The 72,089-nt window shown below is 38.0% G+C and overlaps 1 long non-coding RNA gene across 1 annotated transcript; it reads left to right on the top strand.

Moving 5' to 3' along the window:
* The first annotated feature begins 21,076 nt into the window (after window positions 1-21,076).
* On the top strand, window positions 21,077-63,229 carry LOC134481737 (uncharacterized). Its single transcript, XR_010057496.1, has 2 exons — window positions 21,077-21,311; window positions 62,549-63,229. It is a non-coding gene; the product is annotated as an uncharacterized LOC134481737 (long non-coding RNA).
* Window positions 63,230-72,089: the final 8,860 nt, after the last annotated feature.

Here is a 72,089-nt window from a genome sequence, read left to right as displayed (position 1 = left end):
ATAAAGTCTCTTTTCTTTCCTTATATGACAGTTCTCCCTAATAGGATCACACACAGGCAATGCTCATCCCATTGCTTACTCCGAAGTTCAGGCTGCTACTTTGGGATACATGGATTGCACTTGGCATAACACTGTTTACAAATGTCTTCATGCATCTGGGAATCTTCTCACCCAACACGCAATTTTGTCATACAGAGTTATATCCACCAAGGGCATTGCTAATTTCATATGAAAAGGAGAAAATTTCCTCTGTACCTCCATATGCATATTATAAGAATGCATATTCATATGCAATACATGCATATAAATATAGGAAAATGAATACATACACATATGAACTGAAATCGCCTCCATTCGTCACACTAAGGATGTGCAAAGTCTAGAAAGTAATCCCCTTGTTCACTTATCATAAAAGACTTAAAGACCAGATTATTCCAAAAGCCTTTGGTAAATAAGCTAGAGAAGAAGGCAAACCAACTCTTTAGTTAAATATGAAATATGGGTAGCTTATGCTTGGCAATTTCAAGCATCTCATTGCAGAACTCTATGATCCTCTTTACTTATACTTCCTCCTTAAGTCCTGTCACATAAAGGCTCATATATATATATATATATATATATATATATATATATATATAGTAATGGTAATATATATGAATATATATAGTAATGGTTTTATATATATATATAAAACCATTCACGGATATACTTGATAATTCAGTTTTATCTCCATAACTTAGCCTATTGGCATTTTTAATATACACACATCCTGCCTTATCCCTTCTTTTTTATGTATATAAGTTATGTATATAATTTGGTTCTTAATCATGTTCCAAACATTTATGAATGTTTTTGTATTGTCTTCAGGGAGAAATATTCATTATTCATTCTGTCTTTTTCTGACATTGTTATTTGCATGCATGTGTGAATTGTTTAATTGTATGTGCAGCACAGAAACACAGCCTGCAGAGTCCAAGAGCAGACATCCAATGCCCTGGAACTAGAGCTCCAAGTGGCTATGGGTGTCCCACTGTAGATGTTGGACGTAAACAGGAGATCCTTTTGAAGAGCCGCAAGCTCTCTCTTAATCACCACGTCATAAATATCACTCCAGGTCCCTTGCTTCTTTTTTATTCTTAGAAATATATTAGCTCAGTTCTAAATGGAACAGATATGTCTTAGCTCTTGCCCTTGATACTACAAAAGCTTTGGTCTGCGGTTGCAGTTCTCAAAGTGTTGGCTAGAATCGGCAGTACCATCCATTACCTGGGAACTTATCAAATAAGGACATTTGCCAGCCCCAGTCCAGACCTACTGCATCAGAAATCCTATGGGTGGGGCCAAGCAAGCTGTGTCTAATAAGCCCCCTTGACAATACTGACACATTCTAGATTGTGAGAACCACTGATCTATGGCAAGAGTTCTCGCTCTGGCTGCTCATTAAGACTGCCAGGGGAAATATTTAAAAAATGGAGTTGCCATAGCTCCATCCTCAGAGACTTTTATTTAATTTTTACATGGTAGGGCCAAATATTTTTAAAGGTTCCCCAAGTGTTTCAAATGTACAAACAGAGTGGCGAGCTAAAACTGAGGAGATCCAAAGAAAATGTAGAAAAGGAAACAAAACAAAACCCCACATTATTAAAAACAAAAAGACAACCAGTTCTGTAGTGATGAAACTCAATGTGTTTCTCGGGTATTTATAATAGGTTGAACCTCTATGTCATGTTAAATCCCATATAAGAAAGGCCAGGGGAAGAAGATTTCAGATAGAGTGGGCCTTGTAACATGAAACACAAAGTAAAGTCTGACGTTTCTGGTCCAGTCTTCTGTATGTGCTTCCTGATGAGGCTCTTCCAGAGTGTACCCAGAGAGTGATTCCCTCAAGCTGTCCCTTTAATTTCACTTCTCTGATAGAGAAACACTTGCAGGAGGAACTTTCGGCATAGTCAGGAAACTGATTCACAGCCCCAGCATCCCCAGCTGAGCACCAATTGTGTTTCCTATTAGTCATAACTTGAGAAATTGGACAAAAGCCTTTGCCTCAGTTTCTGCCTCTAAAAAAAGACAAAATATACCTATTTCAAAGATGGGCTTAAACAAACACATAGATGAGTGTGTTGCTAACAACAGTCAGTGTTTGACACCATTCTTAACTTTAGAAGTAATATTAGAATACAGAGTCTTTGTTATCATCTTGTTAAAAGGTAACCAAACGTGGCATGCACTATACACCATCTTATGTGAATAAATAAGCCAGCTCTTTCAGAACAGTTATCATCTATCTTCTCTCATATGCGGAAACAAGTACAGCAGAATGGAGGGTCAGAAAAGGGGAAATGACTCCTGACAAAGGGGAACGGGACCGATGATGGGTAGATGAAGGAGGGTTAGAGTGTCTGAATACCATTTAAATGTATTATGAACATCTATGACAACATCCCAATGAAACCCTCTATTTTCCACAATGTGTTTATGTTACCAAAACAAAGAGACAACATACCAACCTTATGTGGTAAGATACGTAAAGAGTACATAGTCGGTAATGGGAAGAATAAGGAACAGACATAGAGCAATGTAACTATCGCAGGTCACACTCAAGGAACACTGTTTAAAAATGAACGAAGAACGCAGTCATGTTTACAGCAAGGACAGAAAGATGGAGACAGAAAAAATATAAACAAAAACAACAACAAACCCCACAAAGGATCTGCATCACTGGAAGGTGAAAAGTATAATGAACAGCAATTCAGTGTCTGGAAAGGGCTGTACAAGATGGAGTCCATTAGAGAATGAGGTTTGAGAGAAGCCCACAGTCTTGACATATCGAGGCTTTCTTTCACATTAAGGTCAGGAGTTCAAATGTTCTACAATAATGAGAAGACAGCATTATTGAGCAGAGAAATTTGTTTCTTGTTACATACAGCTTCAAAGCACATCAGTCCAGCTCTAGTTTACACTGTGGCTTAGGAGATGAGAGTATAGTCATGAATCTTTTATATGTGAAACAGTAAGTCCATGCAAGTGATGGTATTGCTCTCAGTCAGAGTAATAGCAGAAGAGAGGATATGTGGTCAGATAAAGAAGAAATTTGGATTTATGAATATGACTTTTAAGGCTGTCTGGCCTGAAAATGTGGTGTACTTACTTACAAGCATGAAGACCCAAGAATCTGGCTGTGTTTAATTAGAATTTTCTGTATAGAGCTTCTGTGGTAAGGATGAGAAGAATGTCTTTTATAGAAAAATATAAGAGTTTATGATATCAACCATATTCTAAAAAAGTGTTTACATCATGAGAATGTAAGAGATTACCTAGGCATTTAATGAGTATAGTGGAAAAAAACAACTATCATTTCTAGAAATGCAACGTACGTTTAACTGAAATATTTGCCACAAGTTGTCTGCCTATGACTTCTTCATTATTAAAGGAACTCCAAGATACCAAAGACATACACACAGACCACATTAAGGAATAAAATTCCACATTAAGGAATTTGCAATATTCCTTTGAATTGTGACCATGAAAGCTTATATTCAGCAGCCCACATTACATAAAAATGTTGAATTTCCCTGTCTCTAAACATAGGTGTTTTGTGGTGGTCCTGTCTCTCAGCATTTATTTTCAAAATGAATATGTCGTGACTCTTTAATTTCTCATTTAGTATATAGGTAAACAAATCATGGAATGGTACATTCTCAACTGGCTAAGGGATATAATTGGATTTAAATATTCTAAATTCAGTAATGAAATAAGTTTTCATGTTTCTCTCTGGTGGAAGACACAAGATGTGTCTGTATTCATGCAGCAGTTATGTGCATTGTTTCAAGTGTGTGTGTTAGGCAGAAGAGTTCGTATGTTTATAGAAGCATGAGATACAGTGAAGTTTTGTTTTTGTTTCTTCATGAACAAATTCCTTTTCCTGGTAGAAACTGCTTTAATGCAAGAGCACTCAATAATTTCCAGATATAAAATGTGGTTGTAAGACTGGGTTTAAATAGCCTTTTTGGCAATTCACCCCGCCACAATGAATGATCAAAGACTGATGAATGGTCTCATACAGCCCGAACAGATTCCTGTTTGAGAGCTTTGCTTAGGGCAAAGGAAGAGGGGTTTGCCTTGTGAAGTTACAGACTCTGAATGATGTAAATTGGTACATGACCTATTTCACTCACACAGGAAAACCAGTCTGAATAGTAGTAAATGAATCTACCAAAGATCACTGCAATGAAAGGAAGCTGGAGAAAGTCCAGGACATCTCTACCTCTGACTCCGTAGTCCAACATAGCCAGATGTATTATTAATCCTAAAATTTTTAGGTTCCCCAATTTCTTTATACAATATATACAAATGTATGCAATCTAGAGTTGGATTTCTGAAACTTGAAATTAAGAAAGAATATATGTATATATTCATTCTTATGTGAATCTATATATTAAATAAAGTTTATTTAATAGAAATTTTAACAATGTTCTTTCCATACATTAGTGTACATATTTAACGTTAACTCTATCACTAATTTTGAATGTATATTCAACATTATTAAATTTATAAATAAAGACAAGAGCAAGAGGATCCACCATGACTATCCTCTTAGCAAAAAGTCTTCAGATGAGTATGTGGTATGGCATATTTGCAATGGATCCAAAGGCTTGAGAGGCAAGATATAGTATACAAACAGGGCACTTCCTTGGCTGGTTAGAAATACTCTGATTTTATGTGAGCCAGTTATTTTCTAGTGAGCTTTCCCACACTGGGATCTTGCTGAGGTAAACTGATGTGCTGAGAAAAAGTTGTTTGTGGTTCCTATAAGTTAAACAAACTTTAAACAAAGGGACAAGCTTCTCTCCTATAAAATTCCTCAAAGCTCCTAATTGCATTGTAATTCTTTACTGTCGTGGAAGGTAAACACAGCACAGCTGATTTAAAGAAAACCCTATCATCGATTAACATCTCCACAGAACATAGTTTGGAAAGTATTGGACTACTCCCGTAGCGTAGATACGGAAAATTGTCCTTACGAATCTTATTCTTATCTATTTGTTCTCATTTAAAACCTTAGAAAGTAAGAAGAATGGAGCCAGAAGGAAAATACCATTTTTTCCCCCTGTGCAAAAGCAGTTCCTGATAAGGATGCCAAACCAATTCAGCCTGGCTGCCCAGCATCTCGCTTGTTAAATCAAATCACACGGAAGCAAAGCCGTAAGCCAAATAAACAAATCTCCAGTGATGGAGACATGGTGACTTTGACAGGCATATCTGGGAGTTTTTATGAATAAAATAAAATTTTCTCGGTTCAAAGCTAACTGATATGTGTATGTCGACATTCCCTGGGTCCTCACTGATAGACATCAACCTTGGGATAAATGGATGTCTATTCCTGGGACATTCAGTTTTAAGGATCTCAGGACATGTGTATAGTCAGGAAATTATAGCCCTATTTGATGGAATGAGGTATTTAATATCTAGAGCAATCTTAAAATATAAAGAAATCACTTTTAGTTTGAAGATAAAGTGAAAGAGATCAAATCCTCTTTGCTCTCAACTGTTGAGTTTAGTTCTGACTCAAAAGCGTGAAGATAATCGAACTGCCTTGGAAATCCCTATGATCAGGCTTTCTCAAAGGTTAAATTCACTGATATTTTGATATTTCATAAGTGATTGACACCAAAGACATTTCTTTATTCTACCTCTGCCCTGACTAGTTTTTGAAAGTGATAAGTGATATTCAGTAAATAGAAAAATAGTGAGAATCACATTCAAAATTTATCATTGAAAGAATTAAATTTACACTGTAAATTTATAAAATTAATTTGTTTTATTATTGGAAACACACACTTACATCAGGCTATTTGACCAGAATATATATTTATGAATATGTTCATGTAATATATTTTAACAATTCTTCGATAAATTCTTACATTGTATTTGGATCTTATGCTTCCCCCTTCCTCTCTTAACTCCCCCAACATTCACTTACTATGACTCCCAAAATTTACTATCACTCTTTTTGATTCTTTTTAAATAACCCACAGGGTCCAATTCATTTCTTTCTTATATCCTAATGGGAGTAGGGTTGACCCTCAAGACTACACACTTAAAGAATGTAAGATTCCTTTTTATAGGAGCAATAAACTGTCAATTGCTCCTCATATAGGAGTGGATCTTAGGATCTCTTCCTGATTCTGTACCAGAATGTTGATTGGATTGATCTTATGTAATTATACTTATGTAATTATCTAACTATACTTATGTAAGTTCATGAGTATAGCAGCCCTGTTTTAAGCAGAAGTCATTGTCATTGTTCCAGTCTAGCCTTCTGAGACCTTTGGTCTTACAGTCTATTGAGTCTTACTTACTGGTCCCTGGGCCTTGCTGAGGAGGGGCAGACATAGAAATGTTACATTTGTGGATGACACAGACACATGTTCCCTCCACTTTGGCCAACTGTAAACTTGTGTGCAGCCAATTCAATACTTAGTGAAACTTCTCTGATGAAGCCAGAGAGCTACACTAATCTATAGCTATAAATGTAGTATATTAGAAAGCAGTTTTATACTTTGTCCATTTACAGTTGACCCCTGCAGCTTACGAACTCCCTCAAAATGGGGTTTTGAGCAGATTAAAGAAAGAAGTTTCCTAGGCATAGTCACATGATTACACCATGTCCTAGTACGGAAGTATGTGCTGTCGTCAGCAATATGGGCTTACTATCAAGTTCTGGCAACCTAGAGCCAGCACAATAATTTATATAGTTTGGAGGATTTCCAGGAAATCTCTTACAAGCAATAAAGAGTAGATATCCCATATCTTTACTGAGCTTTTGTTTGGCAAAACGTGATATCTTGAACGCACATCATTCCTATCTAAGGAAACATATTAACTCTTTTCCATGAACATAGTAGTACCTCATAAATATGCATGGCAACAAATAGTGCATGAGGACCCCACGTCCCTACATCTGCTGCAGCGTTTGTCATCAGTTGTCATTTGTCTCCTTAAGTTTAGCCATTCTACCTGGGGTAAAAGAAAATCTCACGGTAAGTTTAATATTTGTCTTCTTTATAGCTAAGAATGATAGACAGTTTTCAAAATACTTTTAACCAGTTGTACATCTTCTTGCAAGACCTCTTTCTGTAGCCCATTTTAATTGTGTTTTTTGTTTGCTTGGTGATTATTCACTTTCTTTTTTTTTTATTAACTTGAGTATTTCTTATATATACATTTCGAGTGTTATTCCCTTTCCCGGTATCCGGGCAAACATCCCCTTCTCCCCTCCCCTTCCTTATGGGTGTTCCCCTCCCAACCCTCCCCCCATTGCCACCCTCTCCCCAACAGTCTAGTTCACTGGGGGTTCAGTCTTAGCAGGACACAGGGCTTCCCCTTCCACTGGTGCTCTTACTAGGATATTCATTGCTACCTATGAGGTCAGAGTCCAGGGTCAGTCCATGTATAGTCTTTAGGTAGTGGCTTAGTCCCTGGAATCTCTGGTTGCTTGGCATTGTTGTACATATGGGGTCTCGAGGCCCTTCAAGCTCTTCCAGTTCTTTCTCTGATTCCTTCAACGGGGGTCCTATTCTCAGTTCAGTGGTTTGCTGCTGGCATACGCCTCTGTGTTTGCTGTATTCTGGCTGTGTCTCTCAGGAGCGATCTACATCCGGCTCCTGTCGGTCTGCACTTCTTTGTTTCATCCATCTTGTCTAATTGGGTGGCTGTATATGTATGGGCCACATGTGGGGCAGGCTCTGAATGGGTGTTCCCTCAGTCTCTGTTTTAATCTTTGCCTCTCCCTTCCCTGCCAAGGGTATTCTTTTTCCTCATTTAAAGAAGGAGTGAAGCATTCACATTTTGATCATCCGTCTTGAGTTTCGTTTGTTCTAGGGATCTAGGGTAATTCAAGCATTTCGCTAATAGCCACTTATCAATGAGTGCACACCATGTATGTCTTTCTGAGATTGGGTTAGCTCACTCAGGATGATATTTTCCAGTTCCAACCATTTGCCTACGAATTTCATAAACTCGTTGTTTTTGATAGCTGAGTAATATTCCATTGTGTAGATGTACCACATTTTCTGTATCCATTCCTCTGTTGAAGGGCATCTGGGTTCTTTCCATTTTCTGGCTATTATACATAAGGCTGCGATGAACATAGTGGAGCACGTGTCTCTTTTATATGTTGAGGCATCTTTTGGGTATATGCCCAAGAGAGGTATAGCTGGATCCTCAGGCAGTTCAATGTCCAATTTTCTGAGGAACCTCCAGACTGATTTCCAGAATGGTTTTACCTGTCTGCAATCCCACCAACAATGGAGGAGTGTTCCTCTTTCTCCACATCCTCGCCAGCATCTGCTGTCACCTGAGTTTTTGATCTTAGCCATTCTCACTGGTGTGAGGTGAAATCTCAGGGTTGTTTTGATTTGCATTTCCCTTATGACTAAAGATGTTGAACATTTCTTTAGTTTTTATCACTATTGCTCTGTAATACTGCTTTTAATATTCTCTCTTTATTTTGTGCGTTTGGTGTTTTGACTATTATGTGACGGGAGGTGTTTCTTTTCTGGTCCAATCTATTTGGAGTTCTGTAGGCTTCTTGTATGCCTATGGGTATCTCTTTTTTTAGGTTAGGGAAGTTTTCTTCTATGATTTTTTTGAAGATATTTACTGGTCCTTTGAGCTGGGAGTCTTCACTCTCTTCTATACCTATTATCCTTAGGTTTGATCTTCTCATTGAGTCCTGGATTTCCTGTATGTTTTGGACCAGGAGCTTTTTCCGCTTTACATTATCTTTGACACTTGAGTCAATGATTTCTATGGAATCTTCTGCTCCTGAGATTCTCTCTTCCATCTCTTGTATTCTGTTGGTGAAGCTTGTATCTACAGCTCCTTGTCTCTTCTTTTGGTTTTCTATATCCAGGGTTGTTTCCATGTGTTCTTTCTTGATTGCTTCTATTTCCATTTTTAATTCCTTCAACTGTTTGATTGTGTTTTCCTGGAATTCTTTCAGGGATTTTTGCGATTCTTTCATGGATTTTTGCGATTCCTCTCTGTAGGCTTCTACTTGTTTATTAATGTTTTCCTGTGTTTCCCTAAGGGAGTTCTTCACGTCTTTGTTGAAGTCCTCCAGCATCATGATCAAATATGATTTTGAAACTAGATCTTGTTTTTCTGGTGTGTTTGGATATTCCATGTTTGTTTTGGTTGGAGAATTGGGCTCCGATGATGCCATGTAGTCTTGGTTTCTGTTGCTTGGGTTCCTGCGCTTGCCTCTCGCCATCAGATTATCTCTAGTGTTACTTTGTTCTGCTATTTCTGACAGTGGCTAGACTGTCCTATAAGCCTGTGTGTCAGGAGTGCAGTAGACCTGTTTTCCTCTCTTTCAGTCAGTTATGGGGACAGAGTGTTCTGCTTTCGGGCGTGTAGTTTTTCCTCTCTACAGGTCTTCAGCTGTTCTTGTGGGCCTGTGTCTTGAGTTCACCAGGCAGCTTTCTTGCAGCAGAAAAGTTGGTCTTACCTTTGGTCCCGAGGCTCAAGTTCGCTCGTGGGGTGCTGCCCACGGGCTCTCTGCAGCGGCAGCCACCAGGAAGACCTGTGCCGCCCCTTCCGGGAGCTTCAGTGCACCAGGGTTCCAGATGGCCTTTGGTGTTTTCCTCTGGCGTCAGAGATGTGTGTGCAGAGAGCAGTCTCTTCTGGTTTCCCAGGCTTGTCTGCCTCTCTGAACGTTTAGCTCTCCCTCCCACGGGATTTGGGTGCAGAGAACTGTTTATCCAGTCTGTTTCCTTCAGGTTCCGGCGGTGTCTCAGGCAGGGGTCCTGCCGCTTCTGGGCCCTCCCCCACGGGAGCCCAGAGGCCTTATACAGATTCCTCTTGGGCCAGGGATGTGGGCAGGGGTGGGCAGTGTTGGTGGTCTCTTCCGCTCTGCAGCCTCAGGAGTGCCCACCTGACCAGGCGGTGAGGTCTCTTTCCCACGGGGTCTGGGAGCAGAGAGCTGCTGTGGGCCGGGATCCGCGGGTGTGGGACTTCTGGTAAACACAGGACGTGCCTGGTCCTAGAGGAGTTCTGCCTTTGTGTGTCCCGATTTCACCAGGCAGCTTTCTTGCAGCAGACAAGTTGGTCTTACCTGTGGTCCCGAGGCTCAAGTTTGCTCGCGGGGTGCTGCCCACGGGCTCTCTGCGGTGGCAGCAACCAGGAAGACCTGTGCTGCCCCTTCCGGGAGCTTCAGTGCACCAGGGTTCCAGATGGCCTTTGGTGTTTTCCTCTGGCGTCTGAGATGTATGTACAGAGAGCAGTCTCTTCTGGTTTCCCAGGCTTGTCTGCCTCTCTGAAGGTTTAGCTCTCCCTCCCACGGGATTTGGGTGCAGAGAACTGTTTATCCGGTCTGTCATGACTGTCTTTTTAAACAGTATATCCCATTGCAATTGATCATGACCTTATTGTAACCAATGCTGGAGTGTAGCTTATTTCTCACCACCTGCAATTCTTAAAAGAACAAACCACTTATTAATTTACATTGGAGATCAATTTAATTGAGAGATTCAGAAAGATGGCTTAGTGTAATTGTCAAGAGAGCTCCAGGAAAGCAAAATGATATGCATCCTTGCTCCACCCTGGTCCACTTCCCTGTCACATTAAGTTTATTGTATTTAGGAAGACATCCATGAGGGTACAGCGTAGTCAGTAGGCAAAGGGTTAGCAGGATAACTGCTTTCCCCTGAGTCTACTGTCTCCTGAGTCTGCAGCTGATCGTGAAGCTATGGCTAAAATATTTTGTCCCTTTTTCACTAAAGATGAATGATTCATTTGTAGCATTTTGAGAATTTCTACTTTTCAGCATCTCTGTCTTAACTTTGGAGATACCTTGATAGATCTCCAAGTGGACTCTGACCACTGGATAGCATTCTTCTTTACGATCATGGTTATAGTTAAAACTATAGAAATACTCCAGTGTAGAGGAACAATGGCAACTTCTCATGATGGTTGTGATTCATTAGTTCTAAAAAAATGAATAATTTTGAGCATTTTTCTCTATTCTACTCACAGAAGGTATTTAAACAGACAAAGTAACACATGTAAAAGTTGAAATCTCTATGACTCTGCCCTCCAGAGATCATGAACTCTTCAACAAGTCACTTTGAAGATCTGTAGGCTCAAGTTAAAGTTTCAGGAAAAGACTCAGATTTTTATATCAGTCACTAACAGAAAAAAATAAGCCATTCTTTCTGACTACTGGGTGTATGGGTAAATAGATTATAACCATTAATTCCATTAGTTAGAGCACAGAATCCAAAGTCACTTAATGTTTCATCTAAGTTGATAAGGCACCAGTTTAAGGGTTGTATACTGGGCAGAATCTATCATCGAAATATATCGATAGAGCTTCTTTTATGTTAGGTACGTCTCTTCATTCATGACAGTGTTCTGTGAAATGTTCTATGGTGAGATCAGAGCCTAGAACCTGTAGTCAACACTGAAGGATAAGGCACTGCAAGATGGAGAAGTGTGTCCACCATTAAATTAACTGTCAGTCTTAGCCCAAAGCACCGCATGATGCAAATCACTGACTGGTCTCTCTAATGACCCTTGCAGTATTGGTGGCTCAGGGTTAGTTTTGTTTGTGATCAGATCATATTCAGCCTGGATAAGAATAAATCCATAGCGTCAGGGCTACGTAGCATCTGTCTTAGTTAAGGTTTCCATTGTTGTGAAAAGACATCATGACCAAGGCAACTCTTGTAAAGGATAACATTTAATTGGGGCTGGCTTACAAGTTCAGAGGTTCTGTCAATTATTATCAATGCAGTAAGCACGGCAGCATCTGGAGAAGGTGCTGAGAGTTCCACGTCTTAATCAGAAGGCAGCAAGAAGACTGATTTCCAGGCATCTAGGAGGAGATTCTCAAAGCCCACCCCCACAATGACCCACTTCCTCCAGCAAGGCCACACCTACTCCAACAACACAACCTTTTCTTTTTCTTTTTTTTTAAATGTGAATTTTAATTTTTTTATTCACTTGAGTATTTCTTATTTACATTTTGATCATCCGTCTTGAGTTTCATTTGTTCTAGGCATCTCGGGTAATTCAAGCATTTGGGCTAATAGCCACTTATCAATGAGTGCATACCATGTGTGTTTTTCTGTGATTGGGTAACCTCACTCAGGATAATATTTTCCAGTTCCAACCATTTGCCTACGAATTTCATAAAGTCATTGTTTTTGATAGCTGAGTAATATTCCATTGTGTAGATGTACCACATTTTCTGTATCCATTCCTCTGTTGAAGGGCATCTGGGTTCTTTCCAGCTTCTGGCTATTAAAAATAAGGCTGCGATGATCATAGTGGAGCACGTGTCTTTTTTATATGTTGGGGCATCTTTTGGGTATATGCCCAAGAGAGGTATAGCTGGATCCTCAGGCAGTTCAATGTCCAATTTTCTGAGGAACCTCCAGACTGATTTCCAGAATGGTTGTACCAGTCTGCAATCCCACCAACAATGGAGGAGTGTTCCTCTTTCTCCGCATCCTGGCCAGCATCTGCTGTCACCTGAATTTTTGATCTTAGCCTTTCTCACTGGTGTGAGGTGAAATCTCAGGGTTGTTTTGATTTGCATTTCCCTTATGACTAAAGATGTTGAACATTTTTTTAGGTGTTTCTCAGCCATTCAGCATTCCTCAGCTGTGAATTCCTTGTTTAGCTCTGAACCCCATTTTTAATAGGATTATTTGTCTCCCTGCGGTCTAACTTCTTGAGTTCTTTAGTTTACCAACTTCTGCTTGCCATAAACCACTCTGCTAAGCATTGCCACCACAATGCATCCATATTGCCATCATGGCTCTTCTAGGCAATAAATATACCTCTGATGCCTCAATAAATCCACAGGGTATTCAGTGACCTTTCCATGATTTCTTCTTCCTCTTACTCTAGAATTTATACTATCAACTCACCTAAGTACTATTGCCTTCTCTCAGCAAATAATACAGCAAACATAATTCACTTAAGTGACTTATAATTGGCCCTTCTAACACTCACAGATAATACTGCTTATCCACAAGAAATACAGAAAAGTCAAAACTCTGTTATGGACTTTGAGTATATGAGGGAAAATAAGCTCCTACCTCTTTTACTCCGTATGCTTTGAGGAGGATTGGACAACAAAGACATGGGTCCAAAAGATTTGAAATATATGCACAAAGCTCTCCTGATTTGTAATGCAGACATAGGTCTGGGGAAAGTAGCATTAAACTTAAAGCAATACTAGTTTACCTCACACAGTATGCTCCCCTCCTTCTATCTGACTGAGGCTGGATACCCTCCTTCCCTCTCCGAGTTTCTCTGAATCTTGTATAGATTAAGTGTCTGAAAGCCTTGCCTATTCTGGCTGTCTGGCTGACATTTCCAGATGTGTCTAATTCCCAGTGGTGAATATTGTTTAGGCTGAAGCCAAAATGCAATTGACAATAATTTGGCACATATTCTATGCACATCAGTCATTTATAAATTTCTTGTTTCACCTGCTTGCTTAGAGACCCCTCGAAAGTGGAGATTGTACTCAGATACTTTATAAACTAAAGGTAATGCTATCCCAGTGGGCTTTCCTTAAGGAAACAATCAGATATTCTCCCCAAGGAATCCCAACACATCTCCCATTGTTCGGGCTGCTTTATATTCCTGTTTCTGCTTTTATTCTCTTCATAAGAACTATATCTGAATCACTTTATAGTTGATTTTTTGTAACAGACGCAGATTATAAACAGCAGCAATGATTCAAAAGCTCAGGGAGACAAAATTCAAAGGTTGTAAAATACATGTGACATATACTTTGTAAACATTTTTATTTTGTAATTGTCTCTAGGAAGAACTGAAATGTTTGAATCGTGGTTGAGGTTGATAAGATTCAGCAGGCTGAAAATTGATTTTTCTCCTGCTTTTCAACTGTTAGAATTGCTATTGCCTTGTCTTTTATATGTACACAATCTTTAATAAAGATTAAGGCAATAAAATAAATCAGGTAATAAATACCAATGCCTCTGGAAAACAAATTTAATTCATTTTTAGTTGACTCAGAGTGTAAGAATTACTGTAACTTGTTTTCAAATGCACATCTTATATACTTTAATAAACAAGAAAATAATAAAATATTCTGCTTTCCAACACACACTATTTAGCCTCATAGTATGTTTGTTTTAGTCAGGGTTTCTATTACTGTGAAGAGACACCATGACTACAGCAATTCTTATAAGGAAGGGAAAAACATTTCATCATAGCTTACTTAGAGTTCAGAGGCTTAGCATACATGTAGACATAGTTCTGTAGGCATAGTTGAGTGTTGACCATCTTGATCTGCAGGCATCAGGAAGACAGAGAGAGCCACTAGGCAAGGCTTGAGCTTTGGAAAATGCACAGGCCATGGACGAGTAACACCCTCCTTCCAACAAGGTCAAGTCTATGCCAGCAACACCTTATTTCCTAATAGTATCACTCCCTGTGGACCTATGGGAACATTCTTATTCAACTACCACACTGTTATACAGTATACCTCTGACAAAAAGAAAAAAAAGGCAAGATAGTTCATGAAACGCAATGTACATATATATATATATATATATATATATATATATATATATATACACATACATACATACATACATACATACATACATACATACATAATCTGGATTCATATCTCATCTTTCAACAGTTCATTTACAAAGATCAAAATGTTTCTTTATAGACGAATGGAATGCTTCTTTCGGTTTCTAAAAAGGACTGGTGCTATTTTAGCATTTGTTTGAAGTCAGGAAACCTGAGTTCTATTTACAACTCAGATTGACATTATCAGCTCAGACCAAACATGTCTCCTTTTCTTCCCAGAGCTGCTAAATCTGCACTGTTAAGTAATAATTGCTTTGTTTAATTGCAAGAACTACAGAATGCCCTTGGAGTAAAGTTGATAAGTAGTGTTACCCTATATAGCGCAGCGACCTAGTACTAGACAAGACAGCTAGACAAGAGCAAGAGTTTATTTTTGCCTCACAATTAAAATGAATTAAGTCCATCATGACAAGGAAGGCAGAGCAGCAGGAAGAGCTTGGTCTTCCATGGAACTAACTAGGAGGCAAGGAGAAGAAATATCAGCACTCTTTTTGATCTCTCCTATTGTCTCTCCTCTATCCAAGAGGCCTGTCCTCGGGATAACGTTGCCCACATTCATGATGGATCCTCTCTGCTCTGGGAAACATCTCTGGATCCATTCCCATAGGCACAATAGGAGCGCTTCATTCATGCCCTAATTGCTTCCTAATCCAAGTAGGTTGGGCCATCACAAATTCAAATGTTTTTCCTACAAATGATTGCATGTATGACTCATAGTAACCATTTACCATTTCTCTGTTTAAATTTTATTATGTATAGAATAAGAAATAGACAAGAATAACTGAAGAGTCTCCAATAATACCAGTAATTGCAAAATCATGGCATTGGATGGATATAACAGCTTAATTGGTTCAAGGCCTATCACACAAAAATGATTGAATTAAACCCATATCACCCACATAAAAAGCTAAATGTGATTGTATATGCTTGTAATTCTATGATTAGGAATGCAGAGGCAAGAGAGCTGCATGGATTCAGTGGCTAGCCTTGACAAATTTGCCACAATGATGTCCCATTTAAAGAAACTGTCTCCAGAAAACAATGAGGGTGGCCCCTACGGAACAATACCTAAGATTTACCTCTGGGTTCTACTATCACACACATGTGGGTATACACAGCATGTGCACTTCAACATACCTGTGCACTAACATATACACACACAGATATGTGCAGGACATCAGTCAGAATGGCTAAGATAAAAAAAACGCAGGTGACAGTATATGCTGACAAGGATGTGGAGAGAGAGGTACACTCTTCCATTGTTGGTGAGATTGCAAGCTGTTAAAACCACTGTGGAAATCAGTAGGGCAGTTCCTCTGAAAATTGGACATAATACTACCTGAGAACCCAGTTATGACTCCTGGGCATATACCCAAAAGATGCTCTAGCATATAACAAGAACACATGCTCCACTATGCTCAAAACAGCATTATTCATAATAGCCAGAAGCTGGAAAGAACCCAGATGTTCTTCAACAGAGAAATGGATACAGAAAATATGGCATATTTACACAATGAAGTACTACTTGGTTATTAAAAACAATGGTTTCATGAAATTCTTGGGCAATTTAATGGAACTAGAAAATATCCTGAGTGAGGTAACCCAATCACAAAAGAACACACATGATATGCATGCACTGCTAAGTGGACATGAGTCCAAAAGCTTGGAATACCCAAGAGACCACATGAAACACAAGAAGAAGGAAGGCAAAAATGTGGATGCTTCAGTCCTTAGAGGGGAGAAACACAGGGACAAAGAGCAAGGACTGAAGGAAAGGTCATCCAGAGACTGCTCCACTTGGGGATCCATTCCACATGCAGACACCAAATTCAATCACTATTGCTGATGCCAAGAAGTGCTTAATAACAGGAGCCTGATATGGATCTTTCCTGAGAGTCTCTGCCAGAGCCCTACTGATACAGATTAAGATTCTTGCCTAATCATCAGACTAAGCATGGGGTTTGCGAACCCACAGGAAAAACAACAATATCAACCAACCAGATCCCCCAACCAGTGCTCCCAGGGACTAAACCACCAACCAAAGAGTATACATAGAGGGTACTATGGCTCCAGCCACATACGTAGCAAAGGCTGACATTATCTGGCATCAATAAGAGTAGAAGTCCTTGGGCCTGTGAAGACTAGTTTCCCCAGTGTAGGTGAATACCAAGGTGTTGAGGTGGGAATGGGTGGGTGAAAGGGGGAACATCCTCATAGAAGCAGAAAGAGGGGGAATGGGAGAGCAGGGAACTGGGAAGGGGATAACATTTGAAATGTAAATATATAAAATATCCAATGAAAAAATAAGAAAATAAAGAAATAATGTTTCTTTAAAATGTTTAAAATATAGGACAGGAAAAAATCAGAAATTTAGAGATTAAGGACTCTAAACTTTTTTGGTAACAGTGGTATCACCACATAATCTAAGTGTACCCTCCATCCCTGAATTCACCAAAGCACACAATCCAAGAGCTCCTGAAATTTTAGACATGGATTAAAATTATACATACTGTTCTATTTTCCTATAAAGCTTGTACAGGTAGAATGCCTTATCTGTCTTAACTAAGTGCTAAACATGCTCTGTGGATGAAACTAGAGTTTGGTGCACAATATCAAAATTTATTTTCTTCTTTTAGCATTTCTCAGGCAGATGATACTTAAGGTTGATCTTATAATCCTTATGAGAAGGATGGTTCTAGTCAAAATGAACAAGAATATTGGTTGAAACTATGTGTACAATAAAGAGCTGTCTAATCTCTAGAAACTTTAATTTTGAATATTTTCAAATCTTCTAGATCTCACAGTTGATCGATTCCTTATCAAAAATGGCATCTGAATTTTTTTGAGTAATGAGCACCATTACCCGATTCAGATATTCACCAGTATAGGGATCATTTGGAACACATAACTGTTTTGTGTCAAGGTGTACTGAATGACTTTTTTTTTCCTAGAGAACAACATTGTGGAGTCTGGATAAATACTGTATTTCAAAAAAAGCAACTGCCTAATAGACACTGGCAATTTGCATGCAATCTGTTAATGAATTAATTGTTTCATGTTGAGAATATACCTGACACTATAACCACATACTGGTTTTAATATGGTAGAGAAGTAACCAATCCTGGGAAATAATTTGGGAAGGAACAATAAGAAATTGGAAGCAAACCAAATTTTATTAAGTGGCCAGGGTATGTGTATAAGAAAATAAAAAGAACTTGGTTCCATTTCTAAAATTGAAAGACCAATGTATTAACTGTAGGAGATATTCCTATTAGAGTTAAGAAGTTCACTTCAAAGCAAGAAAAACAACAGGGAACATTTCTTTGATGAGTCTTGGGGGGAGATATAAATTTGATCTGACTAGAAAATGTAATTCACTGCACTCAATAATGGTCAAAATCACTGGTCAAAGTGCTGAGAAAACATTGAATGCTCAGCCTTAAGTGGGATATCCTTATCAACTGCCAACTGTACAAAGACCAAATAAAGATTCCAGAAGAGAAAAAAGAATGTCAGAGGCAGCTGAAGGATATGCTAGGAAATACTGCCTTATGGACATAGATATAGATATTGTTCTCCCTGCACAACACTTGTATATGATCAAGCCAGTGAGTTCAGATGGGAAAATAATCTGCAAAACCTATTCCTTATAAAGAAGCTATTGGCAATAGGCAGTTCCTGAGGAGGGAGAAGGATTCTTTTTGATGGTATGGCCAAGTAGACTTAGTATGCTACTGTGAATAGTTTCATACCTATGCATACATGTGCAGCACTTGGCATGCTCTTACATGGCTCCACAGTTTGACCTAAGTGAGTCTGAGAAGAAATAAAGACAAGACACCACATATATAGAAAAATTGGGAATTTGGAGGGAGGCTAAACTTTCAGATGGAGAAGCCATAGTACCCAAGAAGCTTGATGTATTTATTATATAGAGGTGATCAGAGAGTTGGGTTTACTGCATACAGTTGAACAAGAAGGCAGGTTTAGTTCATCTGTATAGCAGAAGTCTCTGAAAGGGAGAAGTCAGTCTTCAGGCCATAGACATCAAGGAAGAAGAAAACTACAGTGGATATTTTCTGCATGTACTTCAACATCTGCACACACAACAGAGAAAATTTTGCCATCTCTCTGAGCGTCACCCCAGGAAGGCTTTGATGTTCCCATAGATTTGAGGTATTGTAATCTTTGAAATGGTTGAGCTTGTGTCAAGAACAGATATTCACTCAGGACATTCACTATGAGCATGAATTTGATTTATGTGTGGGTTATCAAAAGGCAAAAAATAATTTTTTTTCTGTAGCCAAAAAATAATTTTAAAGATGGATAAGTAAATAACAGAAAAGTTGGGAGGGCCAAAGGAGAGAGGAAAATGATATAAATACATTGTAGCCTTGTATGGAATTCTAATGTTTAAATTAAAATAAAAAAGAACTCAAGATAGAGGGTAAAATATTTTGGTGTAATTTTGTTAGAAGCTGCCCACATAAATTCACATTTTGGTACCTTTATTAGAAGTAGTGAAGAAACCAAAAAAATAAACTTTGAGTGTCATGTGAAAAGAACACTGACCTCTTCTCAAAAAGATCTGGTGCCAATAATTCATGATTTAGAGTACTGGATGTAAAGACTCTCTCTTTCTCTCTCTCTCTCTCTTTCTCTCTCTCTCTCTCTCTCTCTCTCTCTCTCTCTCTCCCTCTCTCTCCCTCCCTCCCTCCCTTCCTCTCTCCCTCTGTGTGTGTGTGTGTGTGTGTGTGTGTGTGTGTGTGTGTGTGTGTGTGTGTAAAGAGACAGAGAGGGAAAGAGGGAGAGAATAATCAACCAAGTATCACAAGATTTACCACAAGTGGAACATTTCCCTGAAGAATATTTTCTAAAGCCTGTCAAGGAACTAGATTGCACTTCTTTGGACAGCATCCAACCTATTTTGATAGGACAGCTCCTGTGAGTACTGTAATCTCTGTATCACATCATAAATTTTATAATAATTGATAATTTAATATTCACTTATAAGTTGAAGTACTATGAGACTGACACTAATGCAAAGTTACTGGAGGGGAGAGTGTCTCATTGAAACTTGCATCAGCAATGTACTAGGAAGAAAAAGTGGCCTAATCATTTTACATACCATACATTTATGGAAGATACTTTGCTGATGTGATTGTTCTTAGTAAAAATACTCGGTTACATAAATTCTTAAAAGCAGAGACCCCTCCTTGTTTTGGTGATATGAAAAAGGGTAGGAAATCCTTAAAGTGATATTAACTGGTTTTAAGATACAGGAAGTATGCTACAATTCCTGAGTAGAAAAAGACACTCACAACCATAAGCAGTCTTCAGATTAACAAACAAAAATCTCAGTCTTATAAAAACAAGGACTTTGATTCTACCAGCAACTGGAATGAAAAGAAATATATTACTTTCAGAAGACTAAGTCAGAAATGTTATTCAGCCAACTCTGATTTTTATCCTGTTGAGACCTAAATATTTCTCATTAATTTATTTGTTAATTCATTTTGTATCCCAATAGCTGCCTCCCTTTAGTCCCATTCCCCTCTGTCCTATATCTCCTTCCCCCATTCCTGTCTCCCCAGAGAAAAGGGAGCCCCAACTTGGGTATCATTTCACCCTTGCATATCAACTGCACTGGCTGGTTTTGTGTGTCAACTTGACACAAGCTAGAGTGATCACAGAAAAGGAGCCTCCCTTGAAGAAATGCCTCCATGAGATCCAGCTGTAAGGCACTTTAAGGCCCATTGTGAGTTGTGCCATCTCTGGTACTGGTACTCTTGGATTCTACAAGAAAGCAAGCTGAGCAAGCTAGGGGAAGCAAGCCAATAAGCAGCACCCTTCCATGTCTGCCGCGTCCACTCCTGCCCAGTGTGAGTTCCAGTTCTGACTTCCTGTAGTGATGAACATTAATGTGGAGGTGTAAGCTGAATAAACCCTTTTCTCCAGAACTTGCTTCTTGGTCATGATGTTTTGTGCAGTAATAGATAATCTGACTAAAACTCACTGAAAGATTAGGCTCAGCCTCTTCCACAGAGGCCAGACACATTGCCATTTGTAGACTTAGATATTTTTTCAAAACCTACTTTAATTAGGGTTCTGAAACACTTCAACCTCCCTGCTGGCCCATCTACCAGAGTTTGCAGATAAAGAAGGTCACTAGGAAAAGGGGTTAGTGGACCTATTTAGAAGTAATTCTTTGGGGGTGATTCTAATCTTCCTTGTTAGGATATCAATAGTACAACCTAATAGTAAATGCCAAAAATGTATTGGTAGTAGTTGCTCAATCTTGTCAAAATATCAAGACTGCCGAATCCTCACAATCAGAGGATGATGAAGGAAGGAGCTGGACTACCATGAGTTCTTTGGCATGTTTCTCTTTATGAAGTCACAAAGAGCATAGATCAGCAAATACCAGCAAAGCAGTGCAAGGCATAGCAATGCAAACATGTTGTCTCACTCTTGGTGGGCTTCTATTTTATTCTTTCAAAACATCAAGCATCCTCTCAAGTAACTGGGTCAGCAAAACATCCTCTCACATGCCTGTTTCAGCAATAAATCTCACAAGAGAGCTTCCCAGCAAACATCACATGATATAACTGAGTTTCCAAAGAAATTTCCACTTCACCAGTTAGAAGAACAGGATCTACATGCAGGTAAGAGGTTCAAGGAAAGTCCCTTCTCCTGTGTTCCTGCAAATCTTGTAGACAGGATACATTTTCTGTTGAAAGTTTAATCGGTGGGTTGCTATTCTCATCCCTTCACTGCCAGTTCAGTGACAGTGGCCACTTCAAGTACCATATCCTCCATTCTAGGAGTTTTAGCTAGAGTCATCCCCCATAGAATTCCTGGAACCTCCCCTGTCCTAGGTTTCTGGCACACCAAAGTATCACTATTCACAAATGATATGATAGTATATATAAGTGACCCAAAAATTCTACCAAAGAAATCCTACAGCTGATGAACACTGACAGCAAAGTGAATGGACACAAAATTAACTCCAGCAAATCAGTAGCCCTCCTTTATAGAAAAGACAAATGGGTCAAGAAAGAAGTTAGTAAACAATACCCTTTCCAAAAGCCACAAATAATATAAAATATCTGTCTAAGGTTTGGTCTTTCACGGTTTATTATAATGCTAAGTGCAGCCCCCAAAACCTGGTTGAACCAGGGATGAGAATATCTGCACTTAAACCCCAATTGGCACTGTGTGACCCTGCCCCAAGTTATTTTTTTAAAGTTAAATAAAGAAAAAATGGTTTTGAGAGATGGCCAATTGGAATTAAAGAGCAGACCAGATGTAACATAACAAGTGATAACTCAGGGTTATCAATAGAAAGTAGACTCTAAGAGCTTAGAGGGTATATATCTGCCAGTTCTTGTGCTGTCTAAGCTTATAGTAAACAATGTAAGTTGTGTGTGTCTTTTATCTAAGAATTAAATGACCAGAGGTGGGGCAGAAATTCTGTATTGGGACAAAATTTTTATAATAATATATTGTAACCCTATCAAGCAAATGAAAGACTCAAATGACAGAAACCTGGAGTCTCTAAAGAAAGAAATTGAAGAAGATATCAGAAGTTGGATAGAGATCCCCTGCTCATGGATCAGTGGGATTAACATAGTAAAAATGGCTATTTTACCAAAAGCCATTTACAGATTTAATGTAATCCACATCAAAATTTCAACACAATTCTTTACAGAGCTTCAAAGAAAAAAATCAATTTCATATGGAAAAGCAAAAAACTCAAGATAGCTAAAACAATCTTGTACAATAAAAGAACTTCTGAATGTATCACCATCCCTGACTACAAGCTGTACCACAGAGCAATAGTAATAAAAACTCAATGGTATTGTTATAGAAACAGGCAGGTTGATCAATGGAATTGAATCAAGACCGAGAAATATACCTGCAGATTTATGGACATTTGATTTTTGGAAAAGAAGCCAAATCATTCAATGCAAAATGGAGAATATGTTCAACAAATGCTGTTTGTCTAAATGAATGTCTGCATGAAGAAGAATGCAAGTAAGTCCATATTTATCATACTGCACAAAGCTCAAGTGTAGGTGGATCAAAGACCTCAGTGCAGAACCACAGACACTAAATCTGATAGAACAGATAGTGGGGATAACCTTAAACTCCTGGGTACAGGAGACAACTTCCCACAGCTAGGACACTAAGATCAACAATTATTAATAAATGTGACCTCATGAAACTGAAAACCTTTTGTAAGGTAAAGCAAATCATTAATTGGACAAAATGACAACCTAGAGATTGGAAAAAGATCTTTACCACCCTATAACTGAGAGAGAGCTAATATCCAAAATATGTAAACAAATCATGAAGTCACACACTAACAACCCAAGTGACACAATTTTTAAAATGGAGTACAGAGCTAGAGAATTCTCAACAGAGGAATCTCTTATGGCTGAGAAATGCTCAAAGAAATGTCCAAAGTTCTTAATCACCAGAAAAAATGCAAATTAAAATGACTCTGACATTCTAACCCAGACCCATCAGAAAATAGCCAAGATCACAAACTCAAGAGACAGCACAAGTTGGCAAGGGTATGGAGAAATGGGAAACCTCCTCCTTTTGCTTCTGGGAGTGAAAACATGTACACCCAGCTGAAAAATCAATTTGGCTCTTTCTCAGGAAACTGAGAACCATTCTACCTCATGACACAGCTTTACTACTTTTAGGCACTCGCTCACACATGTCCATAGCAGCTTGATTCATAATAGCTAGAAACTGGAAACAACCCAGATGTTCCTCAAAAGAGGAATGGATAAAGAAAATATGGTTTACTTACACACTGGAATACCTCTCAGCTCCAAAAAACAAGAGCATCATGAGTTTTATAGGTAAATGGGTGGATGTAGAAATTATCCTCCTAAGTGAGGTAACTCAGACCCCAAAGTACAAGTACAAGAAAACCATGGTACGATCAATCAACTGACTCAGAAAAGCCAAAGAACAAATATGATCCAAGGGAGGGTGCCTACATGTTTCTTATAAAAGCAAATATCATAAAAACCAATATCATAAAATAGATGTCCAAGGTGGATAGAGGTAGGAAACTAAGTGAGAAAGGGGATATAGAGGGGAGTGGGGTGATTGTATCTTCTGTAGGGAGAGCAAGGGAGAAAGAAAATTATCAAGTGGGAACATCTCTAGAACATTGTAAAATCTGAATTTTAACTACCTATTATATTGTTTAAATTTTTGATATTTTAAATGACTTTACTTTATATGGTGTCAAGAAAGCAATAGAAAAATAAAGCCATATTATTTAACATGATGTATAGGCATATGATACAAGCTTTAATTAAATATGTACCATTTTAACTTGTATTAGTCAGGGTTTTCTAGATGAATAAAACCAAGAGAATTAATGTAAAATAGACTTGAATTTATTTAATTGCCTTATACAAGATGGTCTGGATGCTCTAACTTTGAATGTCTCCTGGTGGAATAGATGACAGCTTGGTTTTCACTCAGTATAGGAGCCTGCGTATTATACTGAAGGTCTGGATGCTTTCCAGAGAGAAGCTGGACTTTAGCCCATGTTGGAAGCCAGAAGAAACTAGATTCTGATTTTAGTGAATGAGCGCAGTGGCATTGACAATTGCAACATTGTAGGTAAGCTCAGGCCAACAGACAAAAGCAATCTTTCCTTCACCTTTCTTGTATCTAGGTACATGAAGGTGCCCCTTACATTTACAGTGAGTCTTCCATTAAGAGTGAGTTAGATAATCTGATCAAAAATGTCCCTGAAAGCTATTCTGAGGCCTCCCTTTAGTTGTTTCTAGATGCTGTCAAATTGAAAGCCAAGGTCAGTTACCACACTCACTAGTAAGAGAATGATCACCACTTTACTACCTCCTAATTTCATTGGATATGTACTAAGATGTGTGTTCAGGGTACAAGAATCTAGGACTACTGTGTAGTAGCAGAGGAAAAATGAAACTTATTAAGACAGAGAGAATCTCTTTGATCCATAGTTCACATTAGCATAATAAAGACTTTACAAGAGATAAAATAATAAACTGTATAAGCTTCATCAGACCATCAAACTAGATAAGCTTCTCATTCTCTGTAAAGCAGTCTCTATTCCATGCAATGCACATTAATATGCTTGGATAAAAACAGAACTGAAATAATACCCAATCTTCTGCCTGAATTGAGAGCATCAGCTGAAAGAAGAATAAAATGATCACTATTTAGTCCTTATAAAAGCCATATGGTTATTAATAAGTCCAAAAGTTATATGTGTTAAAGGAGTATACTCGAATTCAGCAGGTCTATTGGTGATTATAATGTCAAGCTACTAAAGTATTTCTCATTGAAATAGTCTCTTTGTTCATGAGAGTTCCTGTTTAAAATACATACAGAAACCAGTTTTATTTTATTTTATTTTTTTAAAAAATAGAGTTTTAAAAGTACAAACTGGAGAAAAGACAGAATTTTTTAAAAATGGTGCTGATCCGATTCAATAGCTGAAAAATAGAAGAATGAAAAGAGATTCTTATCTATCACTCTGCATAAAACCCAAGTCCAAATGGATCAAGGGACTCAACATGGGAGCAGATGTCCTGCATCTGAAGAAAAAAAAGTGGGAAATAGACTTGAAGTCACTGGGAGAGAAACAACTTCCAAAAGCAGAGTCCTGATAGCACAGGTCTAAGAATAGCGATTAATGAGAGCAACTTCTCGAAGCGAAATCACTTCTATACCTTACACTATAACATCATTTAATCAAAGCATCAGCTTATACAATAGAAAAACATTTACCAATGACACATCCAATAGAAGATTCACATCTAAAATATATAGAGAATTAAAAATGAACATCAAGGAAAAAATTTAAAAGTGGAATATAGAAGCAAATTGGAAGTCCTCAAAAATGAGACAGGAAATGCTACAAATTATATTTTAAAATATCCACCATCCTTAGCCATGAGAACAAATAAATTTTTAAAAAAATGAAAAATATTAAAACTACTTTGAGATTTAACCTTACCCCAGTCAGAATGGCCAGGATAAATAAAACAAATCATAACAAATGATGAAGATGCAGGAGGGGAACATTTATTTACTGTTTGTGGGAGTACCAGCTGGCACAACCACTATAGGAATCGGCATGTAACTCCCTAAAGAGATAGAGAATCAATCTCATGCAGGATCCAGGTACGTGAGTCTCAGGAATATACCCAAAGGATTCTACATCTTACTACAGATGTAAGTGTCCATCCATAAAGTACCCCACACCCAAAAAGACAAATATTGTATGCTTTCTCTGTTGTGTTCCTGTTAGTTTTTAACTTTAGGTCCAAGAATTTTAATACACATAAACATAGAATATAGGATGCTAGTAAGGGACCAGAAGGAAGGAGGGAATCTCTTAAGGAAGAATAAATAGAATAGAATGCTACAAAGAGGTAAAGAAGGGACCATGATGGGATTACATCTTGATATGGAAAGTAGGCAAAGGTAAAAGAGGGAGCATGAGGAGAGAGAAAAACACAAAAGGCATTTTGAAAAGCCAAACAGAAACATAATGCCATATACTTGTTTTCCAAAAAAAAATATATATATATATACATATATATATGTATATATATGAAAGGAATTTAAATAGAGTCACCACAGAATATGGAGATGATGCCCCAATTAGACATCTTTTTTTTATTATTAACTTGAGTATTTCTTATATACATTTCGAGTGTTATTCCCTTTCCCGGTTTCCGGGCAAACATCCCCCTCCCACCTCCCCTTCATTATGGGGGTTCCCCTCCCAACCCTCCCCCCATTGCCGCCCTCCCCCCAACAGTCTAGTTCACTGGGGGTTCAGTCTTGGCAGGACCCAGGGCTTCCCCTACCACTGGTGCTCTTACTAGGATATTCATTGCTACCTATGGGGTCAGAGTCCAGGGTCAGTCCATGTATAGTCTTTAGGAAGTGGCTTAGTCCCTGGAAGCTCTGGTTGCTTGGCATTGTTGTACATATGAGGTCTCGAGACCCCTCAAGCTCTTCCAGTTCTTTCTCTGATTCCTTCAACGGGGGTCCTATTCTCAGTTCAGTGGTTTGCTGCTGGCATTCGCCTCTGTGTTTGCTGTATTCTGGCTGTGTCTCTCAGGAGCGATCTACATCCGGCTCCTGTCGGTCTGCACTTCTTTGCTTCATCCATCTTGTCTAATTGGGTGGCTGTATATGTATGGGCCACATGTGGGGCAAGCTCTGAATGGGTGTTCCTTCAGTCTCTGTTTTAATCTTTGCCTCTCTCTTCCCTGCCAAGGGTATTCTTGTTCCCCTTTTAAAGGAGTGAAGCATTCACATTTTGATCATCCGTCTTGAGTTTCATTTGTTCTAGGCATCTAGGGTAATTCAAGCATTTGGGCTAATAGCCATTTATCAATGAGTGCATACCATATATGTCTTTCTGTGATTGGGTTAGCTCACTCAGGATGATATTTTCCAGGTCCAAACATTTGCCTACGAATTTCATAAAGTCGTTGTTTTTGATAGCTGAGTAATATTCCATTGTGTAGATGTACCACATTTTCTATATCCATTCCTCTGTTGAAGGGCATCTGGGTTCTTTCCAGCTTCTGGCTATTATAAATAAGGCTCCGGTGATCATAGTGGAGCACGTGTCTTTGTTATATGTCGGGGCATCTTTTGGGTATATGCCCAAGAGAGGTATAGCTGGATCCTCAGGCAGTTCAATGTCCAATTTTCTAAGAAACCTCCAGACTGATTTCCAGAATGGTTGTACCAGACTGCAATCCCACCAACAATGGAGGAGTGTTCCTCTTTCTCCGCATCCTGGCCAGCATCTGCTGTCACCTGAGTTTTTGATCTTAGCCATTCTCACTGGTGTGAGGTGAAATCTCAGGGTTGTTTTGATTTGCATGTCCCTTATGACTAAAGATGTTGAACATTTCTTTAGGTGTTTCTCAGCCATTTGGCATTCCTCAGCTGTGAATTCTTTGTTTAGCTCTGAACCCCATTTTTAATAGGGTTATTTGTCTCCCTGTGGTCTAACTTCTTGAGTTCTTTGTATATTTTGGATATAAGCCCTCTATCTGTTGTAGGATTGGTAAAGATCTTTTCCCAATCTGTTGGTTGCCGTTTTGTCCTAACCACAGTGTCCTTTGCCTTACAGAAGCTTTGCAGTTTTATGAGATCCCATTTGTTGATTCTTGATCTTAGAGCATAAGCAATTGGTGTTTTGTTCAGGAAATTTTTTCCAGTGCCCATGTGTTCCAGATGCTTCCCTAGTTTTTCTTCTATTAGTTTGAGTGTGTCTGGTTTGATGTGGAGGTCCTTGATCCACTTGGACTTAAGCTTTGTACAGGGTGATAAGCAGGGATCGATCTGCATTCTTCTACACGTTGACCTCCAGTTGAACCAGCACCATTTGCTGAAAATGCTATCTTTTTTCCATTTGATGGTTTTGGCTCCTTTGTCAAAAATCAAGTGACCATAGGTGTGTGGGTTCATTTCTGGGTCTTCAATTCTATTCCATTGGTCTATCTGTCTGTCTCTGTACCAATACCATGCGGTTTTTATCACTATTGCTCTGTAATACTGCTTGAGTTCAGGGATAGTGATTCCCCCTGAAGTCCTTTTATTGTTGAGGATAGTTTTAGCTATCCTGGGTTTTTTGTTATTCCAGATGAATTTGCAAATTGTTCTGTCTAACTCTTTGAAGAATTGGATTGGTATTTTGATGGGGATTGCATTGAATAGGTAGATCACTTTTGTTAAAATGGCCATTTTTACTATATTAATTCTGCCAATCCATGAGCATGGAAGATCCTTCCATCTTCTGAGGTCTTCTTCAATTTTTTTCTTCAGTGTCTTGAAGTTCTTATTGTACAAAGCTTTTACTTGCTTGGTTAAAGTCACACCGAGGTACTTTACATTATTTGGGTCTATTATGAAGGGTGTCGTTTCCCTAATTTCTTTCTCGGCATGATTCTCTTTTGTGTAGAGGAAGGCTACTGATTTACTTGAGTTAATTTTATACCCAGCCACTTTGCTGAAGTTGTTTATCAGCTTTAGTAGTTCTCTGGTGGAACTCACTTAAATATACTATCATATCATCTGCAAATAATGATATTTTGACTTCTTCTATTCTGATCTGTATTCCCTTGACCTCCTTTTGTTGTCTGATTGCTCTGGCTAGAACATCAAGAACTATATTGAATAAGTAGGGAGAGAGTGGGCAGCCTTGTCTAGTCCCTGATTTTAGTGGGATTGCTTCAAGTTTCTCTCCATTTAGTTTAATGTTAGCAACTGGTTTGCTGTGTATGGCTTTTACTATGTTTAGGTATGGGCCTTGAATTCCTATTCTTTCCAGGACTTTTATCATGAAAGGGTGTTGAATTTTGTCAAATGCTTTCTCAGCATCTAATGAAATGATCATGTGGTTCTGTTCTTTCAGTTAGTTTATATAATGGATCACGTTGATGGTTTTCCGTATATTGAACCATCCCTGCATGCCTGGGATGAAGCCTACTTGATCATGGTGGATGATTGTTTTGATGTGCTCTTGGATTCGTTTTGCCAGAATTTTATTGAATATTTTTGCGTCGATATTCATAAGGGAAATTGGTCTGAAATTCTCTTTCTTTGTTGGGTCTTTGTGTGGTTTAGGTATAAGAGTAATTGTGGCTTCATAGATGGAATTCGGTAGTGATCCATCTGTTTCATTTTTGTGGAATAGTTTGGATAATATTGGTATGAGGTCTTCTATGAAGGTCTGATAGAATTCTGCATTAAACCCGTCTGGACCTGGGCTCTTTTTGGTTGGGAGACCATTAATGACTGCTTCTATTTCCTTAGGAGTTATGGGGTAGTTTAACTGGTTTATCTGTTCCTGATTTAACTTCGGTACCTGGTATCTGTCTAGGAAATTGTCCATTTCCTGTAGATTTTCAAGTTTTGTTGAATATAGGTTTTTATAGTAAGATATGATGTTTTTTGAATTTCCTCTGAATCTGTAGTTATGTCTCCTTTTTCATTTCTGATTTTGTTAATTTGGACACACTCTCTGTGTCCTCTCGTTAGTCTCCTAAGGGTTTATCTATCTTGTTGATTTTCTCAAAGAACCAACTTTTGGTTCTGTTGATTCTTTCTATGGTCCTTTTTGTTTCTACTTGGTTGATTTCAGCTCTGAGTTTGATTATTTCCTGCCTTCTACTCCTCCTCGGTGTATTTTCTTCTTTTTGTTCTAGAGCTTTTAGGTGTGCTGTCAAGCTGCTGACATATGCTCTTTCCTGTTTCTTTCTGCAGGCACTCAGCGCTATGAGTTTTCCTCTTAGCACAGCTTTCCTTGTGTCCCATAAGTTTGGGTATGTTGTACCTTCATTTTCATTAAGTTCTAAAAATTCTTTAATTTCTTTCTTTATTTCTTCCTTGACCAGGTTATCATTGAGTAGAGCATTGTTCAGTTTCCACGTATATGTTGGCATTGTTCCCTTATTGTTATTGAAGACCAGTTTTAGGCCGTGGTGGTCCGATAGCAGGCATGGGATTATTTCTATCTTTCTGTACCTGTTGAGGCCCGTTTTTTGACCAATTATATGGTCAATTTTGGAGAAAGTACCACGAGGAGCTGAGAAGAAGGTATATCCTTTTGCTTTAGGATAGAATGTTCTATAAATATTTGTTAAGTCCATTAGGCTCATGACTTCTCTTAGTCTGTCTACGTCTCTGTTTAATTTCTGTTTCCATGATCTGTCCATTGATGAGAGTGGGGTGTTGAAATCTCCTACTATTATTGTGTGAGGTGCAATGTGTGTTTTGAGCTTTAGTAAGGTTTCTTTTACGTATGTAGGTGCCCGTGTATTTGGGGCATAGATATTTAGGATTGAGAGTTCATCTTGGTGGATTTTTCCTTTGATGAATATGAAGTGTCCTTCCTTTTTGTTTTTGATGACTTTTAGTTGAAATTTGATTTTATCTGGCTACTCCAGCTTGCTTCTTCCGACCATTTGCTTGGAAAGTTGTTTTCCAGCCTTTCACTCTGAGGTAGTTTCTGTCTTTGTCTCTGAGGTGTGTTTCCTGTAGGCAGCAGATTGCAGGGTCCTCGTTGCGTATCCAGTTTGTTAATCTATGTCTTTTTATTGGGGAGTTGAGGCCATTGATGTTGAGAGATATTAAGGAATAGTGATTATTGCTTCCTGTTATATTCATATTTGGATGTGAGGTTATGTTTGTGTGCTTTTCTACTCTTCGTTTTGTTGCCAAGACGATTAGTTTCTTGCTTCTTCTAGGGTATAGCTTGCCTCCTTATGTTGGGCTTTACCATTTATTATCCTTTTTAGTGCTGGATTTGTAGAAAGATATTGTGTAAATTTGGTTTTGTCATGGAATATCTTGGTTTCTCCATCTATGTTAATTGAGAGTTTTGCAGGATACAGTAACCTGGGCTGGCATTTGTGTTCTCTTAGGGTCTGTATGACATCAGTCCAGGATCTTCTGGCCTTCATAGTTTCTGGCGAGAAGTCTGGTGTGATTCTGATAGGTCTGCCTTTATATGTTACTTGACCTTTTTCCCTTACTGCTTTTAATATTCTCTCTTTATTTTGTGCGTTTGTTGTTTTGACTATTATGTGACGGGAGGTGTTTCTTTTCTGGTCCAATCTATTTAGAGTTCTGTAGGCTTCTTGTATGCCTATGGGTATCTCTTTTTTTAGGTTAGGGAAGTTTTCTTCTATGATTTTGTTGAAGATATTTACTGGTCCTTTGAGCTGGGAGTCTTCACTCTCTTCTATACCTATTATCCTTAGGTTTGATCTTCTCATTGAGTCCTGGATTTCCTGTATGTTTTGGACCAGTATCTTTTTCTGCTTTACATTATCTTTGACAGTTGAGTCAATGATTTCTATGGAATCTCCTGCTCCTGAGATTCTCTCTTCCATCTCTTGTATTCTGTTGGTGAAGCTTGTATCTACAGCTTCTTGTCTCTTCTTTTGGTTTTCTATATCCAGGGTTGTTTCCATGTGTTCTTTCTTGATTGCTTCTATTTCCATTTTTAATTCTTCAACTGTTTGATTGTGTTTTCCTGGAATTTTTTTAGGGATTTTTGTGTCTCCTCTCTATGGGCTTCTACTTCTTTATTTATGTGTTCCTGGAATTCTTTCAGGCATTTTTGCAATTCCTCTCTGTAGGCTTCTACTTGTTCTCTAAGGGAGTTCTTCACGTCTTTCTTGAAGTCCTCCAGCATCATGATCAAATATGATTTTGAAACTAGATCTTGCTTTTCTGGTGTGTTTGGATATTCCATGTTTGTTTTGATGGGAGAATTGGGCTCCGATGGTGCCATGTAGTCTTGGTTTCTGTTGCTTGGGTTCCTGCGCTTGCCTCTCGCCATCAGATTATCTCTAGTGTTACTTTGTTCTGCTATTTCTAACTGTGGCTAGACTGCCCTATAAGCCTGTGTGTCAGGAGTGCTGTAGACCTGTTTTCCTATTTTCTTTCAGCCAGTTATGGGGACAGAGTGTTCTGCTTTCTGGCGTGTAGTTTTTCCTATCTACAGGTCTTCAGCTGTTCCTGTGGACCTGTGTCTTGAATTCACCAGGCAGGTCACTTGCAGCAGAAAAGTTGGTCTTACCTGTGGTCCCGAGGCTCAAGTTCGCTCGCAGGGTGCTGCCCAGGAGCTCTCTCCGGCAGCAGCAACCAGGAAGATCTGTGCCACTGTTTCCGGGATCTTCAGTGCATCAGGGTTCCAGATGGCATTTAGTTTTTTTTCCTCTGGCGTCCGAGATGTGTGTACAGAGTGCAGTCTCTTCTGGTTTCCCAGGCGTGGCTGCCTCTCTGAAGGTTTAGCTCTCCCTCCCATGGGATTTGGGTGCAGAGAACTGTTTATCCGGTCTGTTTCCTTCAGGTTCTGGCGGTGTCTCAGACGCAGTGGTCCTGCCGCTCCTGGGCCCTTCCCCCCCAATTAGACATCTTATGTGACCAAGTAAAAGCTCAAGTGTCAGGAATGGATTACAACTTGTTGTGTCATGAGGGTAAATAGTCCTATAGAACCTCCTAAACACTGTAGGCTATTTCCCAAGACATTGGTTACTTTCCACAACTTGGTAATAAGGTTCTACTGCTGAAGACACGACATATTCATGCTATCAAACCTGGAGAAAACCAAGCCAGTGACAAACTAGATGATTCATCCCTACTAACTATGGTTGATTGTATTAGAAGATATTTTACATGTTATTAGAGGAGAAAAGTAATCATCAATATCATCTAGCTACAGACCCTGTGACCTACAACAGAGATCTGCCTGCAAGATATATTTGTGCAGAAGTAGTACAATTTGGGGGGGGTGGAGTTGTACTTTTTTACTGTATTTGAGATCCATTCCATATGAAAACACCCAATATCCGATACTGCTAATGTGGTCAAGAACATAAGACTAGATAGATTATATGGGAAAACCAACAAATCATACTCTGCCAAAGAAATATAGCAATAAAATAACTCCCAGTGATCTTAATTTACAAGTGATACTCACTTTGCTCTAATGGAGGGTCACTGGATCTATCAACCACACTTCAGACCAGGCCCCATTCCTAAGAGTTGTTGGCCAACACAAAGCAAACTCTGAGATATGTTGAGATTTTTTTGTTTGGGGGTGGGATTTCTTATTTTCATTTCTAGGTTGTTTTGATTCTAGGTTTTTTGTTTAGAATTTTGTTTGTTTGTTTGTTTGTTTGTGAGACACAAGCAGAAAGAAAATGTAGCTGGGTGGGTAGGGAGATGGAAATAATTTGGAGTATTTGGAGAAAGGGAGATCATATAATTAAAATGTATTGTATGAAAAAGGAAATTTCTATTTATGTGTGTAGAAATAATATTTAATGTTAAAAGTAGTATTTCTGAAGAACATGTATTTTATATCATATAAATAATTTTTCAGCCTGTATTTAATTATAAAAGGTAAAAATTTTATAATACCTCAATGCAATAGGAATTTGGCTAAGTGTGTGCACATGTGCACTTGGACACATGACTATTTTCATATTACTAAGATACCTGGAGATTTTTTTAGGGCAGAAAGAATTTCATAACAATGATTCCTTTGTTCAAGGCTACAACCTCAATGTACTTCTACAAACACATTCATACAACAAATAGGGTTTAATTTAAACTAATTAAAACAATAAATCAACCAGACTAATCATTGGACTATTAAGTGTTATTTTTAATTCAATAAACATTCTGAGCATAATGAATCAAACTGGAAACCCTGAAACAAAATTTTGTCATCTCTCAGTGTGTGTGTGTGTGTGTGTGTGTGTGTGTGTGTGTGTGTGTGTGCACGTGTGTGTGTGTGATAACAGTTTTACTATCTCCTATAGGAAAATAATGAGCATGTGAACACAAACTTTTAGTTATAACTCTTGACACTGACCCTAGGTTAATTTTAAAATTCTGTGTTGTAAGGCAATGGTTTCTTGTTCCCAAACTCAAAAAGTTCACTTTCATAACATGTTAATTATAAACATCCTACCCAAAATTAAAGACAGCAGAATTGTTATATTTCTTAACATAATTCAAGAATCTCAACGATTTAATGCTATAAAAATAGTATTATGATAATGCCAAAAAATTCAGAGAAGATGATTTAAATCAACCAATTTATGACGGAAGTTTTAATTTGTGATTGAAATTTTTTCATCCTTAATTCTTTTTCACCTTACATAAATGAGAATTTTAGCCATTCTTCTTATCTTTTAAATTCTTTTCTTTGCTATGAGATACATGAATCGTGACACAGTTGATCCATTATTTCCAGCCAGCATAACCGCTGATATCAACCACTGCTAGATTGATGTAACTTACATCAATCAAGAAAATGACCAAAGTGGACAGTTTTACCCCAGCTCAGTGTTATCATGATCAGCTACTAGAAGATGTGGCTGAACAGGGAGACCAAAATAATCTAAGCATCTGTATTTCCAACCTTGCATAAGACGGAATTACCTATACTGCACCTCAAAACAGAATGGTGCACTTTGGATGGAACAGTTGTTTTAAACATCTCAGAAATATTCACTAGCCTAAGACGTTTGAATCAACTGTAGAAATACTACTTTTTATAGAGGAGACAGTTGTTCCTTACCAGTTGCCTTTGTCTCTCTTCTAAGTCTTGAGAAAAACGGATGTAATCATTAGCCTTACCTTCTATTTCTAGACATTTGGTTCTACCCAAGCGGGATCACACTTCTGTGACATCTGCCTCCGTAACATATTTTCTGGTTTTCCTTACCTTCATAAAAGGTACGGATTATACTGCTTCTCAAGTGCAGTCAAGCCTCCCAGAATTCCTAGACTCTGGGTATAGCACATGGTTTATATAATCCCACTAACCCAAGCAAACTAAGAAAAACTGATCCACTACAAGGTCCTTGGGTCACTATTCGAGAATAGTCAAAGGAGACATCTAGGAAACAGGCCACTCTAATCACACCACAGGAGAAATTTGGTGCTTCATCGTGGTGGAACTGGTTGTAAACCAGATTGCCACTGGCTCACAATATCATTTCATCCCTGATACTGAACATACGAAGCCTGAGGAAAACCTGGCAGTTTTCTAACATTTGTCAGGGGCCCTGGCAATGATTGGTCTGTTTTAATCTTCTTGAATATCATGGTAAGTAGTGAACCACTGTGGCTCTAAAGTGTGAGCTTCCCCTTCACTAACGGCTTGTGGAGTGCTTTAGTGTGAGCTCTCTCGGCATTTGCCCTATCGGTCCGACTCACTCTGAACCAACATGAGCCTTTGTTTTGAGGTCTGGCAAACTGAAAAGTGTACAACTTTGATAATATTTTACATAGTTCAAGTTGCATCAAATTCCAGACATTTTTGATGAAAACAGAGCTCCTGCCAAGAAAACAAATACTGGCAACAGAAGGGAAAGAGCTTAAGATTTTACTGGCAAAGTTTTAAAAACCTGAGATTCCTCCGGAGAAATGTTTCATATTTAGGGTCTTCTATCAGAGAATATAATATAACCACTTTATAAATCAAGAAGCAAAACAATGTAGTTTTCATGAGCCTGTATTCGGGGCCAGCAGACCTACGTCTAATCGTTGTGACTTGGAATCCATCACTTGACTGTGTCCGAACTGCTGGAAAGGACCTCGGTGAGATCATGAGCGCGAGGTGGCAAACGAGAAATGGCAGACGAGCTCTACATTTCTTAGCAACAGGATGAGAATAGTCCTTTATGATTTCAGGAGTTAGCAGGTTGGATCAGGGAATAAAGGTGATTGCTGTCAATCCTGAAAACTTTGACCCAATCCCCAGAACCGTTATGATGGAAGGAAATAACTGACTCCTTCATGTTGTCCTCTGACTTCTACACATATTCTGTAACACATGCTCTCCCTCACGTGCGTGCAGGCACACACACACACACACACACACACACACACATTTTATGATTTTATATAGTCACATATAATGTAAATATCCAGTGTTGGATCATCAAATGTTTGAAAACTCCCATATAAACCATACACGTCCAGAAAAATTCAGCAATAGATTCAGAATAGATTCCCGTAACAACATTAGCTATGCAAAAATATGAAAATAAGAATAACGAATGATTGCAATGCAACAAGCTTTGAAAGAATATTTAGATTAAAATAACAAAAATCTTTCAAAATATTTTCACTGAATAAGAATTTAAGATCCTGTGCCATTTTACTCTCCTGGGGAATACAAAGGTGCCTCACACCATTATATCAGTGACAAGGTTTTATTTCTAGTGAAGGAAGGTTGGCATCCAGATATAAAACAAGACTGCCCAATGGAAGGGCTTAAAGCAGTGAACACACTTGCATCCTTGAGTAAGTCTGAGATTTTTGTTTTCTCCTCCTCTTTGTTAGGCTATTTATTTCTTTAATAAATACTTTTCATTTTGTTCACTTTCAAACCCAATACATTGTGTTCTAGCAGAGTTAATTTTTTTTAAGTTTCTAATTTAAGCACCAAGGCATTTTGTTAAGAGACTTTTTTTTTTGCTGTTATTACGTAAAGACTAGTATTTTCCCACAGACAGTCCCGGAGCACTGTCTCCAGTGGAATGTATTTGTCATCTAGTTTTATTGACATCGTGGGGTACTGTCTTTCCCTCTCTCTTCCATCTCTCTGTGTACCAAGGAAATGTGTAGTGGCCTAACAAACAAAATGGTAGTAACTGCTCTGTTGAGTGAAATGAAGGGGTGTGTGTGTGTGTGTGTGTGTGTGTGTCCCCAAATCTCACACGTAGGCCCAGTCCTACCCAGATTGCAGATGTTTCCCAGCCTGAAAATCATTGGGAAACAGGGGGTTATGGAAACAAAACACACCCTGAGGAGGAGGGCAGTCTTGTCTTGACAAGATGATGGCAGCACAAATTGGCTCTGGGTCTCCTAAAAGAACAATCCTATCAGCCGTCTAAAGTCCTGCTTTGTATGGTATTTGCATATTGTTTTGTATAATATTGGCAGTGGTGCCATGTGCTCTAATTCAATGTTACAAGCTCTTGTTCTTGTTACCAAATTATAAATTATTCCACAAATTTTTAAACCAGTGTGAACCACATTCTCATATTTATAATATGAAAACTTTTAAACATCATATATATGTATATGTATATATATGACTAGACAGAATCTCCCCAGAGGCTGATTTTAGGCGACTCTGAGTCTCAATCATGAGTGATAGGTTTACATTGTTTTATCATTAATAAAAAGGCTGTTTTATACTTGGTAGACAAATATCCAAGAAATGAGTCACACAGTCTTCTATTTTGGGAGATATGACAATCTAAAATTCCTGATTCTGTACAAACAAATAACAGAATTCTCAGAAACCTACTTATCTCTCTAGAAGCAATTACTAGATGATAGATACACAAGTACATCTTAAAAAAAAAATCCAGAGGGTTCAACATACAGTAACTTATTTAAACAAAAACTTGCTTTCCTGTTATACGCATGGCTCATCAGTCTGTGTTTTAAAAACTGAAACATGTCTGTGTCTGCAAATAACTGTATTAGACACGGAGAGTAAGCAGAGTCTGGCTTTCAGAAGCTTAGTCCCTTTGGTGGACAGAGATTTCATTCAATGGAGGTAAGTTTGAGCTGATACAGAAGTTTGAAGTAAGAGTAGTTTTTACAGTGGCGTGAAAACAAGAAGAGACACACTCACTTTGGTGGAATCATGGAAACACCAGTGAAATGCACTTAAAGTGTCCATAGATAATGACTGGAAGAAGGCACTCAAAGAGGAAAAGAGAACCAAACGAGCAAATACTAGGAAACAATGGAGCATCAGCATGTGTATCTACAGCACAGACACGCCTAGTTGCCCACACTCTAAACAATGTTCAGAAATTCTTTTCATTATGAAGTTCAAAGTCAATGATCAACCCTGGAAACTGACTTGTCAGAAATAAAATCAAAGGACATGGAATTGGGAGAAGGGGGGGAAGTAATGGGGCCAATGAAGAGTTTACTTTTGCATCTCAATTTCACTCTTGTTTTAAAGTCATTTTTTTTATCTCTGTGCCTTTAATCTTTTTATTTTAATGAGAGTTAGAAGAAGAGGAGCAGAGGGTCTCCTGCCTTTTCTTCACCTGCCACCTGCTTGCCCTGCTCTTATCATGAATCTTAAAAGCCACATCTCAACTTCCCTGGGCATGGATTCTTCCTCCTATTGTTTTCTCTGTTACCCTCTTTGTTCCTGATGCCTGTTCCAAGCACTCAAAGGCTGGCTGAATATATCACTGCCCACTTTCAGACTCTGATCTTTCAATTTTTATATGGATGTGTGTTTCATTCAGGTTGGCAGTTCAATTTATTATAAGCACAGCTTATTCTGACAGGATCATATATTCAGGTCTTTTCATTTTAAAAATATAGGAAAGAGTAGAAACCGGTGGCTTGGATAAAGGGCTACCCAATTACAAGGTGGGAGAGGAGCAGATGGATCAGTGCAGAGGCAAAGGATGGGGAATCCGAGTAGATAAGGTGACAATGACTCCCCCGTGTGGGACGGCAGGGACCAGAGGGAACATGATAGTGGGATACATGAGAAGGATCATCAAACGTTAGAGCCATAAGGCACTCAGCATTAATCAGGCCCTACAGATCTGGGCTCCTTACCAATAGGACTGTGATGACAGGGTCTGCCTCAGGCCTAATTGCAAAGAAAGTAAATTAGGCTTTAGCGGCTTCAGAGCAACCTTTTCCATTCTGACTGTCCCCATACCCAAGGAGAGAGCACTGTGGAACCCGTACTCCAACCTTTTCAAGGTTGGACCACCATGCTCTCATTGTCCACACGCAAAACAAATGTCTGGATCCCAGAGCTAAGACACCACTTCAAAAGTTCCCAGAATGCGAAGACGCAAATTCACGGGAATACGTCCACAATACCGCAATTTCAGAGTGCGCGGCCTGCCTTCTGAAGATAGAGTGGGATGGGGATGTGTAGTCAGGAAGCTTTTTATTTTCTCATTCTACAAGAAATGTTTAAATTGAAATCACATTATGCATGTGACTGCCTACCATAATACATAAATCAGGCATAAAATATATTAGAATTGCCTTGGAAAGTTAATATGTACAAAATTACGCAATTCAATTTCTCCCAAAGCTATAGCTCTTCCCTTTTCCTGCTGAATTTCAACATGTTTCTTGCCAGTTCTCAGAGTTAATAATTTAAATTAAGATTTTTTCCTCGTAGATACTAACCTAACAGACCTAAAAAAAAATACATTAAATCATATGAATATATTTATACAGTCTCCAGTCATTCACTAAATTATTTTACTTTCTTTTATTTTGGAAACTATAATACAATTAGAGCTTTTCTCCTTTGCCTTTTTTTCCTTTTCAAGCCCTCCCTATGCCTCTCCCCTCTCCTTTTCAAATTCATAGTATCTTTTCATGTGCTAGCATATTTTAAAATCCTGCACCAAATTAGAGATTAGTACATCTTATGTTTTTTATGAGACGGGCAGGCAGTGTTGTGTATACTGACGCTCAGAGCCAAGCCTCTCAACTGTTCCATGATTATCTCAGAAAATAGAAGCACCCTCACAACTCCTTTTGAAATGATAATCTGTAAAGTTATCCGTTCTTTTTGAAACTGAGGACTGGTTTCTTTTGGCCTGACAGAAAACTACATTTAGAGCATAGTACCCTGAATCATTCTTTTTTAAAGGCATTTTCTTGCTCTTCGGGTATCAAAGTTTGCCCACTTCAACCATTCATGCTTTCGATTATTTCATCGTTCATATTTTAAATATGTTGTGTAAATGAAACCAACAAAGTATATGTTTCCATAGAATTTATGCTCCAACTGAAGGGACAAGACAACAAAGGGGAAAGACCAACACCAGATCAGAAGAGTACAGCAATGTGATGATACTGCAAACAGGTAGCCAGCAAGGGCTCCTTCCAGTGACGAACTGGGAGCCCAGACCTGAACATTTTTCTGGGGTTCTAGCCATACCAAGATGCAAAGGAGGAGCACTTAAGCCATAAGCAATAAGTATTTCAAAGGTTTGCAGTAGATGATAAAGTCAGAGGATTTGGGGAGTAGAAGACTATTGACATTTCCATGTGGTACCTTAGGAAGTCAGCAGAAAGGTAAAGAGGGAGGACCAGGGAGGAGTGAATGATGTATGCCTTCATGTCCTAGTGAGAAACTCAGATCTGACTCTGACTTCAAGCAGAAGCTACTGAAAGATGCTGAGCACAACACTGAAGCTGCCTATTTTGTTTTAAAAGATGATTGTTGCTGCTGCATGGAATATAGATTTCCTGGTCCGTACCCTTTCTGAGTATCATGGATTCAGAACAGTCTATGAGACTATGGCAGACCTTTCCAGAAATACAGAGATCAAAGCAAGGTATTTGAGGAAAAGCAGAGCAGCAGCATAGAGTTCAGGGAAGATGTTCGGACATACAGAAAAAAAATTAGAAAAAGAAAAATTAAATAAGTAATTTGGGCAATTTTGATAGAAAATTCACAAAACATAAAGGGAGAAGATTTAAGTTTAATTCTATGATCCCTCTAAGCAGCAAAAATTATATATTTGTGGAAAAAGTAAAAATTTTTAAAATAGTAAATAATGAATAAATGTATATTGACTTCTGTTATTAAATTAATCCAACTAAAAATAAACACTTCCTTTGATTTTTAATATAATAAAACCAAATTCAAAGAGATTGATTTGGTGTGTAAAGTGATCTTTCTGTAACATCCCCAGATGATACAAGGATGCTACTCTTGTTCGCAGTAACTGCTAAAAATAGAAGACATATAATTAACCAGAGAATTAATCTTTAGATAATGCTCTCAAGTGAAGTAAAGCATTTATTGAATACTCGCCATGAGCCGCACGGCACAGCTAAGAATAAAGGTTGTGAAGAAGGATGTGCTACTGGCAGCAAATCATTTAAAGGCAAGAGGAAAACAAAGTTTATCCCGAATTACCAAGCAGAAATCTCACAGTGTGCACTTGCCCTTTCTGCCCTCCGTAACTGGGGATCTCCTTGCACTGCATTTGAAACCCATCTGTCTGCTTGCCCACTGGCATCTGGTGGTCCTGTTCTCTTCCTCTTTTCGCATTCCAGTGCAGCAAACCACCATGCATAGGGAACTCCGGCAGTCAGCACGTTGTATTTTTCTTATAGTCATACTTTGCCTGGCTCATGCTGTTTTACGTAGAGGAGCTGCACTGCTAAATTAAAAGGCTATGAACCCCCGGCTAGCGGGTTCTCATGACCTAAATGGTCGGAACGGGAGTAATTTGCTATGCCGTCTTAACTCTAAGTGCACAAAGCTGTGTTGTTGTACAGGGCACACTTCCATTCCTTTCTTGCAATTTTTGGCTGAGATTTTTTTCCTATTCCACACAATTAGTCAATTTTTATTAAAATAATAAAAAGGGGGAGGTTGAGATGGCATTGGTTGCCAAGCCTAATGTCATGATTTTGATACTTGAAATGTACATGACAGAAGAAGGAAACTAACAGATTCTCTCATATTTCCCATTGGCATTCACATGTATGCTACAGCATGTATGCACCAACCCATATACATATACATATACATACACATACATATATGTTTGCGTTTGTTTGAAGGCACGAATAAAATTAGCATAATTAAAACATGATATAGCTGAGTGTGGTGACATATACCATGAATTTTAGCACCTGGAAGGCAGAGGCAGACAGATCTTTATGTGTGCTGAGTCACCCTTGCCATAGTGAATTCTAGGACACCCAGGACTACACAAGGAGATCCTGCCCAAAACAAACAAAACCCAGAAGAAAAGCTTGTGGCCCATGCCTGCTTCCATCAGCACAAGAGCACTCTGAATGTATCGAAATTGTGAGAGTTTTTCAGTCACCATGGGGGTGTTTTTTAGGAATACAGACATGGTTGTGTTATTCCTTGGCTAAAACTACTTCCTCTGTTACTTTTGATTATAGACGTTAAACAGCAATCAACTGTTTTAATTTCGAATGGAAATTTCGCATTGTGTTCAACCAAGCGTTGTGTTTACGCTGGCAAGATTTGTGGCAAAGACTGGTAAAAAACGTTTGAAGCATGAGAGATTTTTACATATGAGCGCAATGGAAGAGAAAATGTAGACTCTTAGAAAAGACATTGGCTCCTTGGGATTCTGAGGATAGCTGACTTTTCCGCAAGTTCAGATGAGTACCTACATGCTGGATCTGGCCCTCATCATGATAAAAATAACATGTGCCCACACTTATGATGATAGACACCTGTTATTTGGGCAAATTCTCCCAACAGGGAAAAAAAAGTAAGAAACAAAATCTTCATTGCCAGCGCTTCCTTTCCCTCTGTGCAGCTGCTTCCTTCCCATACTAATCACAGCAAGCAGACACCCACTGCAGATTTGACCAGGGAATGCAAATGGAAATAAGTTTCTTCACTTGAGCCTCTGAATACGATAACTCTCTGGTGATGGTGCTGAGGGAAAACGGAAGGGTTTTTAAAACCAAACAGAAATGGAAACAGAATAAAGGAAATATCACATTACAAATTAGTGATTATCACATTTATACAAAGCTATATACATTGTTGCTTCTTAAAATTTTTATTTTATTTTATTTTCTGAAGCCATGTATCCTAGTTAGCCTGACACTCACCATATAGACCAGGCTGGCCTTGAACTCAGAGACCGTCTTGTCTCTTCCACCCAAATGCTGAGAATCCAGGAATGTGCCACCAGGCTTGCTGAGACATTACACATTGCCTAACTATAAAGAACCTCAGCATTTTGCCTGCCCTTTAGATATGACACTATTTCATTGATTTAATATTTAGTATCTAAAAGAAATACATTTTACCTTCTTGTAGGAACAGGATAGATTGTACGGAAAGTGGTGGCATTCATCCTGGGTCTTAATACCAAAGTGTTTGTATAAGAAAAAAACTGAAAGATAATGAATTGGGCAAAATGACCTTCACCATACTCTGGACAAGTCAAATCCATTCTGTTTTGAAGATACACTTGACCACGCCTGAGAGCTGGTTTCTAGACTCAATTACTCCTTTGTACAGCAGCACTGGTTCAATTCTGACAATGCCTTGCCAATCTGCCAGCTATAATTGCTTGAGGTGTTTAGGCCAAAGCCTTGTGCCTCTAGATTATGCCATTCTGAAGCCTGACGATGTCTCCTGCAATCCTTCCTGAACTTCTCTGAAGTGATCTCGTCTTAAATTAGGTGCTAAAACCCCTACTGTATTGCATTGTATATGTGTAAAGACTAAAACAATTATAATTCCCCATAGGTCAAATATTAGTTGTTCTCTATAATTAAGTGCTGATATAGTCCTACCTTGTGATAGTCACCAGTGGTTGCAGAAACAGAATCTGGGAGACCATAGCCGCTTTGGCATGTTTTACTTAATATGAAATATACTGAGTACTCATAAAGGTTACAAACAACTAGAAAATTCTAGGCACTCGAAGACAGTACTCGCTGTGACTATTTTCAGGAACTTTTCTCTTTCTCTATTAATGATAGGATAATTAGACAATACTCATATCTCCACACGTTCTTCACATCACTCGTGCCTTAACTCTTCCAGTAGTATTCATTGGCTGCACTTTCTAAATGCATTAGAATCAAGTAACTTACCAAGGTTGCAGTTGATAAGAGCATAGATAATTTCTTACCTAGAGCATGCTTCATTGAAACGTAAGAGAATAAAGGTCTGTGTGTTGTTGCCAATGAAGTCAAGCAATGCTAAAAGGACTCCCCAGCCATCCTTCTCAATATATCAAAAACCTTTGTACCTCCAAAGATTCTGTAGAAACTGAATGTTTTTTACACAGCTATATCATACATGGGAACAAATTAAGCTCATTTGATATTAATTGGAACAGGATAAATGTGAAAAAAGGAAACAATAATAAGCGAATCCGGTAAGTTGTTGTAATGAATAATTAGCTAGTTTAATGATGATTGCTCTTGACACTAATGAAATTAATAATTTAAAGAGATTTCCCAGGAAAATCCTAGTCTTGACTCCTTCCTAATCTGCTCCCTAAGCAACTATATTGTGACATCACAATGGAATATTACTCAGCTATCAAAAACAACGACTTTATGAAATTCGTAGGCAAATGGTTGGAACTGGAAAATATCATCCTGAGTGAGCTAACCCAAACACAGAAAGACATACATGGTATGCACTCACTGATAAGTGGCTATTAGCCCAAATGCTTGAATTACCCTAGATGCCTAGAACAAATGAAACTCAAGACAGATGATCAAAATGTGAATGCTTCACTCCTTCTCTAAAAGGGAAACAAGAATACCCTTGGCAGGGAAGAGAGAGGCAAAGATTAAAACAGAGACTGAAGGAACACCCATTCAGAGCCTGCCCCACAATTGGCCCATACATATACAGCCATCCAATTAGACAAGATGAATGCAGCAAAGAAGTGCAGGCCGACAGGTGCCGGATGTATATCGCTCTTGAGAGACACAGCCAGAGTACAGCAAATACAGGGGCGAATGCCAGCAGCAAACCACTGAACTGAGAATGGGACCCCCGTTGAAGGAATCAGAGAAAGAACTCGAAGAGCTTGAAGGAGCTCGATACCCCTTATGAACAACAATGCCAATCAACCAGAGCTTCCAGGGACTAAGCCACTACCTAAAGACTATACATGGACTGACCCTGGACTCTGACCTCATAGGTAGCAATGAATATTCTAGTAAGATCACCAGTGGAAGGGGAAGCCCTTGGTCCTGCTAAGACTGAACCCCCAGTGAACGTGATTGTTGGGGGGAGGGCAGTAATGGGGGGAGGGTGGGCAGGGGAACACCCATAAAGAAGGGGAGGGGGAGGGATTAGGGGGATGTTTGCCTGGAAACCGGGAAAGGTAATAACACTTGAAATGTAAATAAGAAACACTCAAGTTAATAAAAAAAAATCAGAGCTCATCATAACTTCATTATATATACAGCCCTTTATAGAATCTCATTTGTCTGAAACAAATGGAAACTGCTTATCAGAGACTAGAACACTCTGTCCCAGCCCTTGCTACCTCTGCATCTTCTCTTTTCATCCGGCTTCCCACTTTCCTCTTCCCACTCAACAACCCCTCCCAACCTCAAACCACACACAGCGGAATGATTGGCAGCTGCTCTGAAATGCCAGGACACTCGGTGCCACCTTGTCTTTGCATGATTCACTTGTGCCAGGCAGCTCTTTCCATCTCTAGATGCCCAGCAAACACCTACTTAACTTACAGAATTGGATGCAAGTCTTGCCTTTTCTAAGCAGTGCTTCCAAATCCCTCCTCCTGGGGACTACTCCAAAGGAATCATACTCAACTTCTCAAGGTGTTCATATCATCACACATTTAGCAATGAGGTGCACTGCCTCATGCTTGTCCCCGTTGTGTCCACTGCTACAGCAATCCCACGTTTGCAGTGGACAGGAAACAAAACAAAATTTTCTGATGAGCCTCAGTACTAATGCTCTCCCATTTAGTGTTTTTGGAATCAGGGAAAAAATATTGACAAAGACAGAAGAAGGGAGCAAATTTAGAAAGACCCAGCATGACCAAAACATTGTCACACGTCACAGTGTCTAGGCACCAGAACTGCCTCTACTTTTATCTGAGACACCTCATTGACTCATCTGCACTCCTGCAACAGTCTGTCTTATGTCCTCACTTATTCATGTGTGAGTGAGTGTGCGTGTGTGTGCGTGGGTTTGTATGTGTGTGTATGCTCGTGCACTTGCAACAACGTTGTATTTCTTATTGCCATGCTAGCCTGCTACTCCAATCTTACTATTCAAAGTATTTCTCCTAACTCAATACAATGCAGCCATACTATTCATACATATTTCCCACTGACATCAAGAAATTCCTGCTCCAAGATATTTGTCCTTAACATGGCAAGAAGAGCCTTTGCCAAAGTGTCCTCTCATTGCCACTCTCTTCATATCCTCCAGGGATAAACTCATGTACGAATTGGGAAAAGACACATTTCCTTATTTTCCTGGTTTATGCAGTTCAATTTATCCCAGATACAGGATCTTCTACCTGGAACTTATTACTCTCTAAGGATGTCTTTCCGTTGTTTATTTGTTCATTGCCTGTACATCCCTCTTGGAGAGTGAGCAATTCTGTCCTATCCTTTTCCTGTTTCAAACCAAGAGTTTGGTTTTTATTTTCTCTGGTATATTACATCATGACCACACACTTCCCTCTCTCCCCTCCTTTCACCTCTTTCTCTGCTTTTCCTCTCAGAACCAGGCTTTCTCCGTTTCCCCTCAGAAAACAGCAGGCCTCCAGGGATATCAACCAAGAATGGCATAACAAATTAACAGTAAGGCCAGGCACATAGCCTCATATCAAAGCTAGGCAGGGCAACTCAGTTGAGGGAAATTGGTCCCAAGAGCGGATGAAAGGGTCAGAGACAAGCTAAGCTATAGGATGCATGCAACAGGAACGGAATGCTTACCTGTAGATTGGGAGGAAGCAAAATACTGATAGTATGAGATCTGTTTGCATTCCCCAAGCTCCCGAGCTCTCTTTTTGCCTAGATAGTATTCACCAACTTTATCTCCACTCATTATTCCACAGAAGTGACAATATTCTTATTTGACCCATGTTTTAAAAAAAAATTCAAGTTTTCGACTCCTTAGCTTTCCCAGAATTCATCACTCTAAATACATCACCTAGGATGCCCAATAAATCCGGGTTTACCTAACGGAAGTCTTTTCCAACATATCAAAGGGCAGAAAAAAAAAGAGGTCACAGTAGATCCTCCTACCTATTTTGAACTTGATCTGCTAGTCCTAGGGTCTTTGCAAACCCACAGCCCAAAAGGCAGATTCTCCCCTCTAATCCTTTCTAGGCCAAGAGGTAAAACTGCCTTCAAATGTTCCTGGTCTCCTCTTTCACTCTTCTGGCACATTAGCAATACTCTTAAACTGACAAAGTCAAGTTTTGCCTCTTAATATGGCCTTGAGTAAAATATTCAGATGAAAATTATATGTATTCTTTTCTATTCAGAGCTCTGAAGGGAAAATTCTTGAATCCTGCTCTATCAACAGGTCTGGCAGCAAGTTTCCAAGCACTGTTATATTTTCTGAGGCTCTAGAGCTGTGCCAGTCACCACTGTGAAAACAGATTATGTGGATATGCTAAACTTACAGTTATATTTTAATTACATATACATAATTATTTATTTATTTAAATTTAAAACATTTTTATTCTACCTGTGAAGTGTCAGGGATAGTTTCATGGAGTGAGTCATAGATCCCCTTAGATATTGGTTGGTTACTTGACAATCTTTGGGGCGCTATTGCATGAATGCAACTTCAGGCAAATTATTAACTATGGGCCAAAGATTATATAACTAAAATAAATAAGTTAAATAAGCTTGTTATTTAACTTTCTTTTTGGTAGCATGCATAGTCCCTTCCAGTGTCTATCTCTGAATCAACATGTATTTCTTATACTTTTCCTTTGTTTTATCTCCTGTTTGTTTTTTTCTATTCAGATTTGTCGATTTTTGGTTTTACTTCCTTTATTATCTAGCTATCTCTTTATACTCTAAGGAGAGGCAGAAAGGGTGCACATACACATGGAAGGTAAGTGGGAGCATCTCAAAGGAGCTGGGTGAAGGGAAACTATAACGACAATATATTGCATGAGAAAAATCTATTTTCAATGAAAGAAAACTAGAAAAGACATACTTAGTAACTAACAAATTTTAAATGGTGTACTTAGGAAAATATGAATCTACACTTTTTTCCATTTTAAACAGAATCCTTCTATGGTGCTCAGCAGGTCTTGGTTTTAAAATGTTCCTGCTTCAGCCTCCGAGTGCTAAGATTGTAGGCACACAACACCAAATCTGAGATTTAAATAATCCCTTTTAATAGCACATTTTTTTGTAAATGAAAAATTGCAAAAATTCATTGTCCACATTTTGAGGTACAGTCAATATAAATGTACTATTTTGTATATAACAAATTAGTTTATAAATCAATATAAATGAATCCTATTGGTATATCATCTCATGTCTCTTATACACATCTGCTCAGACATACAATAGTGAAGCAATGTTCTAGTCTTTTCCCAAACCAAAAGTTTGGATCTTCTCATTTGCATAATGTTTTCTGCTCAGAAAAATCTTTCTTCTCCTCATTTTAATCATTGCTCTGCCTCTCTTACTGATGGCCAGTTCCCCAGAAGTGATGCTAAACCATGTCTCATCTCAGTACTCTCCTCTTAAAAACCAACTTACAGACCCTGCTTCAAAACATGTCAAGAACCTGCTCATTTTCACTGTCTCTACCACGTCATTGGCCCATGGCTTCATCATCTCTGACATACACTATTGCAACATCTCTGTCACAGGTCCCTCCATTTATTTGTTCCTGCACAATCCCTTATGGTCTCAATCAGACAAAGCAAGGATAATCACAAGGCAATAGTATCTTATCTGTGCTCTTCTCAAGAAAATTCAGTCACTTATACTTTTCATCTGGACCACATACCAATGACTAATAAGGCCCTTCAGACCATATCATGATGACATTTGTCATGCCACATTCCCTAGTAACTTCTTGGTTATTTTTAAATCCGACAGCATGCTTCTATCATAGGCTCTTGCACTAGCTGCCCCCTCAGCCGTACCAGCTTTTCTCTACAGGCTTATGTAATCGTTATTACCTCATTAAATTTCTCCATTCCCAATGAAAACAGAATATATGAAAAATAAATATTTTACATTCATGTTACATACTGTAGTGGTTTGAATATGTTTGGCCTAGGGAGTAGCACTATTTGGAGGTGTGGCCTTGTTGGAGTAGGTGTGTCACTGTGAGTGTGGGCCTTAATACCCTCATCCTAGCTGCCTAGAATTCCGCCTTCCCATAGCAGCCTCCAGATGAAGATGTAGAACTCTTAGCTCCTCCTGTATTTGCCTGTCTGGATGCTGCCATGATCCCACCTTGACCCCTGAACCTGTAAGCCAACCCCAATTAAATGTTTCTGTTTATAAGAGTTGCCTTGGTCATGGTGCTGCTTCACGGTAGTAAAAGCCTAAGACACTTACATAGGATTTGGGTCTTTTATCAAGCCATAAGTGCAGTTGTAATTTCCAGCAACCAGACACCACATTATAAAGATGGTGACAGTCAGAAGTAATATGTTAAGGAACTCTAGCCAAACAAGTGACAAGTGACAGTTTATGGCAGCAGCTCTGAAGAAACCTGGGACTGCCATTGCCAAATGGAGCTCACAGATGCCTGTGATTTGTACTAAAGAAATTAAATAAATGCAAAAAGCAGGCCACTCAGAAGACCCTAGAGTTCACCCAGGTTTATTCCCTGTGCCAACACTCAGAACTTAGGGTATATATTACGATCTTGAATGAGTGTTAATATCACACACTGTCTCCTTTTATGTGCACATAAATGCCAGTTGTTCTGAAATGGCAAGATGTTCTGTGTGGGCTTGAAATACACTTGTGAAGAAAGAATAACATGCCCACTCCAGAAAAGCACCATGCTATGCCTCTAGGCAAGCAAGACCCCTTGTATACTATACTGTACTATATCTTGAGCTTAGTTGAAGTGTACTATGAGTAGTATTTTTCCATCTAGTCACCAATTATAAAATAACCATGTGAACCAGTATGCAAAGCTTTATTCTTTATAGTGAGTATCCCTCAGTATCACATCTACAAGTACTAATTAATGGATATATTCCTCATCATCCTGTTGTCTCCCCTACAGTGGAATTCCATCATATGAATGTCACAGATGCTAGAACTGAAGGAAGTTTGGCATCTTTGTCGGATGAAAAAGAAAACGGGAAAGAAATGAGTTTACTACCAAAGTATCATAATTTTCAGAATAATAGACACCATTTCCATGCGTAAAATGTTTGAGGAAAAATTAATGTGTGTTTCTAAGAGATTAAATATGTGGTCTTTTATTTTCATTCTCATGTCTCATACAAAGAAAACTTAAAATGCATTCACTGAGAAGAAATTTCCAATCATAATCTAAGATTCTGCTGCCTCGTACCATCAAGGTAGCCAATAGAGAAACCAGTCCATTAGTTGTGAAAGCCATCATATTCTCCAAACTTTTATTATGTATAGTTTCATCTTTGTATTCATTCTTTTTCCTTTTATTCACATTCTCACACACACACACACACAAACACAAATACTCAAAACACAGGTTACAGTGCACATGTGGATGTCAGACTGTAACTGTTGCCCAGCAAAAATATGCTCTCTAAACATTTTCATTCTTAAACTTTAGAAAGGAATTTCTTGAGAGTGAAGCTAAGTATGGAAAATGTGTGGTGACTTTTTAATTTAAAATACATCCTATACCAGACCTGGCTTAATAGAGCCCTTCTGACAAAATTCATAGAACAAGAAAGGTTTAATTACACATGAATTATGTTAGAAACATCTTGCTTTAAGATATATATTTAGTCTCTAAAGTTTTGTGACTCTTATAAAAGCTCTGAAGTAAAACAGAACTCTAAAATACAAATAAACATGCAGGTAGAATATCATCAATGGTCACTAGATATTTTGCACTGAAGAAATAAAAAAAAGTAGTTGTACAAATATTTGTGTGCTAAACACAGCTGTTTGGTTCTTAAACAGAAATGTTTTAATTTACTAGGGCATAAGGAGGAAGAGAGCGGAGAAGAGGAAGTGCAAGGGATCACAGGGTATCACTTGGTTTCTTTATTTGTGAGGTGTGTGTGTGTGTGTGTGTGTGTGTGTGTGTGTGTGTGTGTGTGTGTGTTTGGGGTGCAGAGAACAGTCTCAGGTTTATTCTTCAGACAGCATCGTTTACCGTTTTTAAAGAAAGGGCTCTCAATGAGTCTGGAATTCACAAATCTAAACTAGACAGCTAGTTAGATACCCAGCCCTAGTTATCCCCTTGTCTACATCTCCCCAAACTGAGCTGGCTGCAATAGCTCTTTTTGGTTTATTACAAAAAAATATAATTTTAAATTTAAACAAGTTGTGTCAGAGATACTTTCTCAATGAAAATAAGAATGATAAATATTCTGGTTTGGGCTGGGGAAGGTAGCATTTGAGAGTACTTGCTGCTCTTGTGGAAGACTGGAGTTCACTTCCTGGCACCCAAATATGGTAGACCATATATTCTATAACTTCAACTTCAGTAAATTCAAAGACTTTTTTAGACATTCACATGGACTGGAACACATATGCAACACACACACACACACACACATACACACACACACACACACACAGAATATACAAATAAATATTTGGTCTGGAGAGATGGCTCAGTGGTTGAGATCACTGCTTCTCCAAGTGGCTGAGTTCAATTCACAGCAACCACATGGTGGCTGAAAACCATATGATGACCCCTTCTGGTGTGTCTGAGGACAGAGTGACAGTTTTCTCACATAATATAAATAAACCTTTTGCAAATTATTTTTCTCAAACAAATTTTTGAACCCTCAGAAAACATTAGAACTGTGAAAAGTTCAGCATTAATTGTTGACCATATTCCATGTATCAATCACTCTGTAGAATACCCAATTCTTATTTAACATAATGTTTTAATCGATTCACTGAGAACTTCCTATTTTTATTTGATTATATTTTTACTTCACTCTATCCTACCTCTAACTTCACCAGGATTAACCCTCTATCAATTTCCTCTCTTATATTTACTTTTTTTTTAAATATTGAAAGTAGATTTGTTTCATATAATATATCCTGATTATTGTATCATTTTCCTCTAAAACTCCCAGTATCTCTTTAATCTCATATCTCCTCCAAATCCACTTTCTGGTTTTCATTAGAAAAAAACAAGTCTTCTAGGGGATGACAACCAAACATGACAATATAGGATATAATAGGATTAAATAAAACCTATCATATCGAAGTTGGATACAGCAACCCTAGGAACAGAATGCAGAAAGCAGGCAAAAGAGTCAGTGACCCACTCATTTTCATAGTCAGTAAACCCATAGAAATACTAAGCTACTAGCTATTAATGTATATGCAGAGACCTAGTGTAGACCCATTTAGACTCTGTTCTTACAGCTTTAATCTCTGTGAATTTATCTGTGCCTTGCTTAGTTAATCCAGAGATACATTGATCTCCTGGTGTCCTCCATTCTCTCTGACTCTTACAATCTTTCCACTTCCACTTCTGCAAGATTCTGAACTTTGGGGGGAAGAATTAATGGAAATACCAATTTAGACCCTCTCTTTACATAATGTCTGGCTGTTGGTCTCGGCATCTTTTCCCATCTGCTGCTGGAGGAAGCGTCTACAAAGATGACTGGGAAAGACACCACTTTTGTTTTTTTTTACTGGATCTACTTTGCTTCACTTGGAATTTTTTTTTCTAGTTTCATCCATTTGCCTGAAAATTTCATGATGTCATTTATTAACATCTGAGTAAAACTCCATTGTGTAAATGTACCACATGTTCGTTGGCGTTTAGTCTAGGCTCTGCCTCGCTGTTACCTGGCAACAGTGAGGTATGCCTGACTCACTATTAAAAGGGCTGCCCCCCACCTCAACCCAATCTCTCTTGCTCTCTTCTCTTCTCCTACCCTTACTCCCTCTCTCCCCATTCTTCTTGCCCCTCTCTCTACAGGTGTTCATGGCCGGCCTCCCACTCTCCTACTCTCTCTCTCTCTCTCTCTCTCTCTCTCTCTCTCTCTCTCTCTCTCTCTCTCTCCTCTGTCTCTGTCTCTGTCTCTCTCTCTCTCTCTCTCTCTCTCTCTCTCTCTCTCTCTCTCTCTCTCTCTCTCTCTCTCCCTTTCTCTGTCTTTACTACCTCCTCAGCTCCCTCTGCATGCCCTGAATAAACTCTGTTCTATACTACACCATTGTGTGGCTGGTACCTCCTCAGGTGGAAGGGATGGCTTAGCATGGCCCCGCAAAGGCACCCCACTTCTCACACCATACCATGAGTCCACCAAACATAACCTTAGCTTTTTTTAAAAGTAAAACACAAGAATGTTTCTTATCCATTCTTCTGCTGATGGAAATTTATGATTTTCCAGTTATTTGCAATTATGAATAAACCCACAACAAGCATAGCTGAGCAGTGTCCTTCTGGTATGATGATGCATCCTTTGGGTAGGTGCTCAGGAGTAAACTAACCAGTCTGGAGGTGGATGGATTCCCTCTTTACTAAGGAACTGCTGTATTAAGTTCTATGGTGGCTCTAAAAGTTTATACTTCACAATGGTGGAGTGTTCCCTTTTTCCCACATCCTCTACAACATGAGTTAGCATTTGTGTTATAGCCAGTCTGACAGGTGCAGGATAGAATCTCAAAATAATTCTATTTTTATTTCCATGATGGCTAAGGATTTTGATCATTTTCTTAAGGGATTTTTCAGCCATCTGAGGTTCCTCTGTTGACAATTCTCTGTACCCACACTCCATGTTGATTCTTAAAACATTTATTTCAAAACCAAGCCTGTATCTGGTGTTCTGTTTCTCCAAAATGTTTATTTTTTTTCTTTTCCCTTTTTGGCTTTCATTGTTTTACTTAACTGCACAACCCAGGATGGGGTTTAGTTTGTATAGAAAGCAGGCTGAGGTCACATGCTGCAGAGTTCTCAAAAGCTGAGTTCTCCCCCTACCCAATACGTCTGGTCCAATGTCATCATCATCCATTGTACTCTATTTGGTATATTTGAGCTCCATGTCCCATTGGAATTACAGGGTTGTAGACCAAAGCACCCGCCTCAATGCTTCTGATGCCATATTGATATCATCATGCAAATATTTTCCCATTTGCTGTGATTTGAAGACAAGTATATGTTTCTTGGTATGTTTTTAAAATTTTTTAAATTTTTTGGTTTTATTCAGAAAGCCATTCTCCTCTCTGCTTTACTCCTCCTCTGATCCAACGATATCAGTGTCATTAGCTCTTACCTTGTCTACAGCTTCGCTTCCTGGGCTGGTTGCTACATGGTATGGGCACTGCTCCTTCCAATCTTAGCTAACTAGCTTTTCTCATTACGTTACAATATAATTGTGCTAGCACCAGCAGTCACTCAATCAGAGAATGCTTCAAAGACTTTCAGTGTTTCCCTAGACACTACTCTTTTCCATTAAAGAATCTTTACGCAACTAGAGTTCAGCAGTGTTTTTCAAGTTTTCAATATTTCATGGCATAAATTCCTTTAATAGAAATTTGGTTTGATGCGATGATGGTGATGGTTTCCTTTGCTACCGATTTAACCCAAGGCCTTGTGATTGTGAGAGAAGCTTTCTACCATTAAGCTGTATTCCCAATGGAATTGGTTATTTTAATGATGTAAAGAAGAAAAGGCTTCAAAATATTAGATCCAGGACAAGCATTAACAGCATTGGTTGATGACATATTGAGTGTGTGTGTGAGTGAGAGTGTATGTCACTGTGCATTTATATATAAATATGACCAAAACATATGAAAAATATTTTGTAAATTTTACATTGCAAACCATTGTGAACATTTTCAAAACCATAGTAATGAAATTTCCCAGTTGAATGAGTTAGCGCCTTTCCTTACTCAGGTTTTGACTATGATCTTTTCATTTCTCCATTTCTCTCTCTGGTAGACATCTCCTCAATTCTACAATCATCTTTTGAGTTTTTCTCTCTAGAATTTCAAAGAAATCTAACCTTTTTATACTGTTAACTGTTTGTATTCAGTGATACAACGAACATATATGTAAACATGCTTATGGTAACCACAGTATGAGTAATAGAACCTAAGAGCCTTGATGTGCTTGGAAACTGCCTAAAATGATCCAAATTGAGGTGATTATAGAAGGAAATACCAGAGGTAGACAAGGTAGAAATATTAAATAAGTTCAGTATTGATTTTATGGAGGAAAACAATATAGACATAAAATTGGCAACTTACTATAATTTGCTAGGAGTGGTTTTTAAATTATTACCTTTGTGTTTGTGCATGTGTGTGTGCATGCACACACGCATGTCCACACGCAGACATGCACAGACACAATTTCTGCCTACCATGCTACCATATGGGGTTCATGGATGGAACTGTTACCTGCTGAGCCATCTCCCCAGATGTGATTTAAGAGCTTTAAACTCTGTAATACAGTGGAAGTGTTGTACATTCACTAGAGACTAGATGCTTCGAGTGTCTTCTTAAATAGCCACCTTCCCCATATGCCCTGTGGTCTTGCTGTATTTCCATGATGCTCTTTTTTGCCACCAGCCCAGAAAGGCAGACTCAAGTGTCCATGGATTGGAGCCTCTCAAACTGAACGAAATAAATGTCCTTCCCTCTAAATTCTTTTTGTCAGAGTGAAAAGAAAGCTAGCACAACTTCCCAATGCCACAAAGGAAAAAAAGCAATCTGCGTATGTGTATGAGATTCAAAACATGTTATTATAAATTATGATTTTGTTAGATCATATTACAACTGTAATGAATTCCACTCAAGGTAGAACAAGAAAAGTAAGGTTTGGAGTTTCATACGAATATTGAGTGCATTTTTGACTTAATCATATTTTCTATTTGTAATAAATGTATTGAAATATAACCCCGAAATAAATCAGGGAGCATAGCATATATATTATGATAAATGTGATAAGTGATGATTTTGATAGTTTCAAAAAATCTCATGTGAAACAGATATTTTAACAATAATAATAATAATATTAACAACAGTATGCTTACTTTATTTTTAACATGAGTCACAAGCAGGATACTGAATGTGCAAAGGTAATGGACTGACATGCATTTGTGAGTAAGTCCAGTCCACAGTTTAGTTCTATATACAATTTTGGTTTAATGAGCAGTACACATCTATCCTTAGTTTCAACTTTGCACAAAGTTAATTTTAAAAACTATGTATTCAGCAAAATTAAGTCCTCTGAAATTCCAGTTCTGGCTAACTTGTTACATCTACACTTGCATCATAGAAACTTATATGAATAAAGAGGTCAGTGTTTCAGAGTTTTACAAATAAATTTTGTTTGTGTAAACGTCAGAGTAAAAACAGAGAAAAATTACACATCCAAACTACTGTTCGTGTATTTAAATCACATGCACGCATGTAAAGATGTTTACTCCAAAGGGCATATATTTCACTTTACATTAAAATGCCCTTTGCTCTTTTCTAGGAATGATGTTAACTTTCAATTGCATGTCAACAAGGAAGTCTGTGATGATGCTGTAACAGATATTTAATTCCCCATTTTCTCTCCTCTTTAACTAAACTTCATAAAATGCCCTGTAACCATACTTGAACAGGGTGATGACAATTTAATTAGAGCAAGACATCAGCAAAGAAGAATAATGATAGTATTGACGACAGTTATAGATTAGAATTTGATCTCCTGCTACTACCTCTCAATGGATTGCAGAAGTGATATAAAATGACGACCTGGGAAGTCAATAGATGCTTACAATCGCACAGTCTAACTTTCCCACAAATAATGCAGTTGAAAAGAAAACAGCCCCCAGTTAGTACGTAGTGCCGGACCATTCAAGGAGAGCTGAGCTTGAAATCAAAAGGCCCCTTTTCAAATCTCATTTTATCATTTACTGCCAATGTGGCCACAGGGAAATCATTGGAACTTTCTGAGGCTCATTTATTTCCTGTTTGTGAAACAAAACTAATGCACTCTATGACAGTAACTTATAGAGCAGTAGGATAACGGTATCCCTCCAGGTTTTCTGCTAAAATCTCTGTGCAGCAAGTATAAGGAAAATGAGAACAAGAGAGGACCAGGTTAACTGCACTGTGAATAGAGGAGGAAAGGAAGGTCCTCTGAAAACTCCTGATGATAACAGTAAGATGATCATTCACAGAATAGGAAGGCCAACACATGATGAGAGAAAACTTCTGAAATTCATCCCACAGAATCTCAAGAAGCAGTGTGCTAAGATGCAAACATTGTGTATGAGAACGTAGTTGATTTTACAAATATGAAGCTCTCTATTGTTTGTTTGTTTGTTTGTTTTAATTTTACCCATGGCATTTTAAACCTGATTTAGTTTGTATGACCTTATAAGGACCCACTTAGTTATAGCCTAGGATTACTAGTCAAAGGGTAGGTAGACATAAACAGGAATGTTAATATATCCATTACAAGGATAATAGAATTTTGTAAAAGAAAGGCACAAAATGCTATCAACACCTTGCTTTGGGTGGATTCCAAGAAAATGAGTGAAAAATGAGATGAAGCACGAAGTACTTTGTTCTCTGGAAGTCTTTTATAATACTGCATGGTTAAAACTGCTCAGGGCAACACAGGGCAACATCAGTATCTCAAACTGCAAACATCCATAGACATCAGTTGGCCCAACATTCCTGCCCCAATGTACCTGATATGGTACACAAGGAAACATTTCTTTCCTGGATGTATTTGGCAAAGAAATAATCTTTCCACTTATTTGTATAGATGAAGAAGTCTCATTTTACAAATAGAGGTGCTATTTCTTGCTAAGTCCTGCAGACAATATTACTGGATGCCTCTTATTTAATGAAATATGCCGTCCTATACAACTTGCATGTCCTTTCCCAGAAACAGTGTATCTAGAAAACTAGTCACAGTTTTCCATCAAGGACAGTGAATGTTGAAGGAGTTTGTCATTGAAAAATGCATAGAGACTTTGTTGTCCCAACATTCAGCAAGAGGAAGAAACCAGAATTACCAAATTGGGTGAGACTTAATAGTCCTTAGGACGGTGCCTTAAATGCATGGCTCATCCTGCAGAGCTCAGGGTTCCACAAAAGGCCATGAGGAAAACAATTATGACTTCCAAGAAGTAGGCCATGCTTAACATCAGGCCTACAATAGATTTTAATGTCAGACTGGATGGAAATATGGATGATACTAAAACTGAAATGACTACAAGAGAACAACACATACCTTCTTAGCACAGGACAAGTAGCTAAAGTTAATCTTTTAGTCCTCCTTACATAGCCAATGTAAGAGGAAGCTTAAATCTTAGAGAACACCAGGATAAATATGATAGGATAAAGCTGGGACATGGATAAGGCTTCTTTGGAAGGTCCAAATGGAGTTGATGTGTTCACCCAAGCAATGCATTTTAGATTTGACAGATTCCCAGTGAATAGCATCAGAACTGCTTAACTCTCTAGCACACGGTAGGATCCAAGTTCAAAATGTCTACCTAGTGTTAAGGTTAGATCTGAAGCTGAGTAAAGCTCATCTTCATATAAAGAACAGGGAGACGCTGCAACTGAGCAGGTATGGAAACTGCATACATCACCAAGCATTCACTTGCAACAAAACCATTCTTGCTCTGGTCAACAAATTTTTTTCTTAATTCCTTCAACTACACTTGAGGTACAAAAAGAAACAAAGGGTGAAAAATAGAAAGGGCAAGTTAGCCATCCTCTCTTTGTAGTTTTCCTTAGAGGCTTGTTTTGTTTTGTTTTGTTTTGTTTTGTTTCCTCCTAAATCAAATAAATATTGCCATTCAGATTGGGTCTTAACATCTGCCAAGGTTTATCTACATCTTTACTATTAATACATGGGATTCTGTTATTTGCCACACTTGTTAACATCCTATGTTATATCCAGAATCATTTATTGTCAACCGTTTGGACTTTTGATGAGATATCTCTAGAATTCATACCAAAATGGTATTTTTCCTTAAAAGAAGATTAGTTAAAATAGAATATTAATTTCATATTTTGTAGTTTGTAGAGGAGTTTTGATACAGCAACATGGTTACTTTGGCAAGCAATCACATTCAAAGACATTCAAGGACTTATGTGACATGCATAGAATGATATACCCTTGATCCCTTTGGGGGGAATACAGATACACCCTTAGTACACACCTTTAATCCCTAACAATGAGGATAAAGTTAGTTTATAGAAGAATGCAGGAATGTTTGAAAGTGACATCTAATTGAGGCCTAATTGATATCTAACTGAGAAAAAGTGACAAGGTCAAGAAAGATTAGACACAATAAATCAGAGATGGGATACACCCAACTCTCACAAGAAGAGACAGGAAAGAGAAGCTACTTAAGGGAAGCCCAGAGTGAGTCAGTATGAAGGGCGCTTCTGTGAGCACAGTTCTCTTGGGTTCAGATAATGCAGTGGAATTTGCCTGAGTTCAGTTCAGATTCAATTTTTACTGGAACAGTTTTACAGAGACATGTTGCAGAAAGAACAAAATAGACATAGGTAAAGACAGAATGGGCCAGAGAATAAGGAGTCAGATTAAAATCAATTCTTAGAGATAATTTGAGGTGAAGCAGAACAATTCTATGAGAAGCTGAGAGAAGCCATGTTGAATTGGTGAACCTGAAAAGGAATTTAAGCAAGAATTGCTGAGTTGAACCAGCCAGAGTTCAGAAAGAACTTGAAAGCGTGAGCTTATGCTGCCTTAAACCTCTTAAATGACAATTACATCTGGCAAATAAAAGTTACATTACTGTGGGATGATGTCACAGATGAGGCAGGTACAAGATAGAATGAGGCCTGTCATTGGACAAGAAGGAAGGATGGGCGGGAAAAAGTTTGAAGAAAAGGGAGGAAACAGGAACGGAAGAGAAGGGAGAGAGAGAGTAGCTGGTAGACAACATGGAGGGTGACGTTAAGATTGTGCCTCTGTGTATTTGAAGGTTGTTACTAATGTCCTTAAGGGATGGATGGCACTGGGCTTTGTATGTTTAGGTGGGCAATCATATCTTCTTAATTGGGTCAAAGGTATGTGTTCTTTCATGTGTACATTTAAGTGTAAGGGAGTGTGGGGCAGCTGGTCTGGGCCACCATGGAGTTGTGATGTGTGTTTCTGGCATGGAAACCTGCCTTGGGAACTAGATAGGTAGAGAGATTGCTGACGGCTCAGAGAGAGGCCTTGGGCAGGGTGATATGGGATGGAGCAAAGTGGGTGAGAGGCTTTGCTGACTGAGACTTAAGATATTTAGCAGACATCTTGGGGCACGGTGGTGCCGGATCTAGAGCAGGTAAAAGACAGCATTTTCTATTTTTTATAATTTTAGAACAACACATTATGATGATTTTGTTTGGTTTTTGTTTATCAATTCATTTTTCTATGAGACTAGATCTTTTTTTACAGCCAGGTCTGGAAGTCACTGTATAACTAAGGAAGATTTTAAACTTCTGATCATCTTGTTTCTACTTCCTAAGTGCTAGGATTGCAGGCATGTGTCACCATGCCCATTTTGTGCATGACTCTTACTCAGTATCAGAAAGCATCAAGTTACATGTGTTTTCTCTATTACTAGAGAATAGCAGAAGGGATAGCATAACAAGTATCTCATTGGAAGGCAAGGGTTTGTCTTCCGCCAACATTGTGAGTATATGATACTGTACTAGAATAATGTTTTTCTTTAAGGTATGTGTTTGATAGTCAAGAATGAAGTCAAGTATGTTTTTATAATATTCTGTTTCTATAAGAATGATGTAAGATGCTCTATGTCTCAAGTTGTAACTCACAATAAATTAATTCTAATTCAGTAGTTCTAGCTATGCCCTAGGAAACCACACTTCAAAAATTACCAGTGATTCCCATGATATTCCAAGACCATGTTTGATGAAACTTGTATTCGTTTAATCCTTTTATTGATATTTCTACATATTTTAAAGTTATCCGGCTACATACTTTTCCATAATCTCTCAGAAATATATTCATTTTTATGATGGATCATTCCTAATATATTATTGGTATAACAGTCTTTAAACATTTATGTTTCCCTTTAGGAAAACAGAAAATCATATTTTAATTGGGCTGTAAACTTGGGTTCAAATCTACTAGAAATCACAGAAAACGATGTTTCTGGGTTTTATTTTCCTTTTGATTAGTTTAGACTCACTGAATCGTAATTCGTCCCCACATTTTATGGTTCGAACCAATTTGATTCTATATTCTCAAGGTATTTGTAAAGACAGTAGGGGTAACCAAAGCAAAAGATAACCAAATGCCCCTTTTCCATCACTGGCTAAAATTTAATATTATGCTCCTCAAGCTCATGGGAACCATCCAATGCTGAAAGAATTCATTGCATTGGTGAGGAGCAGACAAATAAAACACCCTCCTCCCTTGTATTCACCATTACCACGGTTAAAGCAATTAAAACATAGTCCATTAAAGACTCCTAGTGATTTGTAATGTGAGTTGGACATTGTGTCATTGGGGTCAGTCAAGATAGATTTTCATTCAATTACCTACACATCCTGCCTCCCCAAGGATACTTGAAGGAGTTATCTGTACCAAGTTACTCAGTGATTTTTAACTTGAAGTTCATTAGCTCAATGGCAGATTGATGCATTGCACTTAGAACACACTCAAATGTCATCTTTTAAAAATAATCTACTAGTGTAGCCTCACACTATGGAGTTAAATTCAATCATTCAATTTAGCTTTTGGATCTTTGGAGAAATTACATTCCTTTATCAAATTCAAGCTGCAAGGCTGCCAGAAAAAAGTGTTAATCATGTCATTTGCTACCATTAATGTAAGCTTTGTTTTTATCCATTTCTCTGCTCAACTTCCCTCTGCATTTATTTTTGTCTAGACAGAATTCCCCCACTGTATAATTATTTCCTAAGAGTAACATATGCATTAGAAGCATATTAAGCCATCAATAAATAAATATTTTTGAATGGTTACCATATGCCTGAAAGACCTATGTACTTTACTCAAAGGACTCATCTTACTGCCAAAACATGATTTACACACATCAAATAACGTTAAAGATTCAAAGAATAAAATACTAACTTCTGCGCTTCAAACAATTACAGTAGTTATCTCAGTTCACTGGTTGACGCTCTGTGGCTTCAATAATTTGCCATCAAAAATCTTAATATATTGATGGAAAATCCCAAGGACAAATTGTTAACAAGGTTCAACTTGCCATTCTAACTAACACACAGAAGAAACCTTATGCCTTTTTATCCAGCTTTGCCCCATTTGAAGTGCAAATCAGTCCTCTGTTCATCTATCTATTCACCTCATGACAGTTGAAAGGCCACATTTCAGGTAAGTTTGCTTATAGTGTATGGTTATCATTTGGAATTGTATGATTTATGATTATTTTTAATTTCCTGATGTGCCTAGTTTAGGAAACAAACTTTCATCATATATATATTGCATATATATAGCATATATATATATAGCATATATATATATAGCATATATATTGCATATATATATTGCACATATATATTGCATATATATATTGCATATATATTGCACATATATATATTGCATATATATATATTGCATATATAAGAGCCTTATTTGCTCATCCTCGGGCTTTGCTACTCTGTTTTCTTTCAGGCCTCCATGGAGATCTTCATTAATATCCACTAAAGAGAAGGGAAAGTTACTTCATCTGAGCAATGTTTCAGTAGGAAAGAGCAAAATGAGACCATTTCAAAAGGAGGGAAATGGTGCAACACAGAATGAATGCTCAAAGCAAGAAGAAGATCCAGTGTAATACAGCAGAGTGGATAGTCAGACTGCCTGGGCGGGACGTGGCACATTAGGACACAGTAGGCAATGACATCGGCTGTGTAAAGCAGGAATAGCATTCATTGATGAGCCTGCCCTGCAGTAAAGCAAACAAAAGATCAAAGACTGTCTCTGGCTTTTGAAATGTTCTTGCCTTAGAAAAAGATAACATTCTAAAAACAATACCACATCTGTGTCTCCTAATTTGTTCATGTGCAGACATTTTCTACTCCTAAATTTGATTCATTTTCCACGATTCCTCCTTTGGAGGCTACAGAGAAGATATTTTAAATTCCTCCGGTGATTGTTCAACGCTGATATTCTCCTCATATAGGGCAGCGACTGATATAAATGGATTCAACTTGGCATAATTAATCACTGACTGGCCTTGATTATAACATTCGCAAGGAAGGAATCAGGATTTGTACTGTGTTTTAATGTGGAATACTTACCTGTACCAATTGTGAGTCAAGAAGAATAAAAAGTTTCAACCTTGTCTTACATGAATTTACCATGTAAATGGTCCAACACCTTTTTAAGTTTAAATGTAAATTTGATTATCAAATCCTTCTTACTTAAGAAGCAGAATTTTTTTTCTCAAGTTTCCCCACCTGCCCACAGTCCTCTATCTGAAAAGTGAGCTCTGTACTGGTCTTTGCTTCTGAGCTTCTATTGTCTTCCTTGGAACCATGGAAGAGACATTTGACAGTAATGCATAGGCTGGTTTATCTAACATTTGGCTCTTGTGGCCTCTCAGTCACCTGTTTGTCACCTACTCTCACCCCTTCTCTGTGCTCCCCTCATCATGCCTACCTGTGCTTTGGTGAAGGTGTTCACTGCTCGAGCTGCTGCAAGATTCTGAGCTCACTCTGCCAATAACTTCCCTGCAGCACAGGCTCAGTGCAGCTTCAGTTATGGATGCCAGTCACTGAACTCTGCTCACACTTAGGTTTCCTTGTATTACCCCTTAGAGGTCTGCCTGGCATACGCCTTGACTGCTGGTTTAGGGATCTGGGAGATTCAACAATTCTCTACTCAAACACTCTGCCTAGTGGGAGGTGCTATTATTTTAGTTTATTCAGAGAAATTGGCAACTCCCCCAGGAAATCAAAGAAAACCTGTTCTCTTCTACTGTTGTTTTGTTTGTTTCTCTTTCTGGTTTTGTTTTCTTGGTTTGTTTTTAATGCTTCTTCATTTTCTTACAATGACTACTGTCAAAAATTATTCCATGTAGCATCTATGAGAATATCAAGAAGACTTCCATTTGGGTTCAAACTTAAGTCTGTCTTTCTACTAAGTGTGAATTTAAAAATCAGCCTTGCAAATTTAAAAACCAGCTAATTGCTAAATTTGCTGAAAAGCTTCCATAGGCTGAATAATGTACTAAGTATTCTACATGATTTGTTTCAATTAATTTTCAAATAACAAGCCCATGACACATAAATTAATATTTCCTCATTTAATTAATGAACTGAGATTCAAAATAGGTGTCAGGATAGGAACACCTGGGGTGAAGGCAGTAAAGAAACTAGCAGTTGGTGACTTATTCCTGTTATACTGCTTCTTGGGCCTCAATGGCATGAAATCAAATTAAAACAAGATGAAAATGCCTGTCTAAGACCATCAGTTGTTAAAGAACTCATGAACATCATGTTGTCATAGAACATCATGAGAGCTTAGACAAGAAGAAAAAAAACATACTTTCCATTACCCATAAGTACCATATCTATCACAAGTAGTATATACCCTAGCTGGAGCTCAAGTGTGTCTAACACACATCCTTTACTCACCTAACAGCCTATGAGGAAAAGTTGTTGTGCCTTTGTAGCTCTTCATCAGGAACCCAAATTAACAGGAACTTGCATTTATAACATGTGGCTTGTTGTTTCACTTTGGTCACAATTCTAGCCCAAGAAATCCTGTGAAAGAATTTAATGGAACACAGATTGGGTTTCTTAAGAGCAAGCCTTAGAAGTAGGATGTTACTTACACACTATTGGAAATGCAAAGATTCAGAACTAAACTCAATGGTGATAAAAGACAGGAAATAAGGTGGCTAGCCAACCATATGTCTACAACGTCCATTACAATGACAGAAAGGGGAAAACAGGTACTGAGTGAAGCACATAGAGAGGCATTTCTACCCCAGTCTACTATTGAACCTCACACATACTCAGAAACAATACACCCCCTCTCTCCCTCCCCATAGCAAAATTAACCTAAGCCTTGTCTTTGTTGCATGCAATCTAAAGCCCACGATCAATACCAAGACAAATTTCTTCATTATTGAATCCTTTAGGGAAGAAAGGGTTGATTAGGTTTACATGTCCACAACACTGCTCATCATTGGAGGAAGTCAAGACAGGAACTCAAGGAAAACAGGAACCTGGAGGCAGGAACTGATGCAGAGCTCATGAAGGGGTATTGTTTATTGACTTGCTTCTTATGGATCTCTAAGTCAGCTTTTTTATAGAATCCTGAATCACCAGTCCAGAAGTGGTACCAACAAAAATAAAATTGTATCAAATTGATGTAAAACTCGACAGCACACTGTGTTATACTGTGTAGTGTGTTGTCCTTCCTTAACTCTTCAGATTAGTTTTGGTTAAAAAATGTATCTTGTCAGATATTAAAATTACTCCACAGCTTGATAATTTGGTCCATTTGCTTAGAATATCTTTTTCTATCTTTTACATTGAAGTGATATCTATTTTTGCTGTTGCACTGTATGTCTTATAGGCAACAGAAGGATAGATCTTGGTTTTGAATCCATTCTATTCATCTGTATCTTTTTATTGGGGTTGAGATGATTGAGTTATCAGAACAGTGTTTGTTGATTACCATTATTTTGTTACTTTGTTATAGATCCACCTCCAGTCTCTCTCTCTCTCTCTCTCTCTCTCTCTCTCTCTCTCTCTCTCTCACACACACACACACACACACACACACACACACACACACACACACACACTTCATTTGCTAACCTGCTATTATTTTTTTTCTGTTTGCTTTTTTCATGTTGAGGTTTTCCTTCTGGTGCTATTATATGGCTGGATTTGTAGATAGATAATGCTTGATTTTGGTTTGATCATGAAATCTTTTTCTTTTTCCATCTATTGTGATTGAAATTTTTCTGGGTATAGCAGTCTGGATTGGCATCTGTGGTCTCTTAGAGACTGTAGAACATCTGTCCAGGCCCTTCTGGCTTTTAAAGGTTAAAAAAAATGGTGCTATTTCAATGAATCTGTTTTTATTTGTTAATTGATATTTTCCCATGTAGCTTTGAATATTATTTCTTTGTTCTTTGTTATGTATGTTTAGTGTTATGAATATTAAATGTCAATGGGAATATTTCTTTTCCAGTACAGTCATTTGTTGTTTTGTATGTTTCTTGTACCTTGTTAGGCACCTCCTTCTTAATGTTTGGGAAATTTTCTTTTATGATTTTTAAAAATATTTCTGTACCTTTGACTTATGTGTCTTCTCTTTCTCAGTTCCTATTACTCTTTAATTTGGTCCCAGAGTTTCTAAAAGTTTGTGCCTAGGTGTCTTTAGATTTAATATTTTCTTTGATCAAGGTATTCTTTTCTTCTTCATTGTCTTCAGGGTGTCAGATATCCTCTTCCCTCTCTTCTGTTTTTGTTGACTCAATTTCTACTTCCATGTCTAAAACCATTCTCTTCATTTAATTAAATTTATTTTGTATGCATTTTCATGGATTTATTAATGGTTCATATTCATTTCATCTGTAAGGACTTCTAACATTCACAAAGGTTGTTTTGAAGTCTTTGTCTTGTGCTGCAACTACATTGCACTTCTCAGGACCTGCTGTAATAGAACCCAGTCACTAGGCTCTAGTCAAGATGTATTGTCCTGGCTGTTATGGATTAGGTTTTAACACTGGCATCTAGGTATTTGGCTTTCAGATTATTGTAGATTATCTAGTTGCTTATTTGTTTAATGGCTGTTCAAATTGTTTATTTCTGTTGTTCTCTGTAGTTCATAGGAGAATGGGATGGCTATGAATTTCCTGGTAGAAAAGGCTTCTGAGATCTTGCTACATGTGGCCACTGGGATTCAGGAAATGGGTATAAAGTAGTAGGAGCTAAAACTTAGGAATTTGGATGTAGTACAAATGGGAGGGGGCATTCATTCAGGGTACCACGGGAGAAAGGAAAGTATACTGTGCCACCAGGATCTGCTTAGTCACCTTAGAATGGGGCAGGGAGCTTTATGAGACAAATGGTGGTCTGCTACAGAGTCCATGATGATCCTGGGAATTGGAATAGGGTGAAAGGAGGGAGAGTAGATATTCTTTCTTCCCTGGCAGGTGTAGAAGATGAGTTTTCATGGAATGGCTGTGGTTCTGGCTTACTGAAACAAAGGAATGGATGGTGAGACAGGTTGAAGGAGAAGATCTGTGTGAACTCCTGCAGATGAGTCAGGGGGGATGAGTATTTTAAGAAATCCAGGTAGTGTAGCACTCACATGCCCAAGTCCTAAATTATCTTGAATTCAAGTCCTGCCCACACTGCATAGTCAGAACTTGTAAAAATAAAGTAAACAAACAAATGAACCCAAACTTACCAAACAACAAGGATAAGTGGAACTACAATCACATAACATTCCAGAAAAAAGGAAAAGGAAAATTATGGTCATAGTAAAATATAAATGAACATAAAAATAAAAGCAAATCAGTGATTGCCACAGAAGCTGAAAAAATTGGAACAGAAGAATAAATTTGAATATAAAAATGTAAATGTTTAAGAGAGTGTTACCCTTCTTATGATCTGTATGTCAAAATGGTGACATATCATGCATTTTTCTTTTAGTTTTCTGAGAAAGAGAGAGAAAGAAGGTATGGAGTTAGATGTGTGGAAAGGTAGGGAGAATCTGAGAGGAAATGAGGAAGGAGGAACCATATCAGAATATATTGTATGGATTTTTTTTAGTAAAAATGTAGACTGTCTAACATATAAAAAGCAAACTATAAAAACATATAAAAAATTGACACTATGTAATGCAGTCAATAGCAATATACTATTATCAACTTGTCAGTGGTAACAAATATACCACAGTAATGAAAGATTAATAGAAAGAAAAACTAAAGAGATACAAGCAGAATAACTGACTGTACAAACTTTCAATATTTTAAGCTCGAGCTCTGTCATAAATATCCCATTCAAAACCTAAGATCTACTACCTTTCAACGGGATTTGGGGGTTGAATGACACCTAGAAACAAACAAAAAATGGGGCAAATTAGTAAGCTCTGAGTAAGAACCAGTCCTGACAGACAACAAGATCCCCTCTTGAAATGTGACTTTGTAGCAGTCCAAGAACTAAGAGAAACAATAAAGAAAACACAAATGAAGACAAACCAGGAAATGGGAAACCTGGAAAAGAGGACAGGAATTACAGATGTTAAGTATCACCAACAGAATACAAGCGATAGAACAGAGAATCTCAGGTGTAGAAAATACTGTAAATGAGATTGACACAATGGTCAAAGAAAATTCCAAATGTAAATCCTCCTAACCCAAAACATCCAGGAGATTCAGGATATAATGAAAAGACCAATTCTAAGAATAATAGGAATAAAGGAGAGTAATGATTCCCCAGTCAAAGAACCTGAAAACGTCTTCAACAAAATCATACAAGAAAAATTGCCCAACATAAAGAAAAGAGAAGGCCATAAAGGTACAAGAAACCTACACAACACACACACACACACACACACACACACACGCAAAGGGACCAGAAAAGAAAATACTCTTGTCACATAATAGCAATGCACAGAACAAAGAAAGAATATTAAAAGCTGCGAGGGAAAAGGACAAAATAATATACAAACACAAACGTATCAGAATTACACTAGACTTCTCAACAGAGACTACAAAAGCCAGAAGAACCTGGTCAGAGGTGATGCAGACTCTAACAGAACACAAATGCCAGCTCAGGCATAGCCGGCAACACTCTCAATCAACACAGATAGAGAAATTAAAATATTCCAGGACAAAACCAAATTCAAACAGGATCTATCAACCAATCCAGGCATACAGAGCATCCTAGAATGAAAATCCCAATACAAAAAAGATACCTATACCAAAGAAAAGACAAGATATTAAACATGTCACAACAAAGCCAAAGGAGAAAAACACAAGAACATAAAGTTACTTCCAAAAACAAATGTAACAGGAACCAACAGCCATCTGTCTTTAATATCTCTCAATATTAATGGACTCAACTGACCTATAAAAAGACATAAGCTAATAGATTGGATACACAAACAAGGTCCAACATTTTGCTGCATACAAGAAACACACATAAATAACAATTACAGACACTACTTCAGAGTAAAAGGATGAAAAAAAGTCTTCCAAGCAAATAGTCCCAAGAAACAATCTGGAGTTGCCATCCTAATAGCCAATAAAGCATACTTTCAACCAAAAGTTATCAAGTGTGGTAAGGAAGGACATTTCATATCCACCAAGAGAAAGTCTTGATTCTGAACATCTAAGCTCCAAATGCAAGGGCACCCACATTCATAAAAGAAACTTTACTAAAGCATAAAACACACATTGGACCTCACATAATAATAGTGGAAGATGTCAACAGGTCACACTCACAAGTGGACAGGCCATTGAAACAGAAATTAAACCGAGACACAGTGAAACTAACAGAAGTTATGAACCAAGTGGATTTAATATATATTTACAGAACATTTTAGAACATTCTAAAACTAAAGAATGCATTTTCTTTTCAGCACCTCATGGTACCTTCTCCAAAATCGACCATGTAGTAGGTCACAAAACAACCCTCAACTGATACAAGAAGATTGAAATAATTTTGTGCATCCTATCAGACCCCCATGGCCTAAAGCTAATATTCAATGACAGCAAAAGCAATAGAAAACCCACATACATGTGAAAACTGTACAATTCTCTACTCAATGGTAATTAGGTCATGGAGGAAATGAAGAAAGAAATTAGAGACTTCCTGGAATTTACTGAAAATGTTGACACATCATACTCAAACTTATGGGACACTAGAAAAGCAGTGCTAAGAGGAAAATTCATAGCACTAAGTGCACTGGTAAAGAAACCGGAAAGATCTTATACTAGCAACCTCACAGCACACCTGAGAGCTCTAGAACAAAAAGAAGCAAACTCACCCAAGAGGAGTAGACTGCAGGAATTAGTCAAACTCAGGGCTGAAATAAACCAAACAGAAACAAAGAGAAAAATACAAAGAACCAGCAAAACCAAAAGCTGGTTCTTTGAAAGAATCAACAAGATGGATAAACCCCTAGCCAAATTAACTTAAGGGCCCAGAGGCACTATCCAAATTAACAAAATCAGAAATGAAAGGGGAGACATAACAATAAAAACAGAGGAAATTCAATAAATCATCAGGTCCTACTATAAAAGCCAATACTTAACAAAACTGGAAAATATAGATGAAATGGATGGTTTTCTAGACAGATAACACTTACTGAAGTTAAAGCAAGAGCAGGTAAACTTTCTAAACAGGCTCATATTCCATAAAGAAATTGAAGTCATTAAAAAACCTGGCCCAGGGCCAGATGGATTTAGTTCAGAATTCTACTAGACCTTCAAAGAAGACCTGACACCAATATCAGTTACCAATTCCTCAAACTGCTTCATAAAATAGAAACAGAAACAGAAGGAACACTACCTAATTCATTCTATGAAGTCACCTTCTCTGATACCTAATTCACACAAGGACCCTACCAAAAAAGAGAACTTCAGACCAATCTCGCTTATGAATATTGATGCAAAAATACTCAATACAATTCTTGCAAACCAAATCAAAGAACATATCAAAACCATTATTAACCACAATCAAGTAGGCTTTATCTCAGGAAAGCAAGTTGATTCAATATATAGTAATCCATTAATGTAATCTGCAAACAAACTAAAAAAAAATCACACGATCATCTCTTTAGATGCATAAAAAGCATTTGACAAAATACAACACCCCTTCATGTTAAAAGTATTGGAGAGATCAGAAATTTAAGGCACATACCTAAACATAATAAACATATTTTACTGCAAGCAAACAGCCAATGTCAAATTAAATGGAGAGACACTTAGAGCAATCCCACTAAAATCAGGGACAAGACAAGGATGCACAGTCTTCCCAAATCTATTCGCTATAATACTCGAAGTGCTAGCTAGAACAATAAGACCACAAACAGAGATCAAGGGGATATAAATTGGCAAAGAAGAAATAAAGATTTCACTAGTTGCAGATGACATGATAGTATACATAAGCAACCCGAGAAGATTTTCTTCAGCTGAAAAACAATTCAGATATAAAGTTAATTCAAATAAATCAGTAGCCTTCCTTTATACAAATGATAAACAGACTGAGAAAGAAATTAGGGAAACAAATCCCTCAACAATAGCCACAGATAATATAAAATATCTTGGGGTAACTCTAACCAAGCAAGTGAAAGATCTTTATGATAAGAAAGTCTCTCAAGGAAGAAACCTAAGAGCTCAGAAAATGGAGAGATCTTCAAGCTCATGAATTCACAGAATTAATGTAGTAAAAATGCCCATCCTACCAAAGGCAATCTACCGATTCAATGCAATCCCCATCAAAATCCCAACACAATTCTTCAAAGACATGGAAAAAGCAATTCTAAAATTCATCTGGAAGCAAAAGACCCAGAATAATGAAAACAATTCTTTTGTTTTTCTTTTTATTTGTATGTTTTATTAAAACTTCACAAAATTATAATTTATTTCAAATAATGTTTATCAAATTTTGAACTCTAAAAGTCAATTTTTATTTAATTAGTGGTTTTATCTAGGCTTATTATTATTGCTGGAGATATTGAAATACCTGAAAATTCAAACACCACACACTGAAATATTAGTGTCATATTTTATGCTCATTCTAAACAATGAAATAATTTCTTTCCTTTGATTTTCTTCCTTCTTTCCTCCTTCATTTTTCTTTTTCCTTTCCTGTTGTCAAAATATTTTCTAGTGACAATAAGAATGTATTCTAAATGTTTCAAACAATAGCCGCAATGAAGGTTTTTTATATTATTATTTTATTTGATAGTTTTTATTTATATTTCAAATGTTTTCCCTTTTCCCGGTTTCCTGTCCATAACCTCCTATCGCATCTCCTCTACACCTTCTTCTCTGAGGGTGTTCCACCGCTTTCTGCCTCCATGCCCTGACATTCCCCTACACTTGGTGGTTCAGCTTTCCCATATGCAGCCGGAGCCGTGAGTCTGTCAGTGTGTACTCTTTGGATTGTGGTTAAGTCCCTGAGAGCTATGGTTTGATGGTATTGTTGTTCTTATGGGGTTGCAAACTCTGTCAGCT

The sequence above is a fragment of the Rattus norvegicus genome, chromosome 14 (assembly GCF_036323735.1).
Source record: "Rattus norvegicus strain BN/NHsdMcwi chromosome 14, GRCr8, whole genome shotgun sequence".
Taxonomy (NCBI): domain Eukaryota; kingdom Metazoa; phylum Chordata; class Mammalia; order Rodentia; family Muridae; genus Rattus; species Rattus norvegicus.
This window is presented reverse-complemented; position numbering and strand designations above follow the sequence as displayed.